The sequence below is a fragment of the Pseudopipra pipra genome, chromosome 2 (assembly GCF_036250125.1).
Source record: "Pseudopipra pipra isolate bDixPip1 chromosome 2, bDixPip1.hap1, whole genome shotgun sequence".
In the NCBI taxonomy this organism is placed as follows: domain Eukaryota; kingdom Metazoa; phylum Chordata; class Aves; order Passeriformes; family Pipridae; genus Pseudopipra; species Pseudopipra pipra.
In genome coordinates, this window is record NC_087550.1 from 65,435,340 (window position 1) to 65,507,428 (window position 72,089).

Below are 72,089 nucleotides of genomic sequence, written 5' to 3' on the forward strand. Positions count from 1 at the left end.
AGCTTAACACTTCACACAGCATTCTTTTTTTTTTTTTCATAGGTCAGGATTTAATGAGAAATTCTATGACTTTCCTAATTTGAGTTTTTCTGTGAATAATTAGTGCCTAGTTACAGGAGAATGTATATCTTCAACATAGCTATGGCTGTTGGGAGCTGTAAAAGGTGAAGTTTATGGTATCTGGGCACTCAAAATTCTTCAACAGAATGTTTGATACAAGACTGTCTTTCTTAACAGCATGCTTTGACTAAGCAGAACTCATGAAAAACTCTTCCACTGCATGGAATCAAGGGTTAATTCATAAGAGCTTGCATACTTTCTTCAATGGAACTGAAAAAGCCCCAGCTATATCTGTTTCATATGCTCAGCTTTTTAAGAAACCCAAGGCATTCACAATAAAATCATTCCATAGATTTTTAAACAGACAATAAAAGTTCATGGTTAATGAGCAAGATAAAATAACCTTCTAGAAATCCATGTGTTTCAATTCAGCAGGTTAGTAAAATGACTTTTTTCTCCTGTAATAGCAAATCTTTGCAGATTGAAATACTGTATCCCTAAACTCCACTTCCCACTTAAGAAAAGAACAAAACAAAACCAAACCCTGCAACCCCCAAAAAAGCCCATAGAGTTTTCAGATTTCAGAGATTCATGAGGTTTTTTAGTATAATTAGTACATCTGAAGGCATTGAGCTAACCTTTTGTAAATTCAATGGACAGCATAGACTGCTCCTTAAGTGTGGCCAGGTGAGAATAGTAACTTCAAAATAACTCTATCTGGTTAATGATTAAGCCTTTTAGTCTACAGAATAGAGTTTACAAGTCAGGAGATGCATGCATCACCATTTTCTGAGTCAACATGTCTCAAATAAGTATTCAAGCACATTCAGAGAAACTCATAAAGTCCTACACAATTGTTCATTTCTGCAGTAATTTTCATTCATTTTTCCTCCTCTATTCTTCCCTATCTGATGTTTTGTTTTTACAGAGAATGTGTTACTTCTCCAATAAAGATAAATATCTTACATTTTTCGGCTACCTGTTTCTAAAAATAGACAGTAAGAGCAAATCATGCAATATTTTATGTTGAATCATCTCAGCATAACCTGGGACCTTGTCCATAGGATTACAGGATAGTTTACTGGGGAATACCAGAAATAGTTTTATTTGGATGAATTACATGTGGTACTGAAAAATATCGTCCAGCCATATCCCAAATGTGAATACCCATATGCAGCTACCCAAGCATGGAAATAGTCTTTCTCTATGACTAATTTAACTGAACTCAGTTCTACACCAAGAAAAACAAGTAAATAGAGAAAAGAAAAATGAGAGAGATCTGCTTTTATGAAATTAGAGTTAGCATAAAGTTTATTAATATTCTTAGTTACCTTCACTTTTACTAAGTAAATTTAGAGGGATTTTTTTTCAGCACCTATTTTTTAAATGATACAGTGGCTTCCTTGGGTTGCTTTGCAACACATCCAGACTTTGTATTTAGTAATTCAGCAGAATTTCATTAACTGAGAGATTCTAAGTCAGGAAACCATTATGAGAGACCTCATCTAAGGACTGGTTCTACTGATTTTATTTTTACAGGATTGTAACTTCCCAAGATATAAAACTCCCTGACCATTTCCCAAATGAATTTATTTTCCTTGAATTATGTGGCTCTGATCTGAAATCAAATCCACATGGAGGAAACATCAGGATTTCAGCTGAGAAATGTGCTCTGCTCATTTTAAGAGTCTACAAAAATTATTTACTTACCAAATCATTAGGTATGATTTGTAGAAATTTAACAGTCATGTCTAAAGAATAATAATGATAATACAAAAAATATAAAAGCACAATATATGTGAGAGAGTGTTTTGGTTTTTAAGTCTGTCTAAAACAGGCCAACCATCCAGAGTTTTAGAAAGTCAGACTCTAACCCAAATCTGGCCCACATTTCCCCAGAGAAATGAATACTGAAAAAGTTTATTCATTAAGGGCCATGTATGGTGGGGAAAGAGCACTTAATTTTGGGAGCTACTTCTTTCTTTGCTTGTTTGTTTGTTTTCTATTTCTGCAGAACATGAATAACTTCTGAAACCTTAAATATTCCCACACACTCACACCCTGGAGCTGATGAAGAGAGAACCAGATGTATGATACTGAGCCAAGTTTTATTCAGCATGGTCAGGAGAAGTAAGTGATGAAAGATTAAATAAAAGCAATTATAAACCTGGAACTGGCTGTTAGTAATGCAAAAGGCAAACTTTTTTGTAAGAAACTAGGAAAAACCCAGTTTACCTGGGAAATCAATTTGCCACATAAAGACAGTATTAAAATATCATTTGAAGTATTTTCATTAGTCAGCTTTGGAATCTCACGTGGGATTTTCTTGCTGATCTTCTGTGACACTGTCACCAATATCAAAGAAAGCATAACAACGCTGACTTATCTCCTGGCTGTGTCAAAACGATTCTTGAAATTCAGATAAATATGTCATGCTTTTTTTTTCTTTTTTTTCCCCCTCCTATCTGGCATATTTCTTTCTCAGTTTAAAAGATATGGAAGGAATACAATTGGAAGAAAGACTTTACTTAGTTCATGTCCTTATACTTCAGATGAGATTATCCCATGAAACAAAGAAGTAGGTACATTGAAGAGCAAGATGGAACATACCTCACTACATCTGTTTAAGTTAATAGATGTGCTGGAAAATTTAGAAGTAAATTCCAACAATATTACTATGTATTATCATTGTATCTACAGGCCAAGACTTCTGACTATTGGAAATATTTACATCCGCAGGCGCTGCAGTTTGACAGAAAACTGAGCTGCGTGGTATGAACGGGAGGGTTATGAATCAGTTGCTCAGCTCAAATACTGGAATTGGATTCATTTGAATCTCATAATAAAAAGGGTAAAAGATGACTTGAAATCATTTCTCCATTGTCTTTCTTTCTGCCTTGAACAAATTCAAGAGATTGATTTCTAATATTCTGTGAGATTAAATGAGCTGGTGTTTGAAGCATTATATTACTAGTTTGACATTGCCTTTGAAAAAACAAATCTAGCAAGAGGTTTTGGTGACTTGCTAATTTTGCATCCATTTTTTATTTGTCCATTAGTTTTTGATGGCTTAGTCTTGATGCTTATCAAGAATTACTTCTTGCCTATTTTTATCACTTCAGTCTTTTAAAATTTAATTTCAAACTGAATTTTTAGACCTTTATAGAGAAGCTACAGACCCCAGGTAACACTACAGTAAACAAGAAAACATTTTCCATGCATCTAACAGTCTTGAAAATGTTCACAATACAGGAAATTTTAAAAATCAGATAGCATGAAAAGTATTATGAATTAAAAGAAGTGTTTTCTACATACCTAAAATGACAGATACAAGGAGGGGGAAATAAAACAAAACCAAACACTGAAACAGTGGAGTAGCTGTTTTTGTCTGAGGCCAACACACTTAGAAGTCTAAGACCTATTTCTAAAAAAAATTTTAGCACACAAACAGAAAAATAATGTTGATTTTCCATTAACTTAGACTCAAAAACATGTCTTCCTTTTATAAAAAAAAAATTAACAAATTGAAAATCCTACACTTACTAGCCTGTGTTTATTGCAGATAATGCTGTTATTTCATAAAACTTTTGGCAAAGAGTTTTTTTCTGCTCTTTATAGATGCTTACTCTTACCAAGAGTAAACAGTCCTTAATGTACAGACACTGCATGCTTAGCTTCCACATAACATGTACTCCCACGGAAATTGAAGCTAGATTGAGCTGTGGATTGAATGTACACATACAGCTGCCCCTTGCAAAATGACTGGCCTTGTTTCATTTTCACATTACCATGTTGACACGAATCAGTCAACGAAGCAACAAAAGTCTCTCTGTGCAGTATTGCAGGGTGTCATCGCCTGCTCAGCTGATTGAAAACCACTAATATCTTCAGGAAAAGGGCAGTACATTATTTTTAGTTTCTTGCATTAAAAGAGCAACATGATTTAGCCTCATAATCAAACACAGAACATTTTAAGTCTCAAAAATACATGAAACTCAAAGGGAGTATTTCCCTGCAAAAACTGCTCAGAATTTTGGTTGAAAGCTACAGGATTCAGCTCTGATATTCAGAGGCTGTCATAGAGTTGTGCTAAATAGTTTGTTGTGATATTTCTGAGGTTTTTCCTTAAAGAACTCTCCAAGCCACTGAGAAAAGCCAGGAATGTGAAATACAGTGAATCTTTACAGAAAAGGCTCCAAAAATTCTTACTACTATTCTGTTTTTACTTTCTGACTAACAGGACTTAATTCTACCTTTATAATTGCAATTTGTCACAATGTATTATGTCTCACATCCCTAGGGGCATACAGAAGTCTAGAATGACCATGACTAGGGCTCTTTTTGTTATGTTGCATTGCACAGGATTCTGCTCTTTCCTTAGGGCCTACATCTAGGTAACTATTAGAATAAAACATGGTCCATCTATGGGCACTGCTTGGAATTCATATTTAGATGCAATATGCTGTGCATCAAAAATAATACAAACAGCCCAGTAGTGTTCGATGTTGTAAATACATCAATTCAAGATTTCAGCTTTTAGCAACGCTATTTTTTTATCCATTTTCTTTCTTTTCTGTTTAAACTTTCATCTCAGTTTGCATCTCTCTTTTTGGAACAGCAGTGTTGGGCCAATATGGAGGATGATTATATTTGAGCTCAGCATTACGTCTTCTTCTGGAATAAGTATTTCTAAGTAATCCTCAGATGTTATGATAATATTTAAAGTGTTCCTCACATATAAGAAAAGTAAGTTGACATGCTAAATAGTCATCTTTACGTATTTTAATTATATCTGGTTCCCACTGTGAGTAAAGACATAGGTTCAACCTTGTAACTGGGAAATAAAAGGCTTCATCCTACACAGACTGATCCTACTGCTAAAATTAGGAGGAGAACAGGAAGATATTATTACAATAATGTCTCTGTGACAGTCTTTACATGTCATAAGTGTGGAAAAAATAACTGCAATTGAGAAAAATATTTCAGAGAATTTTTATAGAAATCTGTTAGATTATGAAGTTTCCTGTCTGACAGTGGTAAGGGAAAAAAAGGAGTCTACACTGTTTCTGAGTGACATAATTAAAACATTATTTTCTTTTCATCAGGCACTATCTGAACTGCTACAGGTTTTTGAGACAACCATAACCTAGAAAACCAGAGCAGGGGAGATCCTAGTTTAAATATACACCTTCTAAAACTATTGAGTTGAGAAAAAAGACAGATTTAGGTGACTGTAGGATTTTATTTTTTTAAAACATATCATGAACTTTGAATTGAGTTTTTACCAGTTTACATGCATCTTTTTTACATGGGCATATAAATTTACCCTAATAATTTTTAGTTAAATATTATTAATTTACTTCATAACTTATGCTTACATGACTATCTCCCTTATTGCTCTGGCCATACATTTCCTGTTAGCTTATTTAAATTATATAAAACTAACCAGTTACTAAATCTGGTGAACACAATTTGGGCTGTGGATAGTATATAAGCAGTTTCTTCTGTGTACTCAATATCCAAATCTAGTTTGGTCTTGATTAGCTCTCATGAGTCACACCAAATTCATAGTGGCTGATCCTCATTAAGCTTTCACCTACCAAAGGCAAAGCAGGAAAAGTGTTGCAAGCAGCTTTTAAAGTTCATTCATATCTAAAAAAGTATGTTAGTGAATATGTTTTAAGTAGTTCTTTTGAAACACATTTAAGATTTGGGACTTTTATTTCATATTTTAAAAAACTAGTGTTGTGGTTTAACCCCAGGTAGCCACTAAGCCCCCCACAGCCCCTCACTTACTCCCTCTGCATTAGGGTGGGGGAGAGAATTGAAAGGGTAAAAGCAAGAAAACACAGGGGTTGAGATAAAGAGTTTAATAGGTAAAGCAGAATCTGCACAAGCAAGCAAAGCAAAACAAGGCATTAAATCCCCATTTCTCATCTGCAAGCAGGTGTACAGCCACGTCCAGGAAAGCAGGGCTCCATCATAGGTATTGGTCATTTGTGAAGACAAACACACCGTAACTCCAAATGTACCCCTTTCTCCTCCTTTCCTCAGCTTTATACACTGGCATGACATCATATAGTATGGAATCTCCCTTGTTAAGCTGGGGTCAGCTGTCCTGGCTGTGTTCCCTCTCAACTTCTTGTGCTTCCCTAGCCCATTTACTGGTTGGGTGGGGTGAGAAGCAGAAAAGGCCTTGACACTGTGCAAACACTGCACATCAGTAACAGAAACATTTCTATATTGTCAACCCTGTCTTCAGCACAAATATCAATTATAGATCCATACTAACCACTGTGAAGAAAATTAACTCCACCCCAGAATTAAAAGCAGCATAAATGTTCAGATAATTATAGTACCTATTTACTGAAATGTATTTTGGCTTAGCTTAAGATCTATTTCTTCTCTTTGAGTTTAGAAAACGACTATGTGGAAGTAACACAGAAAAAAGCCACAACAAATTAAATTTGCTGAAAACACACTTTCATTTTTGTCAACTCCGTGACCAAGAAGCTGCAGTCTGCAATAATGAAAGGTTAATATAAAACAATTGAAATTGAACCATTATAGGAGCAATTGTCCTAGCTGAAGGCTTATGTTTTCATGTTCAGAATTTAAAGGGAGTGTAATGTGAAGTACCCTGTGCTACATCTGTAAGGGGAAATAAAAGGTCCATTACGGGCCTTATAGCAATATGGCATTGGGCTTAAATATGCCAAGGACCAAGAATAATGGTTGAAAATCTTTCATGCAGATAAGTTTTCATGTTCATATTTTCTTGTTTCTGTTGCCATTTCTTTAATAATAAAATGATCACTCAGCTTTAATATTCTTGGTTCATCAGTTCAAAAAAAACAAGAAAAATCACATTCTGTTCTACATAAGAAGAAACTGAGTCTCTAGATATTTTTTGAAAGAACTTAGATAACTGTTTTTTAAAAAGCCATATAACTAATGGAAGGGTTTAAAGACAACAGACACCCAGTGGTGTCTAGTAAATGGAAAAGAAGAAATAAGCAAAAACTGAAATACGGGAAATTCCATTTAAACATAAGAAAAAACCTTTTATTTTGAAGATGAACAAACACTCAAACAGGTTGCCCAGAGAGGTTGTGGAGTCTCCATCCCTGAAGATACTCAAAACCTGACACAGCTCTGAGAAACCCATTCTGATTCTGCTCTGAGCAGGGAACTGGATGAGGGGATGCCTGGAGCCGACTTCTTTCTTCAGTCTTTTCTATCTGTCTTCTTTTAAAACCGAAGAGCTTGAAATTTGAACAGTACAGCTGGAAGAACTGCCATATGTATTATCCTCTCCACTGACAATTTAATTACGGATTTTTTAGATTTCCAATTGTGGTGGGGGGAAACAGTTTTCCCCCTGAAGTTATAAAATGGTAAAACTCCAGGGGATGGTGACCCTTGAAGTTTTGAGGTTTTACCCAATGAGCACTTCTGCAAAATATAAACACATCACAAGCAGAATGAAAAAGAAGGTAGTTGTAGTTGTTGTTGAAGAACTAGCCATGTTGTAAGGCCACGAGGAGAAAGGGCAGGAGCCCCCCTGGGGGGCTCTGGCTGGGGGCTGCAGGGACTTGGAACAATGTAAAGCTGGGCTAAGTACCTGTAGCTAGAAAGCTAAAGAAGTTTTCTCCACTGTAAGAAGCAGCAGGAGCAGCGTCCAGAGAGCGGTGGCAGAGAGCCAGAAGAGATAAGGAGCAGCAAACAGCACGCAGCCAAGGAGGACACGGAGTTGTCTGAAGAGAAAGAAAACCAGCAGCAGAGAGAGCAGACCTAAGCTCTACAGGCAGAGTTTTTGGGGTAAGAACTGAACCAAAAGACCCCAAACTCCTTGGAGACCCCTCCTAGAGAGAGGAGGAAGATGGACTTTCAGTCTTGGAGTGCTACAGCACTGCAGGAAGGAGCTAAAAAGCTCAGAAGAGGAATGCGGAGGGGGTGACCTTGGCCCCCCTGCTGCCTTGAGACAGAGCACAGAAGCTCTGTAGGGAACTTGAATCCCCTGAAGATAGGGACCGTCACGAAGACCCCTGTACTTCGTGGTATGACATAGTGAAGTGACCCTTGTCCCAGTGTACACAGCCTATGTAAGAGAAGACCCTCGCTTGGAGATGAGTGGCCAAGAGGGCTTGGATACCCCCTCGTGTGTACTGGCAGAGATCCAGCTACAGCTGCTGCGTGGAAGAGAGAGAGATAGACTGCTACTCTGAAGAGAATGCTGCTCTGAAAGCAGAAAGGATCTGTCCTTCTTCCCTCCTGGACTTTTATTTGGAGGGGAGATTTGATCCATTGTAAATACTTTTATGTCATGGTAGAAATAGTTAAGATTGTATATGATGTATTATACTATTTATTTGTACAGTCATTGTAATATATATTCCCTTTCCCCCATTTTGAGTCTTGTGTGGTGCCTGGAAACCCATCTCACACCAGGTTGAGATGTGGGAGGGGGCTTGGACTAGGGAATTGGATTTTGGGGATCTCAAACCATGGCACCAATGCAGTGGGTTTCTGGAAGCCTCCAAGAAGGAACACTTTAAAAATTGAAGAGTTTGCTTGTAGACAGCCCAGGATTTAAGTTCTCACCTCTCACTCTCCACCTACAATGAGAGTTGTATGGAGTGGTGTAGGCTACTTTGTGGTAAGTGACATCGGGTTGTAATGCCTGCAATGTACTCCTAGACCAAGTACAAAGATTGTACCTCTGAGCTCAGGGAAGCCACATGACCAGTCCTCAGCTTCTCAAAACGCAGAAACCCATCCATCCCTGAGAGGTCAACGTCCAGCATGGTCAACTCCCCCTCTCTGAGAGCAGGCCTTCAAAACATGATATGGGAGTGCTAGTAGCAAAATACTTGATTCCTTTGATTCTTCTAGTCTGTGGGATCCTCTTTTAGATTGGTATGTGCTTTTTCTTATAAGGAGGGTGGACATGGAAATAGTTTTGTGCATTTGAGGAGGTTAAGGTTTAAAAGTCCATGGTATTTCTACTGCAGCAGATGATATTTTCCAGATAATCTCTAATCATTGTCACAGACAATTCTATAGTAATGCATTTGTTCAAGGAATTGTCATTGACTTCATAAACTGTAATGACTCATTTAAAACTCTTGCTGTTTATTATGTCAGAGGATACTTATTCACTTCTTAGAGGACCCCTGCCACAGTTAACTATAGCTTTTCTTTGTATCATTACCATATTACAGCATCTGCAGTCCCTAGAGGAAAGTTTACTTCACCAATCAGTAACTTGATAAGGCTATAATGTATAAAATAAATGAAGGAAAACTCTTTGCTCTGGAACATAACATTCTTTAGTAGAGTGGGTGCCTTTCAAATTCCTTTTTAATGTTTATGTGCGGTCACTTATTTTTAATCTAAGCTAACCATGACTCAGTTATAAAGCTGAAGAGCAAAATAAGTTAGTTTATTTTTTAAAAAGAACTTTTTGCTAAATTTAGGGGTGTTTATCTGACAATAATTCTAAAATACTCATTTTAGAATAAAATATTTAACCATGAGACTTCCTTTTTTTCCATTCAACCCATATTGAAGTGCTGCTGGATTTAGTTTTTTGGTAATGCCAAAAGGAACTCCTCTCACTTCTGTTTGGTTTGTGTATTAGATTAATCTTCAGATTTGTGTCCTCCTTTCTATGACATTCATTGACAATTATGGACTACAGAAGTTACACAAAGGGTAAATGCAAGACATCTGATTGAAATCAACTTCTGCATTGAGTTTCCATTTATAATTTCCTGATCCCAAGCCGTAGTGCCTGCCCAGGCTCAAGGAAGGGCAGCTTTATCAGTTCTCAGTAGCCCCAAAGGACTAAGCAACACAATCTGTATGCAGCCTTCCGCAGACACAGCTCTTCAGTCACAGCTTTTACTCTGAGAGCATTTTAAGAATAATGGCAGCAGATCTATCTGGTTGATATTCTTTGCAGTCCCTTGATGCTTCCTGGGATGGGAAAGATTTTTCTTTCTCTGGAAGAACTGACTTCAAACTCAGATACTGAGCTCCATTTAGCACCTCCAATTCCATGCCTAGTGTAAGACAAAACAGTTTTACTCACACAAGAAAGTGAACACATTGTAATATGTTGTAATAATAACAATACCACATATAATTTTCTATCTTTTTTTAATTTTATTTTGCTGTTAAACATCTTTGTATTTTAAGAATCATTGACTTAGGGGTTATTTACTTAGCGAATAGGCTTTCTAATAGGCTAATCCTTTTCCAGTAGGATTTCTGCAGCTCCTAAGGATTTTCAAGCACAACGTATTGTTTGGCATTGGAATGCAGGTGCTTGAGCAAGCTTCTCTGTGGTCTGCACACCAACACAAGCATATACAACAGGCACTAATCCATATATTCTGCCTCTGTAACAGGTGCCAACAGTATCATGACAACCAAGGAGTGCAAAGTTCCTTGGCTCAGCTGTTTTTACAGAATGCATTCTACCAAAATTATTTTTCATAATCATTCTCTGAAATGCACCAGTAAATATTTGCTCTTTCCAGAAGCTTTTTCTGCAAAGAAACCTTGCCTGCAGAAATAATCACAGTTGGAACACAACTCTGATATCTTTAGATATTCAAGACCTATAAAGATTGGCATCTGTTTGCCTTCAGTTTAACAGGAAAATAAATAAAACAATGTTTGGGAACCAAAAGTGCACCATAACTTGATTGATTTATTTGCTGAAATACATGCACATGTTTAATTTTTCATTTCATAAACCATAGAGCTCCAGGATAGCTGCTGAAAAGATACCTCGTGAGAACCTCTGTACTGAGAAAGTCAAATTAATCGAAGTCTTATGGAGAAGAAAAACCCTTAAGACATCTTGTAATTTAAATCCAAACAAATACACTCTTGTCTTCAAACACAAATAATTAAAAAGAAAATAAAAATTTTATGAGAGGAATCAGATTTGTCTTATGGCGTTAAACATCATTTTTTAAGACAGGTAAAACTACACAAAATGTAAGAATTCACTGTGAATGCTCAGAAACATAAAAAGATGTACAACACACACAAAACTTTACCTTGTTAAACAGAAGTTTAAGGACGATTTCAGCAAGCAGCCTTCAACTCTACCCTTTCCTCTCCAGCTGTAGGGACCATCACACACACACACATCCTCAACAAAACACTATCCTTGACCTCCACAAAACACAAAACCAGGAAGACAGCCAGGGTCCTTGTCCTTACTGGATGGGTTGTAGAACACTAAACCAAAACAGGGTACAAAGTTTTGGTGGACATGGGGTGGGTGACGGGCAGGTTTTGTCCACTGCCAGCAGTTTGAAAACAGCTGTGACTGGCACAGGGCAGCTCCAGACTCCTCTGGTACAGCCCGCCTTGCAGCCCCACGGTCTGATGTTCGTTGTTATTTAATGACTTCTGCTCGACGTGGTCCCAAATGTTTCTTCTGGAGAAGAAGAGCAGCCATGTGCTATATAAGAGCTTAGTTCTCCAACAACCCTTTCTCTTAAATCTCTGTCTGAACCCTTAGCTGTGGAGGGGTGTTCTGCAGACAGAAATTAGGCATTTGAAGGACCATTCTGTATGACTTTCTGAGAACCAGACCAAGTCAGGCACCATTTCTGATGGCACCTTAGGCAAAGAGGAGTTTCCTAAACTAAATATGCACATGGCTCCCCAGTACACAGGGCTTTAGAGGCTGGGTTTTGCCCTCTGTCACACATCTTATACCTATGCTTGCTTCAAAAGTTCAAGACGTCAAAGACTCCAGCTTTGATGGTAACATCCAAAACTTTAGGGCAAGTCCAGGTGAGGCATCAACATGAATGTGCAGTTGCTCTGCAATAACAAAACCCCCACATGCTGTCACAACTCTCATTAAATGTTAGCAGTATGTTTAAAAATCTGCTATCAACTTTATATACAGTTTGGACTGATTATAATTTATTTTGACAGCCTCATTCTCCTTTGTATGTCTTCCATTTTACTCTGGAAGACTTATGGGGTTCCTTAAAGTGCATGTAGGTTATTTCCTTGCCACTTCAGCCACTCTTATTCTGCCAGAGGGAGCTACGTGAAAGAGAAGGAGGACTTAAATGTTTTTAAGCAATGGTGTGATGAAGGGCAAAGCATTTGGAAGCACTGCAAAAAATGAGAGAGCAAAGCATTATGTTTTTCAGTATTAAACTCTATGCCCATTGTGAAGGAGCAAGATTCAGGATGGAAATGGTTCCAGGCATGGAGAAAGACATACAGCAATTGACAGGACTTTATTTTATGGACTTTCCCGCTATTATGTGGTTTCGGATTTGTGTATCGCATTGTACCCACACTACACAGTGCACAGCCTGGGCATGCCTGGGCTTGCCATGAGCCTTGCCTGCTCCCTGCTTCCCCACTCCCCTCTCTGATAGGCTGGAGAAGCTGCAGAGAGGAGACAGTTACCATTCGCCCTTTCCTTCCCCGATTCCTCCCACGTTCCTCCCCCTTTGCCTGCGTCCCTCCCCCGATTTGCTCCCCCATTTGTCTGTCTCATGCTCCACCCCATGTTCCAGCCCTTTCCCCGCCTGAACCCATAAAACCCCGACACACCACAATAAAGTATTCCATTTGCACCTCTACCTTGTCTCTGGACCTGTCTGCGCTGTGTCATGGCCCCACCCCCTCTCAGACTGTGGCAGCTCATACCATCTGTTAGAAACAAATATCAATATCCTCAGGGCTGCTGTTCTCCCATTTTTTGCTCTTCATCCTCTTTAACTCCGCGGTTTAATTGTATTTGGGAGAATAATCATAATCATTCTGCTCCTGTGTGAGCAGAACATAGGAAGAAATTTAGATCAATTTAGACACCAACTCATGTCAAAAAGGAAACCTTGAAACTGATGATTACTCATGCTAGAACTACCTAGTATTACTCAAGCTAGAACTGGAGGTTATTGTTTAGTTAGAACTAACACAATACATAATATTGACCAAGTATTGTTCCATACATCTTTGATGACATGTTCACATCAAGGAAAGATTGTGTCGAACATAGAAGTCAGGAAAAACCCAACAAGACTTGTTCTCAGGGGCAAGGAGGACATGGTATCACATCTTGTCTTGGACCAAAGTAGTCCTTACATTTCTCAGACCTTACTGAGATCATACAGCTCAGTAGAAGATTTTCTCTTAAAATGGAGGAGAAAAAAAAAAAAAAAAAGGCAGAAATTCAGTCTAAGATAACCTCTCCCTAAAGTAGGCTTTTTTCTGAAGACCTATTTCTTCACTGTATACTCGGCTATTATGATGTCATTGTGACAAAGATTTGACCTTATATTGGAGCATCCTGTATTCCATAAGTTCTCTTCTAGTCTCTCAAATTGAAACTTTGGTCATGCATAGTACTAGGTGTCAAAGTCCTGACTTTGAAATATTTAATCTTTCCAAAATTGATCCCAGGGCACACTTTTAAAAGAATTTAAAGATGCACGGAATTGTAGGTGGAATTCTTCCCATATGTGAGAATGCATCCTCTATGTTGTTAAAGAACTTTAACAAGTTTATCACTCAGTGATTTACAAGTCTGGTGTCCACTGAAAATTAGTAAAATATATTAATTTTTATTTTGTGCCTTATCAGTTACAACTACACACATAAACTTATTTCTCTTTGTGTTGCTAGGGTCTAAGAAGCTAATCTTTTCCACACCATAAGAACTAATCAATCAACAGTCCGAGTTTTATAAGAACTGTAGGCACTGGTTATTTGCTTAGATAGCCTCAGAGTCAGTCACATAATATTTAAATTTTCTGATATCAATCCTCCACAGCAGTCAGCAGCACTGAAGTGAGAAATTCACAGACTAGGTATGAAAAGAGGAGGCTGCCATGTGTCTAATAGTTTGGTAGCTATCATTTCATTAAAACCCAGGATATTTAGAGAAATTAAAATTTATTTAATGATCTGACAGATTGGTGCTGTTTGTAGTATATGCTATAATCTGTACTTCAAAATGTAAAAATTTAACCAATCACTCAAAAAATCTGATATAAACTTTTATGTATAATTGAAAAGGAAAATCTGTTCCTCACCAAAAAATGCATCTCCTTTTGCAATAGTTATCTTCAAGAAAGATATTTCTGGCATTCAAGATATTTAGTGCAGTGTTTGGTCTTATACTCTACTATTTAGGTGATATGAGAAATCATAAAACTTTTTTTTTCAGATACAGAACAATCAAACAACAATTCTGTTCATCGGCATAACAAATCCAGAAATTTTACACTTAGATATTTTCATGAACTTTCATTAATCTGTTTTTTATTTTGCCATATCTCTGATCTTCTGTGGATGTGGATTCTTGTTTTGTTCCACGGTTTTTACTTCTAAAAGCCAGTATTACAGTCTGGTTCCTATTAATTCAGCTTTTCTGCAGCAAGATATTATGGTTCTCTCATTTTGATTCAGCTTGCTTCTGAATACAATAACCCCTCCCCCCAATGATTAAGATAAATAAAGTATTTCAAAAGCCACTGGATTGTATTGCTATGGTAACCCACTGAACCATTGAAATAATAATTGTGTGCCTGACATTATATATAAAGTTTTAATTTTCCCTCCAAAGTACAATGCTGATATACTTAATCTTTTTCTCAACCATTTACCCATGTCAAGGAGAAAATAAATTTTCTTTAACATTGGATCATTAAATCTACTGATTTGTCAAGGTAGATTATATTTTGCATGACTTTGTTTGTGTAATTTTGCCTTGCAAATCATGATCTTTAAACTGAACAAAGTTTTAGTTTAATAATAAAAGCTACAGTAGTTGTCATCTCTTATGAAAAGTCACATATTCTAGAAAGGACTGAAAAAAATCCTGATGTGCAAATATGCAAAAACTTCATGCAGACACACATACTACAGAACAAATCTAACAGTGCATGCTTTGAAAAGTCTAAAATGCAATACAATGCTCACATGACTTGCTGAATTGAAATCTAAATCTGAAATTCATATTTATCTACCAGAGCAACACCCTTTTTCTGTAAGTGTGAATCTATATGAAATGTCATTAAAAGCAGAAGTTTGATTTTCTTCAAGCTGGTTTGTATGATCTGCTTTAGAAAGGTGACATTATTCGTATTTTCATATCATCTTAGCTCTTCAAAAGACAACTTGAGAATTTTAAGTTATTCATGAGGAAGACAGTCTCATGGTTTTCATCATAAAAGCATTTAAGTTTCGACCTTATCACACTGTATATGAAAATGAAAGTCAGGCCACATTTGATGTCTTTTTCACTGTCCTTTGTTTTTTGCACAAATGTAAACCCAGTGAAAGGTCTCACTGGTTGTCCTGGTTTCAGCTAAGGTAGAGTTAATTTATTCTCAGTAGTTGTTACAGTGCTGTGTTTTTGATTTGGAATGAGAATGGTGTTGATAACACATTGATGTTTTGGGTTTTTGCCAAGTCATGTTTACCCTAAGTCAAGGCCTTGTTTTCCTGTTTCATGCTCTGCCAGTGAGGAGGTACACAGAAGAAACTGTGAGAGAGCATAGCTGGGACAGATGACCTGAACTGACCGAATGGATATTCCACAACATAGAACATCATGCCCACTCAGTATATAAACTGGGGGGAGTTACCTGGAAGGGAGGCTGATCTGGGTTTGGGAAAGGGATTCTGACATTGGTCAGTGGGTGGTGAGCAATTGCATTGTACATCACTTGTTTATCCTTTTTTATTATCATTATTATTATATTTTACCATTACTACTATATTTTACTTTATTTTCAATATTAAACTGTTCTTTTCTCACGATACAAGTTTTACTTTGATTCTTCTCCCCATTCCACCCAAGGCAGGGGGTGAGTGGACATGGGAAGAGAGGATGGGTTGAGCGAGTTGCTGTGTGGTGCTTAATTTCCATTTGGGCTTAAAAAGTGATGTGGGTATAAGACAATGCCTCAACACTGAGTTCTTATTGGCAGAATTATTTATTTGGCTTATTAAGTGATCTAATTATTTTTAAAAGTTAAAAACTTAAATACTTCCGTTCCTGGAAGAGGCATTTTGTTTCTTAGGAAAGCTTACATCTCAAGGTTTCACAGGGCTCAGAAAAACTATCAACTTTTTGGAGTGAATAAGAAGAAGTCCTGATTCAGAACCCATACTGGTATTCTACTCTACATTTACAATACCATAGCCTAACCACACACTAGGAAAGCCCTAAAATTTGTGCCATGTACTAAAACTGGTTTTGGGAAAGAGACAGCAGATCATTGCCCTGTCTCTAGACAGGATACGCAGGAATGTAAATGACAAGAAGGAAGGCAGTCTGTCTTGTCATGTCTAGAATTGGTTCCCTGAATTTAATTTCAGCTCTGGGCAGTGAAATGTCAGACAAGCTTGAATGTCAGACAGAGATGCCTGATATTTCACACCATGTGGGAACCCAGGGTCAAATCCCTCCCTGCTCCGTTTGAGTGGAAGCCATGGATATCCAGCAGCTCTTGAAACTCAAGAGCTATAAAACTCTTTGTATTTTATAGCCACCTCTGTAAATACAATTATATTATTTTTGAGATATATTTTTCTATGACTAATACTTTTATCTATTTTTAGTATTTATCACTGTCTTATCAGTGATAAATCTTGCATTCAGTTTATATACTGACTTCTGAAACCAAACTACATTGCTTTCACTTAAAAAAATAATCTGAACAGGAAGTACTTTTAGATCTTGCTAACAATATTAGTGATTATGTTTCCTGAAATCTTTTAGAATCTGACAGATAATTCTCAAAAAACTGCATTCTAGTTGCCTAGACCACTTCTCTTTTCCCACATTCAGGTGACACTGCTACCTTCTTTACTTAGAAAAACTCTATTTGAGTTATAGCATGTGAACTTGAATCTTGACACAAAAAATGACTAATGAACCTTCATTTTAATGCCAAATCCATTTCACTTCCATATATATATACAAAAGTTCAACCTGAGCAAGTTAAGCTTTAAAGCTTCACTCCACCTCAGTTTTGGTACTCCTTGTTTCATGTCTTCCAGAATGCTTCCAGAATTCTTGTGTTTAACATTACCACCCTATAAAACCTGAAAGTATTTGTTTCATTTGGAGTCACTCTTAAGTCTTCCTACATTATTCTCAGTGCAAAGCAACAGCAGCTTTTTTATTGTTATAGTCTTATTGATAAAAGGCCTAAATAAAAAGATCTCTTTCATTGTAAATGCTTATTATTCCCATTCTTTTCTTGATTTCTCATGCAAAGCTTTCTCAATGACCACACACCACACCACCACCTCCATAAATTCCAGTATCTTTCTTGTGGTTTTGATTCATGGTCTAGTATCTGTATATTCCATGTTGCAAAGCCTGGTTGTTACATGAAGGCATCATGGTAGTCAGGATTGTACTGTCTATAAATAGCAAGAAGCTTAGAATTTTATCTTAAGTTGACACTAACCATCACTAAATTCAAACCAAAAGAAACAGCTATCATTTTTGTAGCATATATATCCTGAGGACCCCTCCTTAGTGTTTCTGACACTGCAGACACTGCAATAAGTGGCATTTTGTTTAACTAAAAGCATGGCAAATTTTACTTGTGCTGGAGTAGTTTAAATGACCTTTGAAATCTGAAAAACTTTCCAACAGAGTAAATAAGAATTTATTTGATCCATTTAGGATACAAATTAATAACAATGACAATTTGCTGTCATTTTAACCTCAACCAAAAAAATACTTGCAATGAAGCATGCTCACTAACTAAATAAACTGTGTGGTACTGGTGGACTCTGGTTTTTTGTCTGTGTTTTTTCCTTTACATAGTAAAGAATAGAGAGTGTGGACACACAATGTAGTTCACTATCATACTGCATAATACCAGAGCATCCTTGAAAAGTTAGAGGTGCACAACACAAGCATCCTTGATGTAGACATCTACTGTGTCTTTGGGACCACGTACTACGTTCTACTGCTGCCTGAATTTCTTCTTAACTCCTATTGATTGGTTCCCTCAGCTCTTATCTCAGTGTTGCACTGACACTTACTATGTGCTGTAAAAGCACAAAAATTTGAGAATACAGTGGAATTTATTTCAGGCTGCATTATTAGATGTGCTCACTTAGAAAGAAGAGAAATGCTTGTCTATGGCAACAGCATCACCTGCTGTTGAATGAGGAATCAACAGTCACATTTCCCAAGGAGTTTGCCTAATCCTTATTTTATTTTTCATGGTAACTGAGCTGAATATGCAGACCTGGATTGAGGAATAAGACCACATAACTTATGCTGAACTGTAATATTTTACAAAATCTTGCCATATGCCTATAACTGACTGTAAATAGCAATTCATATATTGGGAGTTTTAGTGTCACTTTGATACAGAGAAAGTAGAATATTTTGATGTTTAGGGCTGTAGATTTTTCCCAAAATCCATAAGAAGGATCAGTCCATACTATGAAAAACTTTTGAGAGATTTATTAAGAAACAGTCATTCCCTGGGGTTGGAAATCAAGAACTGGGTAATGGGGAAACATTAAAGATTTAAATTGTGTAGTTTGGCAATGAGAAGCCTAATGGGATTTATGAAAAGAGTCTAAAATATTTCAACAAACTGAAAAGTATAAGGAAAATTAATTAGCTCCTGTAGGTGTGGAGTAGCTGTGCTTAAAAAAGTGAAAATTTATGCAGAGTATCAGCAAGAGACCCTGTGGGACTAGTCATTAAGATGGGAAATAGCAGCTAATCACCAGCTCACTAGCTGATCACCAGAAAACATATCATACTGTAAGTAATCCTATTTAACATAGTATATTTTTAAAGTGTCTATTCCTGAAAAACAAACCACCAAAGAAAAGATGTGAACATTGGGATTCTCCTATTATGGCACTGGGCTTTCAAAAGGTTAGGAGTCTAGTTCAAACTAGGTGCCAGATCTGCTTTGCTGTTAGAGGAGAGAACACAAATCTTTCAACATAAAATCTGAATTGCCCTCTCTCCACCTGGGACAAAAGGAGAGTAGACTTGACTTTGAGATGGCTAAATTTAGGTGATGTGAAGCTTAGCTTGTAAAGCTATCACATAAAAAATCAGCAGTTAAGCAGGGTTGTGATGTTTCAGAAGTGAGCTATGATACCTGAAAGTAAAACCCTGATGTGATAGACAATAAACGGGTAACTTAAGCAGGTTTATTAGCATCTAAATGCTGGTGATAGTGCAGGAAAAAATAAGGTGCCCTCTTAGGCTAATTTGTTTTAGTTTCTCAACTGACTGACTGTGACTATCAAGCCATGCACCCATGATCATCCTCTTCACAGGACCACCAGCATATCTTTCCTAGCTACTTCCTTGAGGTTTATTTCCATTTCTCATTTGTGATGATAGTTTTGTTTGCATTAATTTTCATTTACATTACAACTGAAGACTTTACTTCTAAAGTGTATCACCTTGCACTTACAGACACTAAATCTCCTATACACATCAACCTCTTAGTTTGTCCAAAACGGCAATGAGTTGTTTGGCTTCTTCTGGTACATATCTATGGTATTCCTAAAAACAAAGTACTTGATAAGAAGACATGCTGAAGGTTACTCCAGAAGCAAATTGTTGATCTAAGTGAAATTAATGACAAAAAAATCCCAAATTTCCTAATCAAGGTTTCAAAGGAAACCTAAGTAGTCAAGAAACAACTGCAATATAGAGATAGCCTCTCTTTTTGTACAAATACTCTGTGCGCATTTTCTCTTTCCACTGAGCACACACACAACAAAAAGTAAACACATAAGTTATAAAACAAAGTTTCAAAATAAAGCAATAGAATATGTATAACATATGTCACCCTTTGTAAATGACCTGAAACACCTGCAGATTTTAACTGAGAAGAGTGTATTTGAAAAACCCTCAATTTACTTCCATTCTTATTTTCTAAATTTCTGCACATCAGCAGTAGGATTGGCCATAAGTGACTAGTAGATGCTTCTACTACTTCAATTTGATGTAAAAGCAGTTAATCAAACCTCTAAATATTTGACTGCAAGTATTTTTGCATCATATAATTAATCTAATACTCTTTAGGAATAATAAAAGGAATTGCTTTATTATACAATAAATTCTTAGTGTAAACACTTAACACAGCTTTCCGAAAACTACATTACAGAGTTTTCTCCACTAGAGGTCTCTAGAGAAATACAATAAACTGTTCAGAATAGACTTTACTTCTTGACACTATTTACATTTCATGGAAGATGAAAATCAACACTTGTTCTATTCTTATTCCAGGTATTCATTTGGATGTGTTCCTTCTGCTGTGGATAATAAATAATCCTATTACTACAACAATATTTCGAATCAATTGTGTGTTTTAATGTATTTTATAATTAAAATTTTTAACATACATAATTAGGACTTCAACATCACATCACTTAGGAAGTATACTAGCACAAAGTATTTAGCCAAAGGAAGAAAAAACCTAAGGTTGCTGTTGGTGTTGCAGCCACCTTGATAGTTAAACAACAAATTAAATAAAGTAGCAATGAGCATAAGCAAATAAAATGTTGCTGAATTACGATAGTAATTGTAGTTGGCAAATTAAAATGGTTACTCAGGTGTGCTGTGCAGCACGCTGTTATATTACAGGCAAACCAAAGCCTGTATCCATTATTGTCTTTTATATCTAGACTAATATGAACATAAATAAGGAACAGGACTCATGTAGTTGGGCTGTTCTTTTTTCTTTAGACTTTTTGTTCTACTTTGTTTTCACTTGAAGTTTTTAAATTATAAACAATTTCCGTCCAGTTATTTTTTAAAAAGTAATTTCCAGTAACGATGAGCTTTTTCCATTTTTAAGATCTATGCATTTTTACACAGCTCACCAGAACAACGCACTCAGCAATTTAGATTTTTTTTCAGAAAATAAGTTTATTTTAATTTTTTCCACATATTGTTTTATTTCAGTGAACAATACGTCTTCATTGACTATTTTTTACTAACATTTGCCTCATTAAATATAATTACATCACCAGGCTTGCTATATGGTTGTGTCAAATTATAGCCTGCTGTAGTCTATGTAGAGAAAATATGGGATTCTCTGTGATTTGACGTTGGGTCACTAGTCAGAAAGCTGGAAAAATCTGGAAAGAAAAATACTAGCCCAGCTCAGATTGCTCCATCTTTAACTGTGGTAGATAGCTCTGTAAACGACAGGAGGTCAGTGAATGCAGCAGCATTAATGTCTCCTAATTTTTGATGCTACTTGCTAAGTGTGGAAGAGAAGAACCTGAGCCATACCACGAGCAGATAGATGAGGGAGAGAAGTGCTCCCAAGAAAACAGGTTACTGGCAAAGTTCTGGGGCTTTCTGAAGTTTTTCAAGTTAATTTAGCAGAGTATCCTCTAATTTTTTTCATCTCTAGATTGAGAACTGCAAAGAGCAATCAACTCAGGCCAATTAGCAGCTGAAAATGTCATATCTAGACTCTTAAGTGGTGATATTTCTCATTGTATTTCCTGTGGCAAAGACCAGAAATAGACAAAAAGCTCTGAGAGGAACAGGAGCACAGCACTGACATTCTCCTAATACTGTTGATATTATATCACAGAATTGACCTGACACCTCCATCAGCTGATCCAACAGTGAGGTTACAGGTGTGGAGTTCACACAGTGAGAGTCTAGAGATGCTGGTGCTTCCAGCAAAGGTGAGATGAGCTATCTTGAGTTTTTTGCAGGTAGGATGTGTAGAGGTCATGGTACAATAGAAACCCACCTACCATTACCAAATATCGCTGCTCTTAATCTTAGAAACCATGAAGTCCTATGGTTACCTAAGACAAGACCTTAATCAAAAACTATCTAGATACCTATGCCTAGTTGTAACCCTTACCTATAATTATATATAGGAAATAGCCCCTGGCTCCATCTGCTGCTCTTTGCCTTATTTGTGTCTGTTCTATAGTGATAGGCGGGTCCCAGGTATGTCAGTCCAATGCTGCATCCATTTCTAGTTATTCACCTCACTGCTCTCTCTTGTTGGAGGAAGAAACAAAGTGAAGTACTGCCATGAGAACTCACCTTATTTTCATAAAAATCTGAAATGATCTATAGATTTTTCCCTTGTAATTGTATTCATATGCAAACACTTCCATGTAAATAGCAGAAATTTTTCCTTGACATGAAAATTGCAAACTCCTGGATTGCAGTCCAAACACTAACTGCCCCTGGAATCTTTAGACTGTCACTTCATAGGAGGCTTGAGCCCGCCACTTCTGTCTCAGTTTCCTCAGTTACAGCTCAGAGTTACATTTTCCATTTACTTCACGAGAGTCTTTGAAGGACAGACGAACATATAAAAAGGTATATGTTCAAATTTTCAGATAGTGATTTTTATATGATATGTAGTCATATCTTGCATAAAGTTCTGAACAAAAGCATTATATAATAGCCATTGTTATCATTAGAATTAAAATGAATATTCAAACATACTGCTTTTAACTGAGCAACTACTTCTTAATCAGAATGTGTTTTTTTCTCAAGACAAAAACGCTATTTCGGATTATTGACGACAGTATTTGGAACTTTCATCAACTTCTGTAGCTAAGCAGCTCATAGCTGATAACAGCGAGGACATGGAAAACAAAGGAAAGAACTGCTGTTCTTGTGGGAACAGGCATCTTCCTCTGGGTTTGAATAAAACCACTCACAGTGATCATGACCTCGGGATGCCTCAGTGCTATAAATACTAAACCGTAAGCCAAAGTATAAATTTCTCAAAATTTCTCTATTGTTGTGTCAGCAGAAAAAAATTATAAGCTCTCTGTAACAATGAAGAAATTAGCCAATCGGGGAATAAAAGGGGCTTATATGGTTAATGTATAGTACTAATTTAGGTTACTGAAGCTGGCAGCAAAAGCTGCAGTTCTCAGGAGGGTGGTACAAAGTTTCAAACTGATCCTGTGGTTCCCTCCCACCACCTTCTAACATGCATATAAATTGTCAGCTCTCCAATCCCTTTGCCACTTCTCTCTTCTAGACTTGCCAGAGGCAACAGAGGACTAAAGATGAAGATCTTTTTCTTATTCACCTTTTCCACTTTTTTGTTGTCTGCTTTTGAACAAGCAGCTGCTTTTGCTCACTATGACAAGATTTTAACTCATAGTCGAATAAGAGCACGCGACCAGGGGTGAGTAGCTGGCTTTTGTTTCTAATGTAAAGGAAGCTTGTTAATCTTTATTCTCCCCTTTCTTCTCGCATTATATTAAATGTGATTTTTCACTGTGACTTCTTACTGTCATTCAAGTAGAATTTTTTTTATGTTAATTTTACATGAATTGTTCTTAAATAAAAAGTTTTCCAGGGAGTTTCAAAAGGAGACAGAATTCTGTTAAACTTCACAAAAAGGAGACAAATCTCAAATCAGTATTTCTCAATGGATCAAATACATGAGATTCAGAATCACTGAAATTAATTATGGTTCATAATTAATGTGATGAGATGTCAGATATGTTTAATATATGTTTGAAAACTTTTGAATGGAGTTGACACCTATCCCACAGTATTTTCTCTTTTTATTCCATCCTAATGGAAATCATGAGCTCTATTCAAATGCTTTCTAACATGGGAACATATACTGGGAACCCTTTGTAAAACTTCTGTTCCCACTAGACCAGTGCGGCAAGCTGCTCAGCAGGGTTTCCAAAAGACAATGCTTACAAGCCAGGCTGTTTGGAGACACAGAAATAATTTGAACAGCTGGTGTCAGGGAGACACATGTGTCTAAATATATTTTCCTGTAGTCGTTCTTAAGCAAAAAACATCTTTTGAATAAGAACTTTTTACGATCCTATCTTCTTTTGCTGAATTCCCACTGCCTGCTACATACACACAATGAGCTTTTTGAATAAAAACGATTCACTGGCTTCCCAGTGATGCAAAATATATGTTCTAACTTTTGAACTGAGGAATTTTTCAATTGCAGAAGTATAAAAGTTAGGGACAAAATGCCTAATTGCACTGTGGAATTTGACCATAAGAAATTCCTCTTCTGTACACTACCATGCTAAGGAACATGTATTCCTCATCTGAAGTCTGTGACTTCTTTTATTTACATGCCAACTTACCCTTTGGTCCCCAGTAATTCCCAGAATGTTTATTTAGGTGCCTGCGGTAGTCCAAGGGGTTGGTAATCAAAATAGCTGATTGATTTACAGAAGACAGGGCTTCCTTCTACATAAAGAACAAGGCACTTTTCTTCCCCATCTCCTCACAACCTTCCGTTGCACAGATGTGTACAAGACAAAAACCTTAATGAAAAGAGCCTGATGGCATTCACCATGCAGTCCCTGGTGGCTGGTAATTCACTTTGCAGGGAGAAATGGAAGGCATACTGAGACTTGACTAGGCACAGCAGGTGATCACTGCCCACCAGAGACATAGGGTCAAACCAGAACGAAGGGGAAGCTTCTGTCACTGCAGGGAGGGTGGGCTCGCCAAGGAACCCAGCTGGGGAGTCCCTGCAGCTTGCACTGTGGTTGCTTGAAAACGCACCTGCCCTGGGAACTGAAGCCAGATGTTAATTTCTTGTTCAACAGAAACAGTATTTGCCACTATTTCATATAGAACTTTTACAGAAATGCACAGAAACTTCTTTTTAAAATGTTTCTCACTCCACCCATAGCCCCAATGTTTGTGCTCTTCAGCAAGTTATGGGAACAAAAAAGAAATACTTCAGCACTTGCAGAAACTGGTACCAGCAAGCCATCTGTGGAAAGAAAGCGTAAGTATGCTCTGCTTCCAACTGTTCCCTATTTATTGAGATAATACAATACACAGTTAGAAAACTCCTTTTCTCACAGACAAACTAACTGTTTGTAATTTATATTAGAATTTTTAGTTCTCCTCCAGGTGGCATTGAAATGCTGACTTCCCTTTTCCTTCACTGGACATGCTTCAGGGCATCAAAAGTACTTCAACTTTTCAGTAAAATCTGCCATATCACTGACTAGCACTAAATTTTATTCTACCACAAACATGTTGGGAAGAAGGGTGTTTCCTCAAAATGGCTCAGACTGAAACTTGGATGTTCTCAAAGGCAGTTTTGGAAAACAACCTACTCCTGTGGTTTTATTCCTAGATAAATGCCATGTCTTCCCATGAGAGAAAAGTCTGCTCTCAGAATAAATCTGACAGGGAGTTCATTACTTTGCTGAGCTCCAGAAGCAAAATGTGTTAAGCAGTGATAGATGCCTCCATGTGTTAGGAAAAATAATTTGAAACAATAAGCAGTTGAGATTCACTGAACTGAAATCAGGTGAAGACTTTATTCTAACTAGAATTCTGACTAGAATTTAGAAGAGTGTAATCTGTAAAACACTTTGAAGTGCCTGTGCAAGGACGTAAGAAAAAAGTCTGGTACAGCCAACCAGAGGAAGACATTGAGCAGTGGGAGTGGGTGGATTTCATCGTGAAAGTCTACACAAAACTATCACCTGCCTTCTCCCTCCTATTTTAACACTCCTACCATTTGAATAAGAATTTTTTACAATCCTATCTTCTTTTACCATTGTACCAAGCACTCACAGAGCAAGGACAAAGGAGGAAAAGAATGTGTGTGAGAGTAAGTTAAGTCATAGAACTCCTGAGAGCTGTTTGAGGGGGGTTCGTGGCTGTAATAGAGCATCTGTTATAACTTAGTCTTAGCTGTTAATGAGAGTGTTATACTCTGCATACTAAAAACAGAAACACAGACGTGACTGAAAAGGTTAGTGTAATAAGAATGCTAATCCGAAGGACAACACATCTTCCCATGTTAATATCTCCCTGTTAACAAGTCCTCCGTGATTTTTATATATGATCTATATAATGTTGAATGCTTTTATTATGTACATTCCTCTTCCACTGCTCTAAGTTTACAATCAGGACATAACTTACAGATTTGCTAAAATCAAAGCCTGTTGGACCAAAAGTCTTTCCACTGTTTCTCTGCAGTATTTTATCTCCATGCCAGCAAGGAGTAGAACCAGATGAGTCACAGAGCTGATTTGAATAAACTAAAATCTGTCTCCATTAGCCAAGAATAACAAGGACTTAAGGTAGTGTTGCTCTACCCTTTTCCTTTGGAACATGCTCCTTTGGATAAGGTCAGGACAACTTTGTGATAAAAAAACTCTGAACAATAACAACCCAAAAAAATAATCCCAAAACAGACAAACAAACAAACCCCTCCAAACCCCCAAGAATGCAGTCTTGCTTCTTATCTGAGTAATTGCTTTCTTTCTTTGGCCACCATCATATATTGAACTAGTAGGGATACAAATGAGATAACTTCTGATCTTGTATGAGGTGATACTTCCCCCGTGTACAGTGTCTACACACAAGTGGTACTGAGGAATTGCATCCTGCACTTAATTGTTGTAACATTATTGTGGTATGCTCCATACAAACCCCTTTTATCCCATCCCATCTTTCTCACGTTTTGAGAACAGCTAAAAAACTTAACTACAGAAAACTGTAAGGGAACATGAATAGTCTCAGTAGGAACTTACAGTAACCCTTGATCACTGAAAAGAAGCCTGAACTTTACACAACAATATATATATGGTAAAAAAAGGCACTGATCTTATGACGTGTGGCTGAAAAAGCATTTTCTTCTTAACTATATTTTTCAGCCAACTTCCTGTCTTTCATTAATTTTATCATTGTTGGATATGGTATGAAGACGAAACTTTCCATGTCTTACTCTGTGCTTATAACTCAGCTTCCTCGTTCCTTTTTTCAAGAGGTAATTAAGACCATGATCTTTCATAGTTTCCCATGGGATGAGGGGGAAAGCTTTTCTATTACAGGGAAGGAAAAAATATTTTCTCATGACAAAGCAGTTCACACAGTTGGGAGAACATTTTGGTTCCTATTCTGCTGCACAGTTTTCTTAAATCAGATTGTTATTTTTTTTTTTATTATTAACTTCTGGTAAGGATGCAAGAAGGAGTAGGAGTATAACGTTTATTACTAATTTGAAAATCTGTAGCCTAAATGGTACGTTATTCTTGCATTCAATAGAATACCCATTCACTGAATCGCTTTAAGGAAAGAGATGTACTAAAAAAACCTATACAAATACTTTCAGTGTATGGCTTTTCAGCTGAAAATATGCACATGGTAGCAGGGTGAATATGTCATGTATGTGTACGCATATGAGGGAATGGAGAAAAATATTTTCATAGCACAGAGAAATGAAAAATTGTGTTTAAAAATACACATTTTTAATCTTCACCACCTCTATCAGATTGCTTTCAATTATGGGATTATAATCCTCACTTTTATAATCATGCTTTGTAATGTTATTTTTCTTCCAGTCTACTTTTAATTTTTAATCTCTTCAAGTAGTTTGGATGGTGAAGGTATTGAGTCCAACTTTTCATTTGAATAAGCTCTTCATTTTAACGTGGTTGTGGTTAACCATTTGTCAGCTTTAGTTTATGCAAAATGAGAGAAGTGTACTCAGATGCCACCAAAGAGTCTAAAATTAAAACATGGACTGTAGTGGTAAAAACTTAGTAAAAACCTTCAAGGAATTAGTGTGCAGAACTTTTGAACTTCCAACATCAGCCACATCTATAAAAGTAAATCTATTAGGTAAAACAGTGCTGGCAATTTTTCCTTGTCATTGTAGTGTACCATATAGTGAACAATGTACTATAATTTCAAAAGTAATATCTGAAGTCTAATGTATTAAAGTTTATGGTTTAGACTTCAGTAAGTTTGTATAATTTGTTGGCCCTCCCTCTCCTGAGGAGCCAAATTCACCTCTGTGATGTCAGTGAATTTATACTTTCTTATGAGAGAGGAGAACTTTTCAAGTAGGCCTGTGGTAGAATTTTATTTCTGTCATAATAATTAAGAAGACATATGTCTTCCTAAGAAGACACACAATGTTAAATTGAACATGACAGTATACAGTTATCACCTGGTTTGCTATTATGTGTAGCTTACATGTATTTGAAAATGAGAGTATTTTATTGATATCATTATATAACAGTTCCTGAACCCCAAGTATTGCTAAATTCTTTGTGTGCTGTGATGACATACTTTTTTAACTCTGGTTTTTATTTCTTGTAGTCTGGTTTTCATCCTCACTATGTTTACCAGTGAACTTTTCCTTGTGTCCATCCATCTAGTCTTTAGTGACTTCCTTCTCTATAACCTGTTTTATGTCTGTTCTTAATTAGCTCTCTCCCTCATTCCTGAGCTGCTTCAAATTCTTCCTTGGAAAGCTGAGGCTCTCTTATCCCACTTTTTATTGCTATACAATCCACAAGGCCTTCTCTTAAATAAATACCTATTTAGTTCCTATAGCCAGTATGTAGGTGACCTCATGTAGTTCTGTCACTTTAATTTCTATTCCGTTCATTTAAATTTTTCGTTTTCCTTTACAACCCTTCTGTGAGTTTCCTTTAATGTTCTCACTTTTTTTTCTCTTTCTTCAATGTCATCTAATCTTTGCAACATAGAACAGATAAATTAATTTTCTTCAACTACTGTTCTAGTCACATCACCTTTTAGTACTCTACATGAGTACCACATGCCCTCCCATGTTCCTACCTAGTACTTAAATTTAATGATGGTAGTCACTCTGTAAATTCAAATTCAAATTCTTACATTTAGTAAATTTTGATCAATTTGTAGTCAATATAGAAAAGGCTGAATGACATAAAAAGGATGAATATCTGGAGAGTGTGTATTTTATAATGAAAAATTAATAATAAAAGATAAAAATTAGACTTAGCTAAAATTAGTATGTGCTTCTCTCGTATATTATTTAATTTGGCTTTTGTCTATATCACACAGAACTGTCTTATACGAGTGTTGTCCTGGCTACATGAAGATGGATGGTACAAGAGGATGTCCTGCAGGTATAAGCTTTTTTTCATATGGATAAATCAGTACATGGGAAGCAGTACAACACCAGAGATTTTCAAAGGTGGTCATCTTGAGAAATGATTGCCTCTTTTTCAGAATTATTGCCTGAGAATAGACAGCCTCATTTGTATATGGTCAACACAGTTGAAAATCAGCTAGCACTAAACTTATCATGCAGTTTAGGTTGAATTTCCCGACTCCTTCCCAATGCTGGATTGGTGAGGAATGACAGTGTCTTCAGTTCCCAAAGCTGCCAAAGTACTTTTATTCCTATTCCCATCAAATCCCAAAATAGCCTAAAACTTACCAGTGAGGTCAGAAAACCAGATGTAGCATATCTAAATTATTCCTTTTCCTGAAAAGACTTTATTCTAATTTAGTTGAAGACTCTTACAGGCTTTAACTAAGAAGGAGTGAAAATGAAGAAAGGAATTCTTGATTTCTCCTATTTATACTTTTCTGTTTTACATAAATAAAATTAATTTCAGCAAGAAAGAGTCATGGGAGAAGGAATATATTTCATAGCTTTGATCCCTGTGTCTGAACTAATCCTTTTGCATTCAACAATGCAGACACCAATTTGTTTAGATGAATTAATCTCCCTTCAGATTTTTACATTAGGATGAGGTCAGTCACACTCTAGAATTGTCTGCTCCTCTCCATAACCATAGAAAGAACCAACAACAACTAGATTGCATGCAAATGTCTCACTTCTCGATGCCTAAAATAAGGAGAGATAAATACTGTTCTCATGTAGTAGTGTTTTAACTGCGAGTCTATGGCCATTCTTACCCTCTGGATGAATCAATATGTTCACAAACTGGACAATGGAAGAAGAGCAAAAGGCTTCAGAAGATGAATTCTCCTCCATCATGACCAAAGGAGACTATCTTCATTTAAAGTTTTATGATGGAATTTACTCCTATATTCAACAGATAGCCTCTCATTTCTTTTTGGGCTAGTAAAAAGCACAACAGTTCTTCCAAAGAAAACCTTACAATATTCAGTATTGTTTGATCTAATTTTTCACTAAGCAATAAAAAAAAAATAAATAACAAGCAGATGTGTTTAGATGATTTTTGAGTATGTTGACAATCGAATTTTTAATCCAAGCACATTGCTTAATATGAATTTAAAAAGTTTTAACGCAATTGTCCAACAAAAAGAAACAAAATAAATTTGATCATGGATGACATTTACAGCATTCTTATTACATGTTTATTTTAGTTGCTCCTATTGATCATGTATATGGCACACTTGGTATTGTGGGAGCTACCTCCACACAGCAGTACTCTGACATATCAAAGCTGAGAGAAGAGATTGAAGGACGAGGATCATTCACTTTCTTTGCACCAAGCAATGAAGCCTGGGAGCAATTAAATTCAGTAAGTGTGTACACATGTATGAGTGAAAGTGTGTTTCTATTTCAACTAACATTTTAGCTGAAGCTAGTGTATGATAAAGTAGATTAGAAACAATATTGATATTTTAGACATAAAAGTATGTTGTGCAATTTATAATGAAACAATTTGCATGTTTAAAATACATTTCTGAAGCTAGAGAGGCCGAGTTTAATTTCAGGAGTACTAAGCAATCATAAATGTCTCTTATTTAAGAATCTGCATGAAAATAATAATATTGTTAGTGTTATTAACATAGTTTTGGGGAAACTTTTAGGAATTCCAGCAACTACATGATGTCTAGTTGTGCACTGTCAGTTTTTTAGGTATCCTTCTTTTAGTAATGGTTTTGATTAAATAAATATTGAATAAAAACTCCTCCAATGACTTGTCTATGATGAAGCGTTTTGTCTTCCATTTGTGAGCTAACCAGAAAGAAGGATCATTTAAGTAGAGCCAATTGATAGGCCTCAAAACTGTGTTTCCTAAAAGATGTTGAAAATTAAGGTAAAACAATATGTACGTGTTTTCTGAGTGGAAAAATGTTTCAAAGCTTCTAATTAATTAAATTCCTTTCTTCTTCAGGAAATTCACAGGAATTTGGTTTACAATGTAAATATTGAACTGTATAATGCTCTCCACCACCACATGCTAAATAAGCGCATGTTGACAAAAGATCTTAAAAATGGCTTGACTCTCGTGTCTATGTATAATGGCCAGAAATTGCTTATTAACCATTATCCTAACGGGGTAAGTCTATTTTATTTTTTCCTCTAATATATTTATTCAGTTATAGCCTTTATTTCCTTTATTTCCTTATATAGCTAGGAAAATAAGTTATGGAAACTGACCTAGCAAGTCAGTTGTGACCGGAAAAAATAAATAAATTTTCTCTTGAAGAAGTTTTGACTGCTGTTTAGACAAATCACTAAGAAAGAGTGAATAAACTTGTGCTGTTTAGAAATCAAAGTTCAAATGAGAAAAAACTTTCTTCATACAGGTCAAAGCCTTTTGTGGCCAAAATACATGATCATCATAAATTTGACAGCAAAATCTAGTATTAATCTCTATGTGTTTGCTAAATAATATTAAATCAGATATTTTATTTGAATTTGAGTACATGATAGGAACATTTAAGATTGTAGAAAACACACATCCATTATTTGTCTAGAAAAAATATAATTTTTATAAATGCTAGAAAACTTCCAGTTAAGTCACTCATCTTTGTTGCCTTAGATGCATCAAAATGTTTATGTTGGTCTACAGATTACATCAGTAAAAACCAATACAATCACCATATTAACGAGATATGGAAAACAAATGAGTATTATTGCAATGAAAAATAAAACATGAATAAGAAATCAATGTAACCTAAATAAGTCTGGTGTTACCTTTCCAGAAGATTAGCCAGACTTTCAAATCTTGCAAAATTTTACTTCAAATTTTAAAAAAAACCAACTGAAATACCAACAGTGAATACACCATGTACAATACATACATTTTCAGTCTGTAAGAATCGGGTTCCATGTTTATGATAAAATTAATGCTTAATCTTCTACTACTTTATTCTTCAAATCCAGGTTGTTACTGTTAACTGTGCCAGGATCATCCATGGCAATCAGATTGCTACCAATGGTGTTGTCCATGTCATTGATCGTGTCCTGACGGCTGTTGGAAATACCATTCAAGATTTCATTGAAGTCGAGGACGATCTTTCATCTCTTAGAGTAAGTGGACAAAAATAAAAGATCTTCTCTGTTTTTTTAGGTTTGTTTTTCCTTTTCTTATTTCTTTTCTATTTGTTTGTCATACCTGGAAGTATGAAGGCTTAGTTCAGTAAATTCAATTAAGAACTCCATCTAGTATTTCAAATCTAGCTATATAAAAAGTCAAAGTATATTTTACATAAGGAGCCTGCTTCTTCTCTTTTATGGATAAAGTAAGACCACATAAATACGATGGAGTGTGTCCTTGTACATAAAAAGTCTCTTCTCTTCGAACACTGAGGCAATGAAATGTGCGCATAAAGTTACAGTGTCTGGTGATTGATAATTTCAAATTGAATGATAAAAAATGGTAAAAGTACCAAATAAATTCCAGAATCTGGCTCATAGCAAGTTTTAGAGCATCAGTAGATGCACATAGGAAGGATTTTTCTTGCAGAGAGGAAGTATGATTTTTTCTGTCCAAGTTTCTATTTTTTCTTTCTCCTGGAGGATATGTCTGTGCAGCCATATCTGTCAGTGGGATTTCATGCTGCATGTTTAAAAAAAATGTGCCATTGTTTTGCAAATAACTGTTGTCCTTTTCCATTGTCCATCTCCAAAATAAATACAAATAGGTATTTTAAATGCAGAGGCATAAAACTGGAGAAGACCCTCTCAATCTCTCAAATACAGTCCATGACTGTTACAGGCAACCACAACATTTAAGCCCTTTAAAAATAGGAATATAAAAGCCAATCCTTTCTAGTCTTCAGTTGAAAAAGAAACCCTTTCTGTCCATTCAGTTTTTCATGTTTCTATAACACTGATCCTGGTCTATTGCTGAAGTAGCTGTGGTCATGAGGGGAAACTAGACAGATAATGTATTTTGGTAATATTTTAAATTATCAGTATAAAAAAACCCAAACAATTATTTTTTAGGCTGCTGCCATTACATCAGATGTCATGGATATTCTTGGAAGGCCTGGTCATTATACACTCTTTGCTCCTACTAATGAAGCTTTTGAGAGACTTCCAAGGGGAGTTTTAGAAAGGATCATGGGTGACAAAGTGTCTTCTGAGGGTATGTAACCTTTTTTGTGAATGAGAAATGCAGATGAGTGGATCAAGAGATAGAAACTGCATTATCTTAGTAGCTATGAAATTAAGCACCTCTACTTTCATCTGCCTAGGAGGAGTTATTTTTTCTGTCTGAGATTTTTCCTGTTGCCCTAAGGATTCAAACCCACCGAAAACTTAGTTTGAATTTAAAGGGTTTAAAGGGAACTGGGAAAATATAAGCATATTGATGTTCCTAATAGTTCAGTTCTGATAGACATTCCTGCCTCTATAAATGCAAGGCTTTCTGAATGTGGGGTTCTCTCACACCTTTGCATAGCCTGTAGAGTTCTGTACCCAGAGGTCCTTTTGGAACATGTCAGCAGTCACCACTCTGCCACATGCAGGTTGCAGCATAACCAGTAGAGTTTTCATAATACAAGGAATGCCAAATATTTTTGACCATAAATGTTGTTTAGATGCCTATAGTATAGTATCAATAACTTTGAAAAAAGTATCTATGAGTGCAAATATGCTAGCTAAGCTAGTACACTATTAGAAATTGTATAGATGTAATAATTTATCCCACACCTATATGTGAATTATATGTATACGAATACATGTCCAAACACACATATGAACTTCCTGCTCTTTTCTTTGCAGCTCTTGTGAAGTTCCACCTATTAAATACTCTCCAGTGTTCTGAAGCAGTCACAGGAGGAGCTGTCTATGAAACTTTGGAAGGAAACACTGTTGAAATTGGTTGTGATGGTGAAAGCCTGACTGTGAATGGAGTGAAAATGGTGAAACGCAAAGATATTGTGACAAGCAATGGCGTTATCCATCTCATTGATCAAGTGCTAATTCCTGATTCTGGTCAGTTATGTGTATAAAAAACTTCTTACCCAGAAGATATTTTCTACAATCTTACCTCGATTCCCTCAGATATATAGTTATGGATAAGCACAGAGAATACAAATCAGGAATAGGAGGAAATTATGTGTTAAAATACCTTTTCCTGTTCCTTTATTTGCAGCAAAACAAGTCATTGAGCTTGGAGGTGCCCAGCAGACTACTTTTACTGACCTGGTGGCACAGCTAGGTCTGGCATCTTCTCTGAGACCAGAAGGCCAATACACTCTCCTGGCACCTCTGAATGGTGCTTTCTCAGGTTAGTAGCACTAAAAGATTGTCAGAATAAACAAGAATGTATGCTACCCTGACAGTTTTCCAAATCACTTCCAGCACTTGTTCTAACTCTTAGAGTGCCATAGCCAAATAGAGATACTCATCCTTTTAAATTACACACCATGCAGAAAGGCAAAACAAACCTAACCACCAGACCACACAGCTTGTTTTCAGTCATATCATTTGCTAATGGAAATAGTATCACTAAAATAAGATACAAAATATGTACAGACAGGTTCTGTGGGAACCTTAATCTTTGCATTGCTTCCATTATATTCACAACATATTTGTTCTCAAAAAATTTATACAATGTTGTGGTTTAACTCCAGCCAACAACTAAGTACTACACAGCCAATAATCACTCCCTCTTTCCCCTGCACTGGGATGGAGAAGAGAATCAGGGTAATTAAAAAAAAAAAAATCACACTTAAAAAAACCTCATAGGTTTAGATAAGAACAATTTAATAATAAAGATATAATTAAAACCCAAGAGAAACAAGTCATGCACAGTACAATTGCTCCCCACCTGCTCACTGATGCCCAGTCAGTGATTGACCCCTTCTGGCCAGCTCCCCCAAGTTTATACTGGACATGACTTTCTATGGTATGGAATATCTCTTTGGCCAGTTAAGGTCATCTGTCTGGGATATGCTCCCTCCAGCTTCTTGTGCACCTGTTCGTTGGCAGAGCAAGAAACACTGAGATGTCCTTGATTTAGGGTAAGCGCTACTTAGCAATAACCAAAACATCAGTGTGTTACCAATATTATTCTTATACTAAATCCAGAACACAGCAGGAAGAAAATTAACTCTATCCCAGCCAAAAGCAGGACATACAAGAAAGTTAGTACATTAAAGCAGAGAGAAACTAATACAAATATACTATAAAGCAGGTGTTTGTACATTTGCACAGGTGACTACATGAGCATCTTGCCTTTCCGCAAAGAATTTGAGTGTTTACTCACCACCATAGAAGCAAATTTGGATAGGTTTTAAGGTGCACATGCAGAAAGGAATAGTTCTATTAAGAACTGTAGCAGTAATTCAGAAGATGGATCAGACCCATGTATAAGTCATCAGCCCTATTAGTTATAGTAATTAGTCAGGGCTATGTCAAAAGTTCATTACTCAATTTAAGGAATGGCCATTTGCAGGAACTACTTAACAATTCATTTTCTGTGTACACAGACCTGTCCAAGCTTTAACTTAAGCATTTCGAAGTAAGATTCTGTATTTCCATAGTCTTTTAACTTTATCTCAATGAAAATTCACTATATAGATTACTATATATTGATATCTAAATGACTTTGTAGATGACACCTTAAGGCTGGATGAACGTCTTCTTAGAACAATCCTGCAGAATCACATTATAAAAGTGAAAGTTGGGCTCAATGAACTGTACAATGGACAAGAGCTGGAAACAATTGGAGGAAAACTACTTAGAGTCTTTGTATATCGCACAGTAAGTGAATGGGGCCTTCTAACGATATATATCCCAACTATGAATATGGAGAGTCAATAAAAGGCAAAGCTGAATGAAACTCCCCAACATTTACCATTATGACTATCTAGCAAAAAAATCTTTAAATTTTTAAGGTAGGAAAAAAAGAAAATCTGATCTTTCTTAATTGGAATTTTGTTAGCATGGAAAACTCTTTGGGAAAACATAACAGGATTTCAGATTTGGCACTTCACTGCTTACAAATGTTTAAGGCTAGTTTTAGAACTAATTAAGAACATTCTCAAGGGAAACAAAATTCAAGTTCTGAAATATTTGCACCATGTTATTTTACTCTAGGTTTTGCTACTTTCTCAAGCAATGCCAAATTTCCTGGCAAGAACATGCAATTTTACTGTAGGAAATACTCGAGTGTTATTTTTAACATTGTGGAAATAGCTATATTTGTTTGTCTTTTATTAAGGCTGTATGTATTGAAAATTCATGCATGGTCAGAGGAAGTAAAGAAGGAAGAAATGGCTTTATTCATGTCTTCAGACAGATCATCAATCCAGCAGAAAAGACATTGCATGAAATGCTAAGAAATGATAAGCGTTTTAGGTGAGTCTCAGTTTTGACAGCACTAAGAATTTCCTGCAGAGAGTAACTGTCTATACAACACAGCTGATCTGAGAAAAAATTATGCACTGAGTTTGTGAGTCATTGGATTTTAGAGGGCAAGGAGGGCAGGGAAGGGCTTATTGCCTACTCAAACAAAAAAAAAAAAAACAACACGTGAGTAGAAAAAAAACATGTAGGTGAAAAAAAAAAGTGTTCTCCAGCTGTGTGCTGGAAAGTCTCCCACACTCTGTGCTAGAATGGTTGTTAATGGCACACAGGAGTCAATAAGATGACGGAATGAAAGGCATAAGAGGACAAAGGGAATTGGATGATACATCCAGAGCTGCATGTGCAGGGGAGTCTGGAGTTTTAATTATTGGGCGGTACTATTCCATATGGGTGCAGCATGATTGCATACCTTTCTAGTATGTATTTTTGTCCCTTTCCTGCAAGTATCCCAATACTCCTAGAAAGAGCAAGTAACCTTTACATCCTCCTTTCATCTCTTTGATCTGTGATGTTTTTATTTGATGAATCCTGCTGTGATCCAAGCTGCCAATATTTTTTTTTCCACTGTCTGCTACTCTTAAGACTGTCTTATTTTATTATCTTGTTTTTTCTTTCTCATTTTCCTCCTTCACTATCTTAATTCCTGGGGAATAGTTAAAGAGTTTGAAGATTAATGTACTATCAGAAAAAAATGAGGGAACTAGGTACCTGCACTCAATTGTAGTTACTACATTTTAACAAGATGTGTTTGTGGTTTGTCTGTTTGTTGCAAACAGCATTTTCCTCAGTCTGGTGAAAGCTGCAGATTTAGATGATGTTCTGTCACAGCCTGGAGAATGGACTCTGTTTGTTCCAACTAATGATGCCTTTAAAGGTTTGACTGATGACGATAAGGATATATTGATAAGTAAGTAACATGAGAAAACTAGAATTATAAGCAAGGGTCAAATTGATTGGAAAGGAAGCTAATGCACTTCTTACACAGAAGCTGCCTGATGAAACAGTTTACCTTTTGCATAGAACAGTTTATAGTACTTCCCTAAATTATTTCCTTCTTGGGGGTAGAGAAAATATCTTTTTGGAAAGAAGCATCCAACCTGAATTTAAACTTCACTCCTTAATATCTTGTTCCATGGTCTTACTACCTTCTAAGTTAGAATCTTCATTCATTTTATTACCCTCAACTTGTCATCATTCAACCTTGCTAATAGCTTTTTTAAGATGGAAATTCTGTTCTATCATATTTCTTTTCTAGTTGTAATTATTGCATCAAAAGATATTTAGTGTTGACTTTTGCTATCTTTCCTTACCTTTGTTTCCACCCAGTGATCTCTGATAGCACCTGTGCTCTCCAAGTAAAATATTGAGTATCTTTTGCTACATGTCAATGCAAGTAATTTCTTTCCATCTAACACGTCCAAACTCTGGAATGTTATAGATTTTTTGCAAGATTTAAAACTAGTTTATTTAATGTCATGCTTTATTTCCATAAGAGAAGAAATGCACAGTGAATACTTCAAATCTCCTGCAGAATTTCTGACTGGAGGGGTAGACTGTAGCCACAGCACTATAAATAATTTTTTGTTTATTTAAAAGTAATGTGAATGTGGCCTGTGCACAAGGCAGAAGGAGCGGTTGCCGCATCCAGGTCAGTATATTTTCCATTCCTGTACTTCTCAGATGAAAGCTTAAAGACGTGGAGCCAAACCCCATGAATTCTTAATTACTTGGAAGACTTTGTTCAGAGTATTGATAAAAAGCAACCCCAGCTTTTGCAGCCCTTAACTCACTAATGAAGCACTGGGAATTTAAATTATCTCTTCAACCCTTTAAAGTTCTGGTAGTGGTCTAAGTTGCTTTCTAGTGTGGTGTGTCTCTAGTTTAACCAATAGCCTAGATGACTCTCATTAGGCAGTTATAAAAGGAAATGAAGCGTGTCACAAGGCTGTGAACCGAAGCAACTGGATAAATGCCATTGTTCCATTTGTATTGTACTATGTAGTTACTTTATTAACTAAGATTGAGTTTATGAGGTTCATTGTTTTTGTCTTCAATTCACAACTTGAAGTTGTACTCAAGGCCAATGTCATTTTGGATTAATTTTGTAGTTAAAAATAAAATTATATTTGCCATTCTGCTTTTCAAGTGGCTTTATGTATCATCTTTTCCTATCATTGTGACTCAGTTTATTTTGCTTTCCTTGTCCCTGATTATTTTTTTTGCAGCAGGATGTCTAATTTTTTGTCAGTTTACTTTCTAGAATTCCATCCTGGTGTTCTTTTAAGATATTATGTTGCTTTCTCCTTTAAAATTAAATTTAGAAATATATAATTTTTTAAGGAATATAAAGAAATACTTTGTTAATCTGTGAGAAAGACACAAAGATTATTTTAACCAGTAACCATTGTGGCATAGAACAAAGTTAATCTGATAGTCTGTGAAAACTTCTTTGGAGTGGCCATGTTTAGGCTCTGTATGTAACTTGATGCTATCTATGAATGTTCCAGTCACAAAATCTTGGCTAATTTTATAAGGAAGAAAAATATCATTTAATTGCACTATGATAATAAAGTAAATTGCAGTACTATCAGTGATTAGGGCAAAACACAGGAAAAAAAGAAGGAAAATGTTTCCTGAAAGAGACATTAGGAAAAAAAAAAAGACCAGATAGGATTTCCATTCCTTTTTTATCAAGGCTGAAACTCCTAATAGCAATCAATATCAGCAGGTAATGCTAGTATTAAACTTAGAATGGTCCATATTCCATGTAATGGTAAGCATATGTGCTTTAAAGCTGCTCTGCTTGGAACCCTGTCTCCTGAGGACATTATGGGGTTTTCTACAGCCCATTCTATGCCTTTTAACCTCTATGACCCAGAGCACCAGGGAGCCCTATCAGGACATTAACTTGGGCTCCAGGATTCATTTGCTTTTTAAGACAGTCTTGATTGGATTTTTTCTCTTTTCATCCCAAATAGGAATGTCAAACTTTAAAATATGGAAATCATCCCTAAAATTGGGTGGTTTTCCCCTTTCTCAACTTCTCCAAGCTGCATCTGTTCTCTGTAAGAACAGAAAAAAACAGCACTTCTAACTGCTCCACGGACTGCTTTTCTGTTCTTTTGCATAAGGTTTCTTATAAGATCTTTATGATTATGTTCTGAGTGCCTTTTTGTCATATGGGTGACTTGTTTCCATTTACCACCATTTTAACACATTCAAATTGTATATGTTCATGGTACTATCATTCATATTAAGCATAATTCCAGCTCAAGCCTGTATGAATCCTTAGAATTTCCAAAAAGAACAATAGCTTACCATTTAATTTTTATTCCTATTTTTCTTTTTTGTTTTTATATAGGAGACAAAAATGCTCTCAGGAATATTCTTCTTTACCACTTGACACAAGGAGTTTTCATTGGAAGTGGCTTTGAGCCTGGTGTGACAAATATTCTTAAAACCATCCAAGGAGGGAAACTCTACTTGAAAACAGTTAAGCATTGAAAAAATCTCCCTGCTACAGCCTTGTAATAGGGATTTGACATTTCATGTCTATCCACATTATGGAGTGGGATGCAATTCTACAAATGTCATAGTAGGGTTTGGGGTTGTTTTTTAATGTCCCTGATAACTTGGGTTCTCTTTTGATCCTTTATCAGGTGAACGATACTCTTCTGGTTAATGAACTGAAATCAAGAGAATCTGATCTCATGGCAACAAATGGTGTAATTCATGTCATTGACAAACTCCTATATCCAGCAGGTGAGTATTATGTCATGGAATTTATACATAATCCTTTAAATCTATTTACATGTTATGTAGCTGAAATAACTTTAAAAAGTTAATTAATTTAAAGATAAAATTCTTATGTGGATATGAAATAGAAAACTTACCTCACTGCTAATTTTGTGGAAGAACCTCACTTGAAACCATGGCAATTTTTTTTAAATTTTATGAAAGTCAAATATATGGAAGACAAGACTAGCCATAGACTATCTTTTCCACTGATATGGAAGAATATATATACAATATATATACAACTGCATGCTTATGTGAGTGTTTAAGAATGATTACATCTCCTGATCTCTGTAAATGAAAGTAAAATGCACACAGTTATATATTTCCTCTTACATGCCTATTTCTTTTGTCAGACCTGCCTGTTGGAAATGATCAGCTGCTCACAATCCTGAAGAAGTTGATTAAGTACATTCAAATTAAGGTACTCTTTCAGTAATTATCCATTCATACTTATGGCAAGATCTGGGAAACTGTGTACATTATAATTCATAAGTGATTCTCTAGTCCTTTCTCCAGCAGACAACGCATTCAATAGCTCCCAATTACCCAAATATAATCACAAATCATACACTGCACTCAAGACTTAGACTTTATGTTTTTCAGTGCCAAATAGTTGTAGAATATTTGCATTTGGATAACCCCAGTGTGAACTTGCCTAAATCTGCTCTTTGGTTCAGGTACAATTTATCACTCTTGGAAAATAAATCACTTCTAAATCCTTGAGGCAATTGCTCTTTAGAAAGAGTACTGAGTGGCTAAATTTTTTTGTCATTAAAGCCATCAGCATCAACAGCCTGTGAGGAAAAGTAGGCATCCTTATCTATCTCAGCTATGCTCTTGAGACTACATTGTCCCTCTACAATGGATGACAGAATCCAGACAAATAGCACCACCTAACTTTTAGGTCAATGAAGCAGTGAATCCTACCCACACTCACTAGGAAACTGTAATGCAAGTGCTACTTCTCCTAAATTTTACAATTGATTTTCTGTTTTTATAGTTTGTTCGTGACAGTACCTTCAAAGAGATTCCACTGACGTTTTACAGTAAGTTCATTTTAAATACTTCCAGATGGGTTTGAGAATTCTTTTTAGATGTTGCCAATTCCAATTTGGAATTGTACATCTCTTTTTAAAAGAAAGTAGTTTCTTGGAGAGTAAGATGTGCTGATGAAGCAAAGGAAGAGAAAGACTCAAAGCAGAATGTTTCTGGCTGTTGTGAGACTGTATGTATTTTTTCCCTTTCCAGATGTGTGACTGGAAAATAACCCTGAAGTAAGCTATTCAGATTCTTTGGGGTAGGCAAGATACATACGGAAAAGATTGGTTTTCTATTTTTAGCCAAGGTTCAGTGTTTGATGCACAGCAAAGTTGTACTGCCTCTCTCTCCAAGACTTAGCATTGTACTTGCTCTCCAAGATGCAACATTGTGACATTGTCTCCCACAGCATACTCATGAAAAAGCTGGCAGCCCATGGCTTGGACAGGGGCACTCTGTGCTGAGTTAAGAACTGGCTGGAGAACCGGACCCAGAGAGTGGTGGTGAATGGTGCTGCATCCAGTTAGTGCCCCCCAGGGATCTGTATTGGGCCCAGTTCTATTTAATATCTTTGTTGATGATTTAGATGAGGGGATTGAATCCACCATCAGCAAATTTTTAGATGACACTAAGCTAGGGGGGAGTTGATCAGCTGGAAGGCAGGAGGGCTCTTCAGAGGGACCTGGACAGACTGGCACGGATCAGGAACAGTGTGGCCAGCAGGACCAGGGAAGTGATTCTTCCCCTGTACTCAGCACTGGTGAGGCCACACCTTGAGTACTGTGTCCAGTTCTGGTCCCCTCAGTTCAGGAAGGATATTGAGGTGCTGGAGCAGGTCCAGAGAAGAGCAACGAGGCTGGTGAAGGGACTGGAGCACAAGTCCTATGAGGAGAGGCTGAGGGAGCTGGAGTTGTTCAGCCTGGAGAAGAGGAGTCTCAGGGGAGACCTCATCACTCTCTACAACTACCTGAAAGGAGGTCGTAGCCAGGTGGGGATTGGTCTCTTCTCCCAGGCAGCTATCAGTAAGGCAAGAGGGCATGGTCTTAAGCTGTGCCAGGGGAGGTTTAGGTTAGATATTAGGAAGAAATTCTTTACAAAGAGGGTAATCAGGCATTGGAATGGGCTGCCCAGGGGAGTGGTGGATTCTCCATCCTTGGGGTTTTTTAAGATGAGATTGGATGTGGCACTTAGTGCCATGGTCTAGTAACCACGGCGGTTGTGGATCAAGGGTTGGACTTGATGATCTCAGAGGTCCTTTCCAACCTGGTTGATTCTATGATTCTATGATTGACCAAACTGTGCACTGAGATCCTTCCTTTTTCATAAATACTTCCAGAGGGACAGAATGTATGGGTTCCATCTGTTTCCCAGATGTGCAAGTGTGATGCTTGTATGGGAGACAGTTTTTCTGATTATTTTCTCTTTAGGGAGTAAATATAAAAAAGGATCCCTTTTTGCTCTCTTGCAGCCTTTCTCAGTGTTTGCATTTAGTTTCTTCATAGAAAGTAGAACCTGTTGAAACAAACTGTTAGAAGACAAAGATTCTGCTGAAACTTTGGCTTGTGAAGCAAGGTGAATTTAGACAAATGACAAAAATTTCTGTGGGGTTCTACTAACATTTTGCAGTAGAAACGAAAACCATCACATTAGGCTTTTATAAGTTGAGAATGGACATATTGAAGTTAAAAAGCTCTCAGAATAAAACATGGAATAATCTACCTTGATGACAAGTTGAATATGAGTCAGCAGTGCCCTGGCAGCCAGGAGGGCCATCTGCGTCCTGGGGGGCATCAGGCACAGCATCTCCAGCCGGTCTAGAGAGGGGATGGTCCCACACTGCTCTGCACTGATACAGTTTTGGGCACCACGATACAAGAAGGGCATCAAAATGTTAATATCCCTCCTCTGCCCAGTGTCCAGAGGAGAGTGACCAATATGATGAAAGATCTTGAGGTCAAGACTTATAACGAGTGGGCAAGGTCACTTGACTTGTTCAGTTTGGATAAGAGAAGGCTGAAGAGTGACCTCATTGCTGAGCAATGACCTCATGGCAGCCTGCACCTTCCCCAAGGAGGGCAGCAGAGGGGGACATGCTGATCTCCTCTCTCTGGTGACCAATGACAGGACATGAGGAAATGGAATGAAGCTGCATCAGGGGAAGTTCAGACTGGATGTTAGGAAAAGGTTCTTCACCCAGAGGCTGCTTGGTTGCTGGAATAAGCTTCCCAGGAAAGTGGTCACAGCACCAAGCCTGATAGAGTTCAAGGAGCTTCTGGACAACACTCTTAGTCATATGGTTTAGTCTTAGGTAGTCCTCGGAGAAGGGAGTTGGACTTGTTGATCCTTATGGGTCTCTTCCAACTCGAGATATTCTACCTCCCATGGCCAGTGAGAGCAGCACAAGAAGCAATGCCTGCAACATGAAGTGAGGGAGGTCAATGGTGGACATCAAGAAAGCTGTAGCTGTTGATTTACTTGAGTGCGGGAATAGGAAGACTGGGACCTCTACCAGTGAGGACTTCTCTACCAGTGAATGGATATGAGTCAAATAACTATAAGGGATATTCAGTGAATACTTGAGTCTGTCCTAGGTGTAGAGGGACAACTTGATCTCCTAAGAGCACCACAGGCATATTCTCTATGACATTCTATCTATAATTCTGAATGCCAGAAGGTTTCCTCTGTTTACCAGATCAGCTCCCTAATGAAAAGAAGAGGGCAATGCTCAGATTTAAGATACATCAGGGATTTGTGCAAATCTTTGTGCAGGTAATTGTACAAGCCATTATTATTATGTACCATACATTAACATAGGTCTCGTGACCAGTGGGTTTCATAAGGCACAAAGGCAAATGGCATGCCGATAGATTCTGTCTGCAGGTGACTTCCATGCATCATTGTTTCATAATTATAACCGAGATCCTTTTGAGTTACTTTTCCACTCATTAATAATTATGATTTTATCCACATCCTTGTGAGCAGACCAAATCCAACTGATCATTGTCATAAAGAAATTGTAAGAATGGAATGTACTGTATATTCCATTTTCTATATTTTCAGAAATTAACATAATTGAAAGCAACGTCCAGCCTATCATCACAAAGGAAGGTAAATGAGGCCCTTGGTATATATATTTCTGCATATGTTCATATACATATTCAGAATATATATTGTATATATTTCTTTAACGGGATGCATTTTGTACATATCAAGCCCAGGATGTTAAGCACTTTGCTGGAAAAGCAAAGATACAAATATTGCAATTAGAACTGACTGAAATATTTTGTATAAAATGATTACCCACAGTTGTTCTCTCCAAATGGATTTTCTCCTTTTTCTGCAGGCATTTAAAAGTACTTTTAAATAATTTTTCTAAAACATTTCTTTTACTACTGGTGGGGTTTTTTTTCAAAAAAGACCCCTTTTTTCCATTAAAATAGTTATTTTTAAAAATTAAGTACATGTTTCTTATGCTTTGAAGAAAAAAAAGACATTCATTTTTCTACACTTTTCAATCAGTTCTAACTACCAATATCTGTCAGATGCCTGGAAATTATATTTAGCCAAACTTTAATTTCTGAAGACAAAAGCATGACCATTTAGTGGTGGGACTGAAAAGAACAAAATGTGGGACTGGGACTGCTAAAATCACTTGTGATTTATAACTCAGCTAAAGATAATGAGATCCAGTTTCCCAATGAAATAAAAATACTCAAAGGGAATTTGTTTGAGCTTAACTGAGAAAGGCAGTTAAAAATGTCATGCAAAGAATTTTATCCAGACTGCTTAATCTGTGTTTCTGGGAGGATTTCATGTCCTTACATTTTCAGCAGCTTGTCTGCTTCATCCCATTTAGGATTAGAGTCCATCTACCATGTATGCTGATCTTTGTTGCCTAGTCTCCATCATTAAATCAGATCCACAATGGATAGATTAATTTCACATGATAATTCTTCCAAGGCATTTTAGAAATCTTCCTATGATGAGGGTGAATCAGTCTCAGAAAGTACAGTACTCTCTGTTAAATCCAGAGACAGAGTATATAGTTTAGTAGATTTACATTATGTTTAGAAGTTGAAAGTTAACTGAAACTAAATTGTCTTTTAAAGAAAAAATGAAATGTCTGAGCACTTCTACAGTCAATTGTAGACCTAAATTTTCTTCACCTAAGAGAAAAAATAACGTTAGAAGTTCGTGAGTATTGAAGGGCTACTCCTTTTCATTGCCAGTACAGTGTTTCTGCTTTGGGACACACTCTGTGTGAGTGATCTCTCTGTCCAGTGATGAATCAGATAGAGACCCAATAAAGCCAGTTGTGGCTCTTCTGAGCTTGCTAGTAGTAATGGTAGTTAGCAGCAACTCACATTAGAACCACGTAAACCCTCAACTCTCTGTAGGTAAAAACTGGCAAAGTGCATGTTGATTTTTGCCAGGAAGTTCTATGGAAAGGAGATTTCCATAAAAAAATGACATCTCTCCCTACCAAGTTTAGAGGGTTATGTCTCCTTTTTCCTGTCAGTGTTTTTTATTTGTGTTGTCCGTACATAGGCATGTATGGGATGCAAAAGATTAAAGAGATGTAAAGAGTTAAATCTGATTGAAACTAATTGATTGAATTCAAAGGATTGTTCCTAGATTAGACAACATAGAAAACTATAGCTTCACCTTTTGATTTGCATATATCTACTGTATCAATCACATGAGAATGTACAGTAATTTAGAAATGTAAAAATAAAAAAGTATTTATAAACATTAATAATATACCTTTGACATGATTTAATTTATATTCATCACTTGTATCAATGTATATTGGTATTTATTGGAGTCTCAACATGCAAAAAATGCCTCTGAGTTTAAAACAGAAGCATGAGACTGAATCTTTAAGAATGTTTCTTTAAAATATTTCTGAATGTTTTTTATCCAGATGTGTTAGAAAATAAAAGAAGCAATGGCTCATTCAGCTATTTAGAAACCAGAGTAGGTGAATAGAGCTCTATAAAACCTGAGAATCTTTATGATTCCATCATATCTTCTCATCTGCAGTAAATAAATTAATTATTTTTCTCTAAATCCTAATTTATCCAAACATCTGCTGTTGCTGCAAAAGCAATAAAAAGTATACTTTGATTGTTACTATTGAAGGATACTAGTTAGCCTGAATTGACTGTTTTCAACAATTAAGATCTGGTATACATATGTAAAAGCTGTTGTTAAATCCCGATCATTAATTATTTAAAAAAAAAAATCAATACAGTGTCAACTTGTACAAAAATTCATATAAAGATATCCAAGGGATTTTTAAGGCACGTAACAGAGGTGGACCATGCTAAGTTTCTAACTGAATAGGGAGTAAAGGAAGTTTATGTTACAGCAGCTTCTTAAGTGGAAGGAGTTTCCGTAATACTCACTACAGAAGAACAATATTATTGCTGTTAATTGACTGCATCTATGGTATGTTCCTAATTTATTTAGTATCTTCTGCTTCAGCCCATCAGACAGAGATACATTTGGATCAGTGTGATCTATAGCAACTGCACAAAATTAAGAAGTTTGTCTTGGCAGTTGAAATCAAGATGACCTCACCCATGCTAATGATAGCCATTAATGCTGATAAATATCCTTACAGATGTTCCAGTTGATCTCAGAAGTTTGTTTTCTGGTTTTGTGGTTTTGTTTTTTTTTTTAGTTAATTGACCACTGTCCAAGTCTTGGTAGCTTAAAAACAAAGAAAAAAAAAGACACATAAAAATTCTCAAAGCAAAAAAATAAAAGAAGCTCCAATGAATACTGATTAAAAGACCTAGTTTCCTCTTAGATATTTATACCATTAGTAGAAATAACTTCACAAACATTTTCAATGTACAGTTTGGATGCTGATCACTAGTGCAGCAATCACTTTAAGATTTCAGCAAAGCTGCAAAGCATCCTTCTTACCAATGTATATAGGAAATGCTTTCTGCTGCTGAGGATCTGGTTTGTTGTCTGAGACTTGTCAACAAATGTTAAAAATATCAGATACACAAAATAATAAAAAAAATGTAAATTGTAAGTGTGCAATAGAATCTAAATTTAAGATCACATGTGAGGAAGCACAAGATTGTACAGTATTGCTGCAAAAGACTTCTCAGATTTAAACCCTCTATTGCAATAATTTGGTTTATTTAGGGTAGGAGGAGAAAATGCAAGCTTCATCTCAGTCCCATGAGATACTATAAATATTTTATGACTATTTGTAACATGTTGTTTTCTTTCTGTGTCACAGACCCATCTATCACACAGATAACTAAATTAATTGAAGGGGAACCTGAGTTCAAAATAGTCAGGGAAGGGGAGACAATAACTAAAGTGATTCATGGAGGTTGGTATGCTTTCAGCAACTCAGTTTGTATTAGTTAAAATTTGAAACATTCACTATTTCCCATCAATTTCTACTTTATCTAGGTGACAGATGTGACATGTTAGACAGATGTTCTGTTTCTAATAAGACCTTTGTGAAGTGCTGTAATTTTATTGCATCATTTAATTCTTACTTCTCATGCTTTTAAAAAAATTGGGCTTTTTTTGCCTAACTGTGTTCCATAGCTATAGTCAAGGCAGTGTTAGAAATACTCTGCATGCTGACATAATATCTGTCTCAATTAAGGATTATTTGCTGGTTATTGTCCTGCAATCAAAAATGTAGTATGTGATTCTGTGATAGAAAGACAATTTTATCAGATAGAGGTTCTATCAGATAGAGAGGTAAACTTTGCTTTCTGCTTTGCTAGGCGCATTGAGACGTTCACATCTAGAATGGTTTTAAAGGAAAAAAATCATGTGGCCCTCCTAAGTTTTGAGAAAAATTAGTTTCTGGTCTCCTCTGAACATTTGTATTTTTCATAAAATATGCTATGATATTTTCTTGTGTGCTTCGATCATTTTCCACATGTCAAAAAGAGCCCTTGAAAGTTCATCGCTTGATTAATGTCTTCAATTTAAAAATCCTTGTAGAACCAATTATTAAAACATACACCAAAATCATAGATGGACGACCTGTAGAAGTGACAGAGAAAAAAGTAACAGAAGAAAGAATTATTCAAGGTAAATTATGCTGACCTATTAATTCTTAACAAAGTTCAACACTACATACATAAGTAAAACATCTTAAGTTCTCTCCTAATGCTTAAACTGCATTTCCTGGACAGATGTATTTTCCCCAAAGACAACAATATTTTAACAGTATGCAAAACTATGAAAGCTTTTCTTTATTTAATTTTTATTTCCATATATTTGCTCAGTGTCTGCTCTTACAAGCTTCTCACTACCATTTCAGAATGAGATGGCTTTTATTGCACGGCTTGCTTTAGAAGGAAGTCTTTTATTTTTTTGTGAACTTTTGGGTTCTATATCTCCAGGTAGATTTTGTTTGGCCAAAGGTAGATGTTCAGTGGGTAGATACCCACTTTTGAATGTCGTCCTAGTCTCTTTTGACAGTCATTTTAGAAAAGTATATTCTCTGTTTCTTTGTAAGGTGGGGACTTGATGTCACGTCAACAAGTTAAACATTTTTATTCAGCTAATGTAAGATAAAATTAATGTGCATCTGCATCCCTTGGTTTTCTCAGAGAGTAACTCTCAAAGTCCATAACCAATTTCAATTCTATTTTACCTACTACAGAGATATTTCTTTAAGAATATTAGAAATTGATAGATGGAGTGAGGCATATTTAAGCATAGAACAAGATATATATAATTCTCTGTTGACACTCTTTGATTCCCCTGGTTAAATATCAGTTTGAACACTGTAACTAAAATTCTGTCTGCCAGAGCACTTGTAAGGAAAAGACACTGTTATAGCAACATATTGACCTAGCTGAAAGTCTTAGTTTAGAACATGATGAAAGATAAAGTTTTCATATAAGCAGACTACAGCATTTTAACCATGGAACCACCATATGTATTAATTAGGAAATAATAACTTTAAGGACAATCCTGTTATATAATATTAAAGCCACTATCTTACAAATCTTTTTCCAGGTCCTGAAATAAAATATACCAGAATTACTGCAGGTGGTTCAGACAATGAAGAGAAGTTAAAGAAATTCCTTGAAGAAGGTTAGTATTCTTGTTTTCTTTCCTTTTTTAAATATGTATATATTTATTATCTATATTAAGTAATTACTGAATGGATATTCCATGTTTTAAGAAATGATGCTCATATACTGCAAAATCTTACCCAGAGATTAACCTCACAATCTCAGAAATGTCCAAATATAACATTCTGGTTTGAGTCCCTGATCTTCACATTTCAGTCAGCTCCAGAACTGAGGCTTCCAGAGTCTTATATATGGCATGCTATGTTTATCATAAAATATGATGTTTTCAGTGTTTATGTGGAATTTGATGTCATAACAGATGAATTTTGTAATTCAGCACAATGCTATGATAGGATTAATTCAGTAATATACTCTTGGTAGAATTGTCAAATGTTTTCTGTAAATCAATTTTTTTGCCATAACCTGTATCCTATCAGAGGTTACCAAGGTGACCAAATTTATTGAAGGTGATGGTCATTTACTGGAAGATGAAGAAATCAAAAGACTTCTGCAGGGAGGTAATTTAGTGTATTATAACTAACCTTTTTGCAACAGGTAATGATAACTGAAACCCCTCTTGGATATGTTGATCTCAACATTTTAAAGACTGACCTAGTCAAGGTGTAATTTTAATAAGAGAAAAAATAGAATATTGTATATTAAGTACCAAATATCTCTGAAATGGAAATAAGTACCAAATTTCAATTAATTTTATTTTAATGGTATTGGTCATGGAAAAAAATTATCTGGGTTTTTCCAGTCTTTAAAAAGTTACCTAATTAAAACTCAGGGGAGCAATGAAGATTTATTCCACTTTTTTTTTTTTTTTCAGCAAATTTTAATCTGTGGAAAATATTTCTGAACTGGAAAGCATTGTAACAGGCCAAATTAATTTTGCTCATCAGTTCTTTAAAAATGAATGTTCATTGCCCTCAAGTTAATAATTAAAGGCATGCTTAGCATCCTTCTTTCAATGCTTACAGGTGATGGATATCCAGACATTAATTCTCTTCAAATATAGCATTCCAGGGAATGGTTTTCTTTCTTTCTTGCTCTCTTAATTCTAACAATTCTGGCAATATATAACCAGTAGTTGTAGAAAACTGGTAAAAGAACTTCTGCTTATGAAATTAATCTTTATCTATGAATTTGGAATGTTCTCTGCCTAATGTAGATTAGAAAAACTATCTATAATAGCAATGGAAAATAAAAAAAAAGAATTCAAGTGATGTGGGTTTTTTGTAAATGTTGGTATAAACCTGAGTCAGAAGCTCAAAAATGGATGTTTTTCTTGACATAAATTAACTGAATCCACTTCATTTTATGTTCACTTTTTATTAAGTTACCAAGTTGTATATCAGTAAAGTAGCTTACAGCCAGCTCTATGTTCACTGAACAAAATCTTGTAGTCCTTCAAAAGCACCATGCTGTGGATATGACTTAAACTTCAGTTAAATAAAAAATTTCATGATGAAAAACTGAACAGCTTTCCACCAAACAAAAACATGTTAATTGGTAACACAGTTAGCCTTAGAAAAAAAGCCAAGATATGTCTATGAATCCTGTTGACTATAATTCCTTGTTCTGTTTTAAACACCTAAATCTTAGTTTTATAGAACTAAGCCAGAATTTGCCTATAATCACTGGAGAGAAATAAAAGCTTCCAATAGGTTTTTCATCTTATCCTATTTTAAGTGTCCCAGCTATGTGAAAAGATTTTCTTTCTGGTGATGCCTATTTTGGGATTGAATTCTTAAAATAAAAGTTGGAAATGAAAAATTACAGCAAGAAAATTCCTCCATATACTGCACTACCTTCTATTGGTGTAAACCAGGCCACAATGAAGCAGGATCAAACTTTATCTGTAGAACTGTTCAAAATTAACAGGTCTGATGACAGAATCTAACAATTATAACTGTAATTGCAATCATACAATTAAATAGACATAATCTGTAGAGATACATCTTTCTGTGACCCTATAGTGTATGGAAAAGAGATAAATAGTTTCTCTCTAGGAAATTAGGAAAAGACAATATTGTTTCTTGAATTCTTGCTATTTTTCCTTGCTATTATATGTTAGTTTGCATAAGCATCCTGCTTTACAGAATGAACCAAATGGGCAAATTTGTCTCTTGCTTTAATTTGATTTTTCTCTATGTCTTCCATGATTTATCCAGTCAGCTACCCTTGGCTGCCATGATAATACCTTACCATATGTTTAGCCAATAAAAGCCCTCTTGTCTAGATAAAATTACTTATGTTTTACTGAAAATATCTTAATTATTTAAATTTGAGTACAGTCACAAACAAATGTATTATTACTGTCTAAATAAAAGAATGATTTCATATGGGCTTTAATTCTGCTCATAAAATATCCAGCACTGCTTATCATAGTCAGCAGTCTTTGGTGAAACAACACAACAAGACTGCAAGGAATGACTCAGCCCCAGACTAACATGCCTTATGGCATTAATGGCATGGTAGCCTGCAACACCTACACCCTAAAATGAGATTGTTTCCACTGAAGGTACCTTGCACCTGGAAAAATGCTCTGCCAGATTTAACTCATTTGTTTTTGATGCTTACTGTAGCTGGAACTGAGTACACCAAGGTTACTAAAGTAATTGAGGGAGAGCCACAGATTATCGAGAGAGAAATCAAGAAAGTTCATCTGGAAGGTTAGTTTGTCTAAAAATCCCATATCACTAAGACCTGCTTTGTCTAAAGTGATCATTCCAGGTGAGGTTTTACAGTATCCATTCACAAAAATTACTAGGTCTGAAGCCAGTATTCTAGCAAGAAGAGTTTTATAATTGTTTTGGAAAAGAATTCTTTTGCTGGCATTGCAGTGAAAAATGTTGAGGCTTATCTTGTGGCTAAAAGTAACTAGAAGATTTGGCGAGCATAGTAGACAAGAGGAAATGTCTAACCACAATGCTTAGGTAAAATATTTGAAAGAACATGCACCATAAGAATTGACTTTTCTTTGAGCAGCACACACAGAAGAAGACCACGTGAGTTGCTTTTAACTTAGTTATTTCTTCTCAGTGTTAATGTGATCTGTTGCTGTGAGGATTTCTCACTGTTGTGAAGGGGTGGGTAGGGTGGAGGGAATATAACCTCTGGGCTGAGCAAATGTGTCACAGGGTCTCAGAATTTCTCTACTGTAATCCTGTTTTCAAGTGAGGGGAGGTCTTGGATTTGATGAGCATGAATGGTGACAAGGTCCAAAAGGAGCCATATGCAGTTCAGCCTGGCTTTATACCAGGAATTGGTTCTTCAAGTTTAACAATCATAGTTTAAAGATCTTTATTCAAAGTTAAGAAGTAACTTCTTTAGGGTTTCTTTTGTATTTGTATGTATGTCCTTTTCTAATTCTAATTTTAATAATGCAGAATAAGTTATTCTGTCAGTCTTTGAACTAAATTCATAAGAAAAAATATTGTGCCTTTTGGAGAATGAAATTAAATAAATGTTTCTACTTTTTTAATTTTGAAGTCTGTGCCAAATACTGAAGGTATACCGTAGTGTCTTATAGCTTCGGTGTCGAGTAGTACAAGGCATGCTGGAAAGTCTATTATTGCCTGAAAATGAAAGACAGGTGTGATATTCAAATATGGGGCTTATCTGACAGCATAATTGTGTGGAGAGCACATAACTATGGAAAGCATATTATGGATGAACCATATTCTGTCCTTGCCAGGGCAGTGCAGTGCTTGATGCCCAGTGTTTATCCTCAGCAGTAATGAGGTCAACCCTGTATCTGAGGGCTATGAATTTATGCATAGTATGAAAAGACAACTCAGGATGAAAAGACCACTGACTGCAGCCTGTTAAGTGCGATACTTCATGGCTGTAAATGAGGAAAAATACCTCAGTAACATTTTTGTGACAGTAATAGAAGAATTATCTCTTGCATTTATCAAATGTTTTTCCTCCCAGTGAGGAGACATCTGGTTTAAAAAAATGTTTAAAGGTTTGATGAGAAAGAGAAAAAAGTTTCCATAGTTTCACTGAGTCAGTATTTTGGAAAATGGATGTACCTGCTAATAAGGGTGGTACCTATTCAATAGTCCTTGCTCTGCTCTACCCTTTAAAACAGAAGTCTGAGAAATTTAACTGATCTCTAAATGCGGAACCATACTGTGGACTCACAATGAAGTTACAAATCAAGCCCCAAACACAGCTGGAAATGTAGCCAATGTCTTGTGATGGTTGACTTTCAAGCAAATGACTCATAAATAATTCCTTAAATAAGGTCTGTACAGCAGACCTGGACATCTGCTGCCAAAGTCTGGAACTGAGTCCTGGGTTGTGCACTAACCTGAGCTTGTACCTCACTGACAGTGTCAGATGATGTTTGCTGAATGAAGAGCATGGGCAAAACATCCTGACAACCGCCTACATCATGTGACCATCTGCAGATCAGTGTGGATGTTGCTAAGATGTAATGTATGACTGCACATGACAAAAATGTTTGAATTGTATTATAAGCATTCATGTTTCAGGTGATCAAGTCAACATGCTATGGGACAAAATTTTTAATTTACTGAAAACCTTAAACAACGAACTTTGAAAGGCAGTGATGGGTTTCCAACATTTATAATGAGTTTTAATTCACAGGCTCAAACAAATAACTTCTGACTGCAATATTTCTGTTTTCTAGAAGCACCTGTACGGAGACCACAACCAAGCAGGAGGACACAAGGTAAAAGCAAAACATATATTTAAACATTATAGCGTGTATATTATTTTCAGGTTTTTTTAAAAATCAGGAGGAAAAAAATTGCTCTAAAGAATATAGAGTTCAAAAGGAAAGAGTTACATTTGCGCTTTTTTTAAAAAATAGGAATACTTGGTATTTTTAACTATTTGGTTTCTAGAATTTTTTTCTTATGTCTGAAAACAACTTAGATTATGTGCTTTAGTCAAACTGTGTTTCAGATGAGAATAAAGCCATCAAAGTGAGATCTGACTCTGGAGTCTTACCACTCTGAAAATGGCACTCTGGAATTCCCCACCATGGGATCTATAACTCACAGATTCTATGTTATTTTGATTAATGAAGAAACTAAGAGATCATTTTAATTTCCTATCCAGAACAAGCATGAAATGTTCAGCATAAGGTTTCATCTTTCCTCTTCCTGTCTATTTCCCAAGTAAATACAGTATATAGTTTAACCATATTATATATAATTATAGGGAATAACTAAGGCTCTGTTTCCATTTTTGGCAGGGGGAGCAAGAAGGAGGACAAGACTAGCTCATTCCTAAAAGCTTTCCAAGAGAGAATCCACAGAATTACAAATTAACAACATGGTCTTTGTGAGGAAGAGGAACGCTTTTTTAAAAAATGAGATCATTAGAAAATGACATTGTTTTGATAACATAATGTAAACTGAACCATGAATCCACAAAAAGATGTGAAGATGCAGATACTCACTGCCAGCAAAGTGCTCACTGGGAGTAGTCCATTGGAGGTGCTTTAACTGCTCTTAATGGAAAGCACTTTGCAGGGTCAAATCCTGGAATGGCTGAAAGCCATCAACTTCTGTAGAACTAGGATTCCTTCTTATGCTGTCTAGTAAGTGTTTGAAGGATTGGATTACAAAAGAGCAGGGAACAATACAGAGTGTATTTTTTTATTATTATTATTTCCACTAAATAAGAAATATAAATGAAATTAGATAATTTCTAGGAAAAAAATCACCTCAGGTGACTTTTAGAGTAATCTAAGGAAATAGGAGATGTTAACATAGCACTTTTGGTTCAGTAGTATTTTATGCTTTTTATAAGTCAAAATTCATCATGTGTTTAAAGTCATAATGACACCAGTAACATTACCTTTTCTAAGCAAACAAATATGCCTTATATTAAATGTATCGTTTATTTTGTCCTACATTGCCTTGTAGTAACAAGGATAATGGGAGCTCTTAAAAAAAGGAGAAAAAGCAAACACTATGAACTTCTTGCTATGTATTTGAGACCATGTTGACTTCTTGATTTATAAGAAAAATCATTTCCATTAAAGGAATCCTATACCAATACATATACCGAGATTCTTAAGTGTTTTTCCACTTTTCCCTAAATGTGTCTTTTGATTATTAAAGCAGATTATAAAAGGGATAAATAAAATGCATGCAAACGCTTCACTCAGTATGGAAAAAAGTCTTACAAAAATGAGGCTAGGTCTGAAAGCTTTTGTATCAAAACATGTTTTGCTAATGTCTGGTGCTAATGTGGAATTTTTTGTAAATTATGTCAATATTATAATTCTAGTTTTGTACTCATAAGATTTGTTTGCCTTTATTAATAAAAGACAAAAAACAATTATTCGTGGAGTAGAAAAAACATTTAAAGTTCCTTAATTTTGCAGACCAAAATTTCAAAGGTGTTACATATTGTGCTTTTCTACTTCTGTTTTGAAACAAAACCTTAATAAAGAATTTGCCTGAACTCTGCTTGCTTTCATTTGTAAATATTTTTAAACAGTAAAGCAAATTCTAAATATTCTTTAGATTTTTATTGTAATTTATAGTTCGAAAACATGCTTTCACAGAAGCAAACTGATGCTTTGCTTTCTCACTTAAGTGCTGATGCACTTAAACTGCATCACTCCCCTTAAAAAATTAAAAACCTTCCCTAATTCCATAATGACATAGCACAAGCACAGCTCCCAGAATGGCACAGCTATCTGAGCACTGGACTGATAAGTTGTGTAGCCTTACTGGGCTGTCAGACTGTCACTAAGGTGCTCTCAGTATCTACCATCCTAGTGCTTTAGTGGAAGAAAAGCTTTTATCCCTGGCTAGGGCTAGATAGCTTTTGCATGAGAATGAGAACTTTTAGGTCTATCTAGAAGGCGAACTGAAGTTGTCACTGAGGCCTTCATTTGTCATTAAATAATTGGCTTTAAATTTCTTTCTTCACTGCTGTGCCACCATGACCTATCAGTCAAGTAAAACTTGAAAGGACAACAATTTTGTTAGGAAACGAATGTGGTTGTGTTCTCTCCTCAAAAAAGAGTAGGAGATGAGGAAAAAAATGGAATGGTAATAACTTCACCTTTAAATATCACCATACAATAAATTCTTCATCTGTGTTCTTCATTATCAAGGCCTTTATTGTCTGTAATTTTCAGACTCATAACAGCAGTGCTCTCATCTCTGTTCATTTAACCTGTGCCATATAAGTAATGACACAACAGGAAAGGAGGAACAAAGGGTATTGATACACATGAGAGAAAGTGAATCATAATGTTCCAGGAAATTACAAATAAATCCATACCCCAAAGCTATAGGGTTCATCCACACACTGCTGGAACAGAAAATCTTCCAATAGGACAGTCAACAAATGGATACTATCATGGTAACAACCCTTGGTTGATGGACAAGGACCTTGAAATTGTCACAGCAATGAACTCTTTTTCAGTGTCACTGAAATAATTCAATCACAAAACTAAGGAAACACTAGGAAAAAAAAATTAAAGTCAAAAAATTAAGCAAAAAAAAATATTTCCGGGGTTGTGATTAATGAGTGAAGGTTTCCACAAAGAGTTTTTCAGATAAAGCTGAGGTGCAGACCAATATGTATACAATAAATCACAGAATCATAGAATGATTTGGGTTGGAATGGACCTTAAAGATCATCTCGTTCCCATCCTCTGCCATGGGCAGGGACATCTTCAACCTTTATTATCTAGTATAAATGGTGTGTACAACACCAGTCTTGTGTCCAGCCAACTTTCTTCTGCTTCTATTCCTCTCCTTAATTTCCTGTTTTCAGTGTTTCACCCATATGGAACCTGAAATAACCTTTCTGCCGTAAAAAAGATAGAGACTGGGTAAAAACTTGTATGTGCTTCCCTCCCACAGCTGTAGGTGTTCATCTCCTTAGCCAAGTGGAGGAGCTGAGCAGAATTGCTGCTTCAGGAGAGACAAGGTGCATCACCATTTCTTCAGAAAAAAGCAATAATATATTTTAAAAATAAAATTCATCATCTGTGTCGACTACATTCTGCTCTGGAGTACAAGGATTGTAACTTAGACTGTCCGAACATTCATTGCATAAGAAGGGGTGCTAGGGTGCAAGCTCAGGCAGGGTCTACTCCTACACTGTAGTAGGTCTCTGTTGGATGAATAATGTTCAGTGAGTTTTAAGTTTTCAAATCACATTTCTTGCATGCAAGATTCTTATTTCTTTTGCAGAAATAGCTATTAAAAATTACTCAGTAAAATAAAATCAATAGTTTGATTCCTTCATAAAGACAATGATGTGAAATCTGAAACAGTCAGGAAGGATTTGTTCTACCATTTCCATTTTGACAAATGAAAACATGCTATGCAAGTGACCATCTTCAATCTAAAGCTAGTATGTCCTTTCATGTTGTTCATCTCTCAAATATCTAGAATAGCAATACTGAACGAATGAATTCCACTTTTTGTCCACAAAGTATTCTAGTAAGATAATTGGTGGAGGCAGCAGTCCTGAGAGATAAATGTGTATCGTGATTAATTCTTTTACTTTCTGAAGCTCAGGACTGCTTAACACCAATCCCAGGTGGAGGGTCTGAGTAGGGATACCAAAGCATAAGCACAGTTCAAATGAAAGAGTACGTGATTTTTGAGTGCTGAGCTGCAGAATTCCCAGTGATAGCGTGAAATGCTTTACTGAACCGTGTGGGATGTAGAAAGACTTTTAGACATTCACGGTGGCACAGGACTTCATGTTCAATAATTCAGTGAAGCTTTGCCTCCACTTCACTTTTTCATAAACCCCAAGTGTGAAAATATCAAAGGTTCCCTTTCGTCCTTTGTGTCCCCTTTCTCCAAATGTATGTTTTTATAGAATTTCAAGGAAACGGAAGCTTGTCATATTTGCCAAGGGTTCTTTGTCAGTATAGCAATAATCTATTTTTAATGTACATTAAAAAAAATTCACTTCAGTATATTTTTATTTTTTTACCAACACTAATTAAAACATTCATGGATTTTATGTTTAACAGCTGTCACAAAGGAGGAAAATTAGCTACAGATTCTATGTGGGGAGGAGAATAATTTTGCATGGTAAAAGTAATTAGGGTCAGGATGACACTATATCATTAGGAGCCTAGCATGTGTTTGACTGAGAGGTAGAAGTAATTTCTGTTCAGGAGAGCTTTTCAGTCTCCTTTACAACCATGCTAATTTATTCCTAATGTCGTACAAGATTTAAATGCTTCTTTTCTTGCTGTTTTAACTAGTATCCTTTAAACACCATGGAGGTTAAATTTTCTTTTATGCATTTCTTCCTTGTTAAACAAAAGTAACCTCTATAATAGACTGTGCAACTCAGAGGAATGGCATCTGCACTTACACTTTGAATCATAAAGATTGCCCATCCTCGCATGCTGGGTTGTATTCTTGCTTCACTTTCTGATGTGATGCATCTCTGTCCTGCTCAGGTGTCTTGATTTTTGATTTTTTTTTTTCATATCTATACTGCTAAATAAAAACAGAACTAGAGATTTTTCTTGTGTATTTAGATCCAGTGTCACATGCAGTCTGCATCCACACTACACAGCACTTTGTCCTCGGCTTCTTTCACCACTCGCATTTTATTTTCTTGGCCATGTTTCTTTAGATGCAGCCCAGGATATGGTTGGCTTTCTGGACTGGAAGTGCACATTTCCAAGTCATGTCACACTTCTCATCCACCAAAGCCCCAAGTCCTTCTCTGCAGGGTTGCTCTCAATGAGTTTATCTCCCAGTCAGTATCAGTGATGGCCCAACCCAGGTGCACCCCTTTGCATTTGGATTTGTTGAATCTCATGAGGTTTTCTTGGCCCCACTTAAGTTTGTTCAAGTCCCCCTGGATGGCATCCCACCCTTCTGTTGTGTCAGCTGTACTGCTCAGTTTTGTGTCATCTGCAAACTTCCTGAGGGATACACCTCTATGAAATGAAAGATGCTGCTGGTCATGGTGTGTTGGATGTTTAAGCTATGAGGAGCACTGTTTTCTGCAGGCCAGCTTTATATTCATTCATTTCGTTATAACTCCTCCTGATACTTTTTAGGGCTTTTAATCATGTCTCAGTTGGATCACAGGCATTTATCCCTCTAATTGCTAGTCCAATTGTATTTTATTTTTTTTCTCAATGAAATACTTAACAGTTTTTACAACAGCTGTATTTCCCACCAGTGGAACATGTGGCCTGAGTCAGGACCACATTGAAACCATGTGATATGATTGTGATGTTAGACAGTATTAAAACAGCATGTTTATTAATTGAGAGAATTACATCAATGTAAAAGTACTGGCAAGAGACAGGAAGGTTTTCAGGGGTATAAACAGGAGTAACTTGAGGCATGGTGGATTTTCTGTCCCTGGAGGTTTTTAAGATGAGACTGGATGTGGCACTTAGTGCCATGATCTAGTGACCATAGCGGTAGTGGATCAAGAGTTGGACTTGATGATCTCACAGGTCCTTTCCAACCTGGCTGATTCTACGATTCTATGATTTGCAGAAGTTTACCCCAGTCTCTTCAGGTTGTTGACTGTAGTGAAAATGACCTCTTAAGGTCGTGTCCCTGCAACCCCCCAGAATTCAGGTACCTGCCTGTCACTCTGTCACTTTATTACCACGGTCTATAGCAAATCCAGACCCCACAGTTCTCAATGGCAAGAAGAGATCCATCTGTCTGCAGACACCTAGATCTGTTTGTCTGGTGAACTTAGCAATACTTCTGTGAAAATCATGACTACAAAGTGACTGTGTGGCAGTGGAAAATACAGATAGAGTGGTGAGGGAGGCTGTGAGCCCCCTTGTTACATCTCTAGAAAAAAAAAGCAGATGTGATATAATTGGGAAAGTGTGTTCTTTCCAAAGAGGGCAGAAGGATAACTCATTTCTGGATCTCAATTGGTGAAAGACAGGAAACACAGTAAGCACAACTTTTTAAGAGGAATCCTGGCAAAAAACTTCTTTAAAATAAGAAATATATTGCTGATGGTTTGGGTTTTTTCTTTTGAATTTTCATATGAAACTGGATATGGATGAGGTTGTCTTTGGAAAGGTGTATCCCATAGTGCCAAGACCTCAGCAATATTGTGTGTGACCACTGTAAGGCACACACCTCCTTTACAACTCTGCAGGAGCCCCAGGAGCATTTCCAAGACAATGAATCTTCATGTGTGTAAAAATATGCCCTAAATCTATCAGGACAATACCTGAATATGTACTCTCTTCCTTCTCCAGTCCTCAGAAAGGACTCTAAAAACAGAAGCCAGAGAGATGTCATGCCACAATCCAAACAGAAGCAAGTCTGGAACAAAACAGCTGTATATCAAATTTATTATTTCTCCAGTTACAGATCAAGAGACATTGCAGATGGAAAAGTCTTATTAGATCATGTTATCAGTCTACTTGCCAAGGCCGAAAGGTTCCCCACTACTACAGTTCATAATGCTTTACCCAGATGAGCAGTACCTTCCCACAGTCATTCTCTCACACCCTCCTCAGACCCACTTTCCCATATTTCACTCCCGTTTCTGGCTTAACTACTGTCAAACTAGGCAGACATATTCCACCAAGTAGTCCTTCAGCAGAAATGGCAACTGTTTTAGCTATAACAGGTATAAACATCTCTGTTAATGTAACAGTAATTAAAGTGTTCATACTTTCCTGAAACATCTGTACATTTGAAAAATTATTTTAGTTTTGAACAAACTACTGTCTTGGATTTAGTTTGTGGATAGCCCCATAGGTTTACCACCTTCGATTCTTTTTTTTTTTTTTTTTTTTTTTTTGCATCATATGAAACCATATTAGTTCAGGATGTGTGGTTCGTGAAACCATAGAACTACAGGAGGTTTAAGATTAGAAGAAATCTCTGGAGGTCATCTGGTCCAAACCCCCTACTCCAGTAGGGTCAAATAGAGCTCTAAAAAAATACTTAAAGATTCCGTTGCATTTGTGAATAACTTCTTATGACCTAGAAAGGCTTTCATGTATTTTCTTCCTTATCCCAAAATCAAATTAGTTTTTCAATACTAATGCAATGAGAAACTATTTCGTGTAATCGTTGAACAGTCCTCATGAATCAAGGAAAATTGTGTCAGTAGAAGTGGATCAGCAGATGATTATAAAATTCAGCATTCTTTTCAGTCTCATCATTGAAAATCTTACTGGTCAGAAAGTCTTCATCCATTGGCAGCCATGATACCAGGGCTGTGCCCAAGAATCAGGTAGCAGGAAACTATTTCAAGTCATTTGGCTCTTGGCATCTAGACCCTGAGATTCAAAGTTCAGAAAGCCCTTAGGCTTCTGGTTTCACAGACAGAACTGCTTGTGAGTAGAAGCACAAATAACTGAATTAACAAGAGAAAATCAGTCTGTAGTAGCTGATCATAGAGAAAAAGAATAAAACAATATGTGCAAAGTATATGGATCTTCTGTTTGTTCACTGGAAATCTTTAAATTGTGTCTGCCTCATCTGTCTGTACAGACTTCTACACAGTCACCATGAATTTATCATGTGTGTAGTTCTGCACATTTTGTAGCTATGTACTCAACTGCAAATGTCAAAATTTGCGGCCCAGTTCTATAGTGTGATTCAAATGATCTTAGGACAGCAACCAGCCACTCTGAACAGATACACAGAAAAACCTCCTCTAAATTTTGTATAAGAAACCAGAGTCAGATGCTACCGGTGTACCTGTGGCTTTAGAAATGCTAAAGTACCTAACCATGTCATTAATCATGGACTGTCCTTCTTTTGTTCAGAGGATAGTTCAATGGTAAATTCTGTTTTAATCATTAAAATGCACTACAATGACACCTTCAGCACTAAGATCCTAGACCAAGTGCTAAACAGCTCTTTTGGATATTTTATTTTCTCTCTGTCCAAAATTTCACTCTGCCATATAATCAGATTTTGAGGTTATGATCTCACTCTGTGGTTTCTGTGTGAATGCTATTAAAAATATTTTTGCAATGAAAAATTACCACATAACAAGTAATGAAGATATAAACCAGATTTTTATGTCCATTCCTGGATGCTCTTTTATTCATTCATAGGTGATGAGGCACTATCAGAAGCCAACAATCTGGCTTCACTCTCCCCCCTGGTCACCATGTCTCCCTCTCAGGGGAGCCTCAGTTTGGAAGGAAATCCTTGCATGACCCAGCCTCACCTGAACATGAGGGTGATGGCATGTTCTACACAAGCTCAGCACTTTATAAGTAGTCTCAGGTCACATAAGAACATCATGATCAAGTTAACAAACCTCACCTTTAGTTAGATACATCCCTATGTTAATTTCTATGCACTATTTAATGTGGTAAACTTTTACTTCTGCAATTTAATTATTTAGTTTTCCTTCTGTGATAACATCATTTCAACAATCTACAGGAAAGCAAGAGATTTTTCTTTGGGCAATGACTGACTATAGCTGCAACAAGCTTCCAGCTACACAAGCCTTCCATTAGGGCTGAAATTGAAGTATTCATTAACTGACCCACAAAGTACCAGATGCATAGGTCATTGCATAAGCTTACTTTGGGGTGTGCAAAAAGTATTGCTTGGACAAAGATTTTACCGGCTGTTTCATTAGAGACAGGAGGTGGATATAATTTGGGAGGAGACATCCTACCCTAGTAGATCCTAGTGGGAATTTGGTCAGTTTTAGTGGAGGCAGGATTATATCATAATCCCTTTCCTTTCTTTTTGTACTGTCTCTCCACCCTTAATTCATTATGTTATTAATGAGGAGGATCTGTGTCTCTGAATCTGAATAAAACTTTTTAACACATGGTGTCAGTGGCTTGGTACATGAGATATTCTTGCTTCTAGCACTTACTAACTACAAGAAAAGGCACTGTGAGTGGGAAGTCCTGAAGGGTAGGTGGTTTGGATCTACATCACTCTCCTCTTGGACTTTGAAACTCAGGTAGATACCATCTGCTCTGCCGTAAATAGACAGATCGTGGCTCTTGGCATCTCAGTATGCAGGAAATAAGAATGTTTGCAGTTATGACTGTCACCTAGATAAAGCTGCAGAAGTTACTGGCCTTAAATATCAGTGTGAAAAATTTAACTTTTAGGTTATGGTCTCAGATGCAGTTAGTTAAAACCCAGCTTGATGTAAATTACTTGTATTCAGGGTTTTTCTCAAGGGAATGACTTACTGAAACATAAGTGTAACCAGGGAATCTGGCTTCCCGATGTTGCACCTAAGAAAGAAAGAATCTGTTTTGGTTAACAGCATTCCAGAGCTCCCTGAAACAGGCCTGGCTAATTCACTCTTAGGATTTTTTTCCACCTAACCCAATCATCCTTTTCATCACATCAGATATGCATAGCAGCTTGGCAATTCATCACTTCTAAGTTTTAAAAAATACTTCTAAGAAGTTAAGGTGAACATATGAGATTTCCACCACAGGACACATATGGAAATGTACCAATTTACAAATACTGGATGTAACCTTTCTAGGGGAAATTTTATGGTGGGGTAATGTAGATTGAATGAATGCTCTTTCTGGAAAAAAAAAACCAAAAACAAAACAACAAACAAACAGAAAATAAATACTTCAGGATAAGGCATCCTTGAGCAAACACACAGGGGTCATTACAGGACAACTGGAGAGTCACTGGTAAGCAGATTATGGACTGACTGTTTTATATTTCTAGGCAATCAAAAATTTATACTGGCAGGTCTCTCTGGGTTCCCTGATTGTCCGTTGCATAGAAGTGTTAGACTAGGGTTTCTTTTCCCTCTAAGACAAAAATTGGCTATCACCAACTGATAGTTCACTCTGGATCCTCAGTTTACGGACACTGCTCCCTCTGCCCTGTGTACAGTTGTCCAGTGGGCTTTCTATTCTCAATCTCTTTTACATGATTTCATACTATACCCCAACACATCCAATACCTGTCCTCATATTCATGACACATTTTTCTGCTGGGCTGCAACACAGACATCACATCCAGACACTCTGGACTGAAAGGCACAGACCAAAGAATTGCAAGGTTGAGAGATGGCTTGGGATCATTCTCTGTGTGGATGAGCCAAAGGAGCTGCCTCTGAACAACATGGATAGAACCACTGTCTTCATATGGCATGATGTTCCTGAAGCAGATTTATTCACTTATGCATAGCTACTAGCATAGTCAGAAAGCCTAAAGGCTGAGAACACACAGATGTCCACCCTTGATAAAAGAGCAGCACAAGGCTACTCAGACAATCACACAAGGTCACAAAGAACTTCCTGCGGAGACCTGCCTGAAAAGAATATTGCTATTTACTACAACTTTCAACACACCACATGTTTGTTCAGCTATTTTTTAGCTCTTTTTACTTATACTAAACCTTATTTCTGCTGATAAAACTAAGGAATACTTTTCTTTGAAGAACATCATACATATGTCTGAACTGGGATAGGTTTCTCTTTCCAGACCCGGAGGCATATTTGTGACACTGTTACTGAAACTGGGACAAACCCTGAATATATACCATCATCTTACCAGCCCCAATAGAGCAACACCCAAATATATGTGCACAAGAGCAGTATTGTGCTGAGTCAGGTAAGCCAGGGTGGAAAAACAAGGAACGAGATTTTGAGAAGACCACAGATCCCACCTACACAGTTAAAATCCATCTCTACCCACAAAATTATTAAAGGATGAGTCTCAGAGTGAGAGAGTCTCTCTCTCATCAGTAAAGGGGAGAAACACAGTTGAAAGACTTAGACAACCAGAACATGATCTAAAGTTAAGTGAGTCCTACAAGTCTGCACCAGAAGCAATAGAGACATGATGTTTGCTTGATTACAGGGGTTCAGGGACACCAAAATGTTGTCAGCTAGACCCACAGTAAAGAGACCAAACATCCCAGATCATCCACTACAGTCTTCATATATAGCAATTATTCTAACATAATGACAGAAAAATCTGGGATAATATTTCGCTGCAGTTTCTTGGTTGGTTGTTTTTTTGGTTTTGTTGTTTTTTTTCCAGGGTAGATTCTGAATACTGCAGCAAAAGTAAAGGAAGTAGACTGACTCCATCCCTCATGGTAAGTTGTACTGTGGGATATATGTCCCATCACTAAAGCTGCATCTCTTTCCCCAAGTTTCACTTGGAAAAGATTTCTGTTTCCTCTAATCCAGCTCAATCTCAATATTATTAGATTGCTCTTATATTTATTTTTTTTAGGTTAGGCTGAATGCACAAGCTGGTCTCAGCTGAAAATACACTTTATGTGGTGCTAGCAGAAATTGCAGTTTTGAGTGATTTGTAGACCAGTTCTTGCAACCATTCTTCAACACTTTCTGACTGTTTCCACAAGCCAGTGGAAGTGCAGGTGCTGGTGCAATCACCCTGTGTGTTCTCTGCCTGCAAATACAGACACCCTGGACCATAAGAAAGTCTCTGGCACTTTAACCTTTGGCAATAAGGCTTTCTACCATGCATAAATCTGTGCTAGAGTGAGGCTCTCAGTGGTGAATTCAATCTCCTTTTCAGTAAGTACAAAAACACATGAGTTATCCAGGGGATATTTCATGTTTCTAAACTGGGAATTTGCTTTGTTTCACTCAGCCTGAGTGAGTGTTCTTCACCCAGAAAAGGAAGAGACATTGTAATGAATGTAGGCCTGATGCACAGAGTATATACAGTCTTTTAAGGTATCCAGTGTCAGAATTAATCATTAGTATTTAGACTTCATTACCAAATCATTTAGGCAGTCTCAATTTTTAACTAACTGTAAAAATACTAAAATATTTGAGGGAGTTTGTATAATTTAAAATTATACACATAATTAATAATTAAAAAGTATTGTTTCTGTTTTTTCTGGTAAAGACTGTCATCTTCAGTGTAATAATAATAAATCTTCAAAGCCTTAAAAAGTACTTGGAGGTCACTGATACAACGACTTTATATACACATTACTATGACTGTGTCTGGTTGGTGCATTGTCCTATTTCATAAAAGATGAAAAGGGTAAAAGACATTAATTGCCTTCTTATTTAAAGGAAATGCTGAACCATTCAAAACATATGTGTTCTTCACACTGAGTAAGACAGCACACACCACAAGAGCAAGAAAAAGAAAAACAGAAATCTCTCTGTTGCTCTGGAGAGAGAGGTCAAGAAGTTTCTGTGACTTTTTTTAGTGGGAAGCTGTGCAATAAGGAATATTAGTTTCTATAAAGACACAAAAAAAATAACTTGAAACTGCATATAGAAACTTTTGTCAAAAGTAGATATCAAATGGACCAGCTTAGGAAATATGACCTCTCATCTCCTTCCATCCTTTGGTATTCACCTCATGTGTCACAATGTCCTGCCAGTGGAACCTGAGTGCCAAGATTTTCAGGAAGAGAAAATAAGGTGTTTCTTTTCTTGAGCACTCTGACAATTCATCTCAAAATAATTGGAATGATAGTCAATTGAGAGAGCATCCACAGCATTAATTAATTGGATAATGCCCAATATGTAAATGCAGATGAGTGCAGTGTTTTGGTCATAGTAATTTCCACTACTATTAATCTTTCTGTGAAGAAAAAAACTATGAAACAACCAATTTAATTCACATGTTGTGTAATTTTAATTTGCATATTTTAGAAGTTGTTCAAGCTTGAACCTAGGCAATAATAACAGGAAGCTTTAAAATAAGTCACAATGACTTATTTGGACTAAAACTACATATGAAGATATCAGAGATCATATGTTCATAGAACAAGATGAAAGTTTCTGTTTCATTATAAAGGCTGTCATTTTAAATTCTTCTTTCACTATTTTCTTTATTTAAATAACTGGTGATCTTTATCTGCACTTTCACCTTCAGCCAGATGTTCTCCTTTTTTTTTTTTTAAGTGCACCCTTTGTTGAAAAGTGATTTCATTTCCTGCATGACATCGAAGACATTTATCCAAGACACAGGACAATTGTGAGAGCAGTGATCTGTCTGTATTTTAATATTAATAATCTGATCTTTAGCCTCTATTATGCATTTAGGTTCTAGAGTTCTCCTTTGTAGTCACTCATGTTGTCTCTCCTGAGAAAACATCTCTTAAAATTTAATTGGCCTCTCTGAGATTTTGCAATGCCTGAACATTGTGTGCTAAGGGGAAAAGACCAGTGTTCACCCTCATCCAAGAAAGTTTTTATTATGCTTATAAAAAAACAAGCTATTTTTTCTTTTTTGTCAGATCATATCCTTTAAATAATTGGGGAATATTTTATGATGAAGAGATCACTTCTTTTGAATTAAATTTTTTCCTTTCATAAATGATAAATATTTAACAACAAAATTAATATTTATTCACAAATCACAAGATGATTAAGAATGAGAATATCCTCCATATGAAGAAGTCAGCTGGACATTGCTGGTGGACATTTCTGTCAGCTAAACCTCAGGGGATTTATCCTAATTTTTTCAAAGGAGTTCACCTTGTTAGAGGTTAACTGTAGCTCTCGTGGTTCTGCTTGTACAAATTCTGGTAATTCCCTGGGAACCAACTAGAGCTGGGACAGTTCCCTTTGATGGCCAGGGAGCCTGGTGTTATTTCAGTCATGCTCTCTGTACAGCCGTTACTCAGTCCTTCAGCAATTCAACATTGATGCAGATGTGGTCAGGCAAAGCTGACGCAAATTGTTATACAAACAATATCATTGTTGCATTTAGCTGGAGGAGAAGATTTATAGCTTCACATAATCCCATAAATCATTCAAAGAGCCTGGAGTTTCTCAAGTTCAAGGAAGAGATTTCAGCTGCAGTATTTGCAGAGCCGGAGGAGACCTGGTGAGTAAAACAGTAAGTGTGTACGTCAGCAGAGTCCTCTCTCCAGCCTCCGATGCTTTCTCCCATGGGACCATATAGCTTATATCATGGGACCATACGACATATAACCAGGTAGCGATGCACAGGTTGGACTAGCAATGTCTTCCAGAGTAGAGTAGCTTGCTGATCCAGCACTCAGCAACCCTGCGTCCAGTTTAAAACAAACCTTACATGTTAGGTGTCTCAACGGGGTAAACAGGAAACCAGTTGGAGTCCCCTTGATCCAGACAAAGTCCTTCTGCCCCTGTAGGGGGCAATGTCATAATTTCTCATCCCAGAGCCAGGAACCAGACTTTTCGGCATTGCAGCACTGAACACAACAGAAATTTATCCAGTTTTGATTACCTGTGTATTTTTCAAATCACTTGACAATTTGTCTGATGAACAAGAGGGAGATGTTTTAAAAGACAATGTCAAGCTTATAAAATAAAGTTTAAGTGATACACTCTCAGCTCAGGCTGTCAAAGAAAAAGAAGAAAAGCAAATAGATAAGTATATAACTTGAATTTCTTCGCTACTGATTTGAATTCTAGTTCATGTGAGGCCCATCAAGATAAATTTTCTTCACTGAAACTGTAGTGATTATAAAGAAAGCATAGAGTGCAATAAGGATTCAAAAAATACTTGAGATGAAGTAGGTTGCCTTCTAAAAACAAAACCAGAAATCTCAGGTGATCCATTGTAACACTCAGACCACAAGTCCTGTCTCATTAGTTCCATACAAACGTGTGTTGAGATATAAAAAGCCTCATGAGTCATTTGTCCAACTGCTGCTTAGGATTCTTCACGAACATTGTGATCTCTTATCTCCATGTATTTGCAATCACATCAGCTAATCTGTGCATTACTGATTTGATATTGAGTAAAACAGTTCAAAAAGACCAAAATTGATGAAGTTAAAATTATGCTTAATGGAGTTGGGAAATGTATTCAGAAGAATAACAAATACGTTATACCAAACCCTGTTATTTTGATTAATCATGTATATAAATCCATATAAAGCTCACAGAATAATTTTGACTAACAATGGAGAAAATGTTTATTTCTACATCTTCAGATCTTTCATTTTGTGTTTTAAAATGAAATTTCAAAACAAAATGTGACAAAATATGATTAAATAAGAGCTTAAAATAATCAAGTATTTTCTTACCAGATTTTTTTTTGAACCTCAACTTGTTATTTTTATTTTTCCTTTGACAAAACAAGAAGATATCTATTTTATATTGATTCACTCCTTAAAAATTTTTTCAACAGAGCTTGTTAGCCAGAATTTAATAATTAGCACAGCCATAACTGCATTTTAATAGCACCATGTGAAAATACACCCAATTACACAAACTGATAGAGGATCTGTCTGCTATAACATTGTATCACAATGATTTTTTATTCAACATTTATTGGGAAATGATCAAGTTAGGTTATAATATGACTGTAAGCACAATTTTATGTACTTTAGTCACTCAGTCACTTGCTCAAGAATTCATTGGTGGTCCCATCACAGTCTAATTACACACTTAACCTACAGAATGACTTTCTGGACACAGACCTGTGTAGATATATTTTAAGTATATTGGCCTCAGCTAAGAACCAGAGGTTTCAGAGGTCCTTTAAAAATCTCACAAAGTTTGCAAAGTTGGCAAGGATAGTGATATTCCATTGTCATTTCACTAAAGGACACAATCTTTTTTCATTAGAAATTATCTGCAAAAAAATATTTAACTAATGATTAATAAAATTGTATGGTTGCATTTTCCAGAAGCATTTATAAATCAAGACTTTTAATTCAAAATTTATGTTTAGATCAGAAATTTCAAAGTTATGAACATAGATAAATATTCTAATCTTTCTTTCATAATATAATATTTTTACAAATAGTTACACATTTCTCATGTATTCGTAGCAAAGAAATCAATTCCTTTTCCATTTAAAGAGTGGTAAAAATAACATTTACCCTTTTCTAAACACCAGCAAAAGAGAATGAACTAATGACACTGTAATGAACCACATTCACATTACTGGCATTGCCTGCCAGTCTTTTCTAAAACATTAGCAATGTAACTCAGAAATCTCTGTGCTGGCTCACAGTTCACCAGCGTCACTGAACTCCTGATAAACAGCCAGGTTTTTACATAAGTGTTCGCTTGCAGAAAATGGAACCTGAGCAGAAATTAGGCCCCTGTATTCACAGTTATCATTCCTACCTTCATCCTAAGCTCCTACTAGGTATTGAAGGCTGCTAAACTGCACAACACAAATTGACTTACAAATTGACTATTCCCCCAACATGTGGAAATTCTGAGTAGATCAAAAGATGCCTCAGTCTTGGCAAAGTAATTGTCCCACAGCTGACTCTGCCTGTGATACAGGAATGACATGTTCCTTCTGAACACCCAAAAGGCCCAACACATCTGGGTTGATGTGACACATCACACTGAATTCCTTCCAAAATACCCTGGCAATTGCTGCTTTTACTGCTGGCATCACCAGCAGGTCAAGGGAGGTGAACCTTCTTTTCTCAGCACTGGTGAGAAAAATAGAAGTGCTGGATGCAGTGCTGGGCGCCCCAGTATAAAAGAGACATGGATATACTAGAGATAGTACAGCAAATGGCTGTGAAGATGATGAAGGTACTGAAGCATCTCTCCTATGAAGAAAGGCTGACAGAGCTCAGACTGTTCAGCCTGGAGAAGAGAAGGTTTCCTATTGTGAAGAAAGGTAACTCCTGTTTACTCTGGTGTCTTACTCTGAAAATAAAGACATACATTTGGAGAGGGTTCAGACATCTCAAGGTGTCACATCTGTGTGAGCTTACCAGGATTGCCAGTCCACTTGCAAACTGCTACACCACTTCATAGATGATAAAAGCATTCATTTAGTATTTCCATCAGACAAAGGCACTGCTAACCTTCAGAAGGTCTAGCAAAGCAGCAGGTAGTGAAATATCAAGCTTTTTATTTTTTTTTTACTTCCTTTTATCACCCATAGCTACCGGAAGCACAGTTAACAAGTTCACCAGTTGGGCATCTCTTCTGTCCATTTTGGTCTCTTTCATCCACACTACAGTAAATGTCAGATGTTCTAATTGTAACTCCATATAAGAATGAGGTCAGAAGCTTTTTCTGCTGACATTCTCTTTAGAAGAACCTTCAGACAGCCCATTGCATAGAAGGGAGATCTGTGCTTTTTCAGAAATCAAATAACTTCAGTGCCATTTCTTTACAAAGCTGTGTTCAGGGCTACCATTCCCTGGAATTCATCACTAAATGCATACTCAGAGATGTAGCAGTTTTTACCTGGCAGATCACTAACATTTACATGCATTAGAATCATGAAAACAGAGCATGAAGGGACTGTCTTTAGATATCAACAAGATGGGTTTTTTCTCCCTGTTATAACTTCCTCAATTCGTGATCTTTTAATATTTTCTTTAAACTTCCATATACATCATTAGCATACAATAATTAGCTCTTTTTTTACCACTTACCAAAGAAATACTATAAGTTAGCTTGCAAAAGTAAATTACTTAACTAAGGCAGGAGAAAAATCCAAGGGGAAAGATCCAAGATGCACCAATGTAAATGTTACAGGGCTTCAGGGGATTAAGGGAATTTTTCTGTGCAACTGAGAGAACTTGGCTTACTTATTATGCTTTAAAGGGTGATGATAACTTTCATATAGTACGATACCCATTAAACCACTAGGCCAAATAGCTCCCTAGCCTGGAGGCTGGCTGAAATCCAGGAAAAGGTTTATGTATCTGACATGACACTTAAATGGAATTTAGCTTCATAAATCCTAACCTTTGATGGAGAAAATGGAGAAAATGCCATTTCAATGATCAGATCACTTAAAACTAAAAGTGAGGTACTCTGCATCTCTCCTTTTGAAGCTTTACCACTTTAGAGTAAAGCACACAGGACACTGGAAAGAGGGCAAGCAAAAGAAAA

At 36.3% G+C, this 72,089-nt stretch overlaps 1 protein-coding gene across 16 annotated transcripts; it reads left to right on the forward strand.

Annotated features, from left to right (window-relative positions):
• The first annotated feature begins 23,046 nt into the window (after positions 1–23,046).
• On the forward strand, positions 23,047–55,777 carry POSTN (periostin). 16 transcript variants are annotated; one of them, XM_064645817.1, is made up of 24 exons: positions 23,050–23,258; positions 24,753–24,851; positions 28,922–28,986; positions 30,221–30,378; positions 30,979–31,143; positions 31,974–32,120; positions 33,039–33,180; positions 33,819–34,031; positions 34,192–34,326; positions 35,656–35,804; positions 36,265–36,401; positions 37,187–37,317; positions 39,772–39,902; positions 40,070–40,172; positions 40,562–40,629; positions 41,209–41,254; positions 44,307–44,354; positions 47,509–47,604; positions 48,237–48,326; positions 49,263–49,340; positions 49,759–49,839; positions 51,913–51,999; positions 53,988–54,029; positions 54,558–55,777. In XM_064645817.1, the coding sequence occupies exons 1-24, from the start codon at positions 23,137–23,139 to the stop codon at positions 54,593–54,595; spliced, it is 2,571 nt and encodes an 856-aa protein (XP_064501887.1). In that variant the 5' UTR covers positions 23,050–23,136; the 3' UTR covers positions 54,596–55,777. The 16 variants fall into 16 exon arrangements, with proteins under 16 accessions (XP_064501893.1, XP_064501890.1, XP_064501891.1 ...); XM_064645820.1 differs by lacking the exon at positions 48,237–48,326 and having other exon boundaries at positions 23,048–23,258; XM_064645821.1 differs by lacking the exon at positions 47,509–47,604 and having other exon boundaries at positions 23,048–23,258.
• The last annotated feature ends 16,312 nt before the right edge of the window (positions 55,778–72,089 follow it).

Excerpts from the sequence above, each read along its gene's own strand:
- POSTN (XM_064645817.1), top strand. The coding sequence starts at position 23,137 with ATGAAGATCTTTTTCTTATTCACCTTTTCCACTTTTTTGTTGTCTGCT. Across the intron at positions 34,032-34,191 it reads AGTGCTAATTCCTGATTCTG|CAAAACAAGTCATTGAGCTT; the intron begins GTCAGTTATGTG and ends CTTTATTTGCAG. Across the intron at positions 34,327-35,655 it reads TCTGAATGGTGCTTTCTCAG|ATGACACCTTAAGGCTGGAT; the intron begins GTTAGTAGCACT and ends ATGACTTTGTAG.